We start from the raw sequence: 72,089 nt of genomic DNA on the forward strand, positions 1-72,089 counted from the left end.
ATATAATAGATTAAGCAAAATAGCTAATATTATAGCAATTATAATTATTATATTTATAATAAGTATTATATGTACATATTAGTAACTAATTTAGCACTATATTATTGTTAAAATAATTTTACATACTGTAAATATATTACCAATAGAATTGTCTTGGAATTTTGAGTGAGGTAACTCAGACCCAGAAAGACACACATGGCATATTCTGACTCATAAGTGGATATTAGCCACTTAATTCAGGTTAATCACATTACAATACAGAGACTGATGAGCCAACCAAGGTCCATGTAGGATGTGGACCTAGACCTCCTGCTCAGATGTAGTAGACAGGCAGCACAGTCTCCTTGTGGGTCCCACAATATGTGGAGGAAGGACTACTTCTGACATGGACTCAGGCTTCCTAATGTTGTTCACTTCCCCCCTGGCAAGGTGGCCTAACAGGGCACAGAGGAAGAGGTTACAGGTAGTACAAAGGACACTGGATAAGCTGAAGTCAGGTGTTAGGGAAGGAGGGGTTCCCTTTCTGTGGACTAGGAGAGGGATGGAAAGGGCATGAGAGAGGGGATGGGATCCAGAGGTAATGAGGGAGGGGGCTGCAATCAGGATGTAAAGAATTCAAACTGCAGAACAAGCAGGTAACTTACATTGCTAATCCCACTACATGGGAATAGTTCTGAAACTGGCTGAGATACGAAGGTCTATGCATAGTCAAGGCTTCATGTTGTCACAGGTCCTCTGTGACTTATTATTCTTAGCATAGCATGAAGGAAGATTGGCAAGTGTTTTACTTCTGCTCACACAATGAGCAGAGAACCAACTTTAATTGTTCTGTGCATCCCACACACCTCATACAATTATAACGTTAGAGCTGTATAACGCTTGTGAGAAATTATGTTTTCGGAACAAAAGAACCAGACACTGATGCTGGATCAGACCTGACAGGATTCATTCCTCTCAGTGTACTGGAAGCTGACATCCTGCATCCCCCATGTTCCAGCTCCAGGTGCCTCAGTTGCTGTTACCCATGAGAAGAGGACAGCTTCCAGGACAGCGTTGTAGAAAGCGTCTGATCCCAATTGGTGCAGCATTTCTCTTATTAAGCCTGGAATTTCTCAACATTTAGAAACTGGACAATAAATGCTATCCCTGGTTTGCTTAACCATTTTCCCCAAAATTGTGCCCTTTCCAAGGTATTATTTGCCCTAAATCAGCCTGAAGAAAATGACATCCCATTTCCTCTAAGGGGGGATTTGGTAGGTTTCTGTTTTCTCTCTTGGTCTACAGATGATTATTTTTTATTGGAAGTTGGTTATGTTATTATTGGTCTTATAGAGAGAGAAAACTACATTGGACTCAGGGACATCTCTTTTTTCCTTTACCTTTCTTTCATAGGTAAGGAGCTAGGAGCTGAAAAGAAAGAAAGATATAGAAATATAGAGGGAGGATAGAACAAAAGGTAGATTATTGAATCTACTCTTCAACTCAAGGCCTTAATTGGTACTCACAAACAAGGTTATTTTTAATTCATTGGTATAGAATATTTGTATATGGATGCAAAATAAGTGTAATTATGATACATTGGTATAGAATTCAAATATAAGATTATTCTTCCCACACATTATTTTGGATACATTTACGATGCACAGCCTATTTAGGATAACTAAGTAACACAAGCTAATTGCTAGTTGAACAAATCATGGTCATGTCAAATACTAGTCTAATTTTATCACAAGAATATCTGTACCAGGTCTAAGAGATAGACATGATTCTTTAGCTATAAAATAAGTTAAATAAGGCCTTCAAAAGCATCAGAGACCTATAGAATATGACATTAACATATGTTTTTATTATTCTAAAGATTCTTTTTTTTTGTTTTTTGTTTTTTGTTTTTTTTTTCGAGACAGGGTTTCTCTGTGTAGCCTTGGCCATCCTCGACTCACTTGTAGACCAGGCTGGCCTCGAACTCACAGCGAACCTCCTGCCTCTGCCTCCCGAGTGCTGGGATTAAAGGCGTGCGCCCTTTGACAATAAGACAAGTTAACCCCTGGCAACACCCAGCCTACCTCAAAGAAAATGGTGAGCATCTCCTTATGGAGTTGACTTCAAATGTGGCAAACAAGCCACTGGGCAAAATATCCTTGTGCCTGCCACAGACAGAACTCTGTCTAAAAAATGGGCAAGCTTAGATGCAGGCAGAGTCGCTGGTTGAACTCTGTAAAGACAGGGTAAGCAAGTCCTCAACAGTTCCTGCCTCACAAATTTGTCTGTCAGATATATTGGGCTACAAGGTTGAAGATGATGTTCCAACATTATAGAGAGTTTTCGGTGATTATTCAGGCAGTAAACTGTCTCAGTCATTTTTTTTTTAATTTTGGAAGCTGCTAGCCTGCACTCCTGGTTCACTCAGCTATTTACTTTGTATTCCTTCTCAGTCTCTGATGGGGCTGAAGAACAGATAGTTTACTCTTACAATTATTCTTAGTTGGTTAGGAGTTAAGATGTTTTTAAGCCAAGATAGATATTTTAAGTTAATAAAGATGAGATATAATAAATGTTGACTTTCATTGAGAAATTTAGGCCCACAAGATAGGAAAGATTTTTACTTCAAGCTTGCCAAATAAAAATAGCCAAATCACTATGAGTCTAACATTTATATAATTCCTACATGTCTCGTGGCTCTTCCTGCTGTCTGTAATTTTATTCATGTGTAACAATATAAATGTATATGTTAAAAAAGAAACATAATAAGAAATGGAAAATTATATTACCAATAGTGTTCTTCAAAAAAAAAAAAAACATAAATAAGAACATGTATAACATTTGCTACCCAGAGAGACCAAATAGATGTAACAAATGGAATGAAACATTTTTAAAATGTCCTACTCTTCTTCTTGATGAGTCTAAATATTATTTTCTTATTTGTCTTATTTCTTTACTCCAGAGGATAATGTAGGGAAAAGTACACATGGTAATGTGGAGAGAGACTACTTTCATAGTAACGTTTTTACTATTAAGGTTTTCAATCTTACTACTGATTAAGATGTCATTTGTTGCTTTCAGATATCTTTAAAAAATCTGCACCAACTGGAAGTTGTTGTATTGAGAAACTTCTCAGGATGGTCAAGAATTATTTCCTCTCTAGATATTGATATTGGTGGGCAAAAGTAGGTGAGCCACACAGGGCAGCTGTTCAGGCACTTCTCTGAGACTCCCCATGTTAACTGCAGTGACTGACCAGAGAAGATGCTTTGTGAGGTGAACCCTGATCCCAGTGGGAAACAAAGCACAAAGACCCTCCAGTTTTACCACAGACACAGTTCCTCTGGTCAGCAGGCATGTGAAGAACGTACAAGTTAAGATTAGAAAATGTTTCCTGTAAATATGGCCTCCATGCAGTATGCATAAATATTGCTAATATTAAATATTTAATTTGTGTATTCTAGTTTCACATTTCAGAATTATCCACTTATGGTTTATAGAATTGCAGCCTAGCATCTTTGTCTTTCTGCCCAGTATGCTATAGGTGGGTTTTATGCATGAAAAAGCATGAATTGCACTGAATTGGTGTTTTCTGCTGCAACTTTTTTTCTGCCCCATCCTCAATGTGAAATGTCACATAATGGTTCCTGGGTTTTGGAAAGATCTTGAGCTCATCTGAAGGGCAGCTTCTCTCAGTGTGTGTGCCCTAAAGAAGTCATCTTTTGTTGCCTTAGAGTTGTTGTGTGTGGAAAATTAAGAATTCCCTGAAGCATTTGTTTTCTCTCTGCGTAGCCTTGGCTGTTCTGGACTCATTTTGTAGACCAGGCTGGCCTCAAGCTCTCAGCAATTCACCTGCCTCTGCCTCCTGAGTGCTGGGATTATAGGCATGAGCCACCAGGCATGGCTTCCCTGAAGCAGATTTAAAATACGATCTCTCATGCAAACTCTGGTGCCCCATATTTGACCACGTCCCCTTGATGGGGAGGCCTGGTGGAACTCGGAGGAAGGATAGCAGGTTACCAAGAAGAGGCTTGATACCCTATGAACATATACAGGGGGAGGAGGTCCTCCTCAGTCACAAACATAGGGGAGGGGAGTAAGGGGAAAGCGGGAGGGAGGGAGGAATGGGAGGATGCAAGGGATGGGCTAACAATTGAGATGTAATATGAATAAATTAATAAAAAATTAAAAAAATAAAAATAAAGTTATAAGGTTTTTGAATAATTTAAATAAAATTAATGGTAAAATTAAAAATAAAATATGCTCTCTCTCTCTCTCTCTGTGTGTGTGTATGTGTGTGTGTGTGTGTGTGTGTGTGTGTGTGTTTATCTTACATCAGATTTTCCAATGGCTCCCTAACTCCCTCTCAACTCTAAGAATCACTGAACTAAATAAGCCACAGCTATCTAATCATAACTAGTTCTATTAGGGACATCAATTATAATGATCAGAAAAGCAGGCCATTTGCTTGATCACAAGAATTAGTCTGTAAAATGTTTACCTAGATTTTCATAAGTTCTTCACTTACTAAATCACCACCTGCTTTTTAAGTAAAATGTCATGCACATTAGTGCCCATTTGTCATCAGCCTGGTGTCACAGAGCCGGGTCTAAATGTTCTACCAACTGAATGCAAAATTCGTATCAGAGAAGGGAATCACTAAACGTCTGCTCTCAAGATATTCTCATCATTTCCTGTCTATTATCTGTCTGTCAGAGCCTCTTCAATAAAAAGGAAGAGCCTTTGTGTCCGAAACCACACACAGTATTCTTCTGGCAGTATCTCTCTGGAAATGTAGGTCTCCATTGTTAGACAGCAGTCTTTGTACAAAGAGGTCAGCTACAACAAGAGAAAGAGGCCAAATGAAAGCGGACACAGACAGAACCCACAGCTCATCATAAATGTGATTCTGTGTTAGATTTAAAAAGTTATGTCAAGTTAATAATATTATGCAAAGAAAGGTACCCTCTAAGAGGAAATATGAAAGGAGGAAACACAAAGAACCCTCTGTAATATGACATTAATGGAAGGCAAAATTCCTCCAGTTAATACATTCCAGACACCTGAAAATAAATAACTTTTCTAAACAAGCATTCTTCAACCACAGAGTCAAAGCATATTAAGTTTTAGCCTAGTGGGTAGACTAGCAGCTAGAGATAAGAAGGAAATGCTCCACTGCCCTTGAATGCAAAGGAGACAGCATGGAGCTCAGAAAACTGCTTCAGAACCATATTCTGGGCCCACAAGTTGCAGATATGCCAACCTCCAGACGTTAGTTTTCACCTTGGGGTTATGGCCATTTCACTCATAGGATTGGTTTCTCTAAAAGTGGCTGTGACACAAGGAACACTCAACTATTTTAAAACAATATAAATGAAACAATATGAACCGAAGCATATTAATTTGAGATTCCAGTTATATTAGTTAAGGTAAACAAAAATCTATATTTGTGTAAATCCCCAATAGCCTAATACTTTAGCTTTTGTTCCAAGATAGGGATCTGTATCATGCAAACAACTTTCAGGAATTACACGTGGTAGATGCAGTTCTTTTGCCCTGGATCCATGTCTAACTGTGAGAAGAAACAGTATTGTTATGGGTCACATCTGTACATGGCAGAACTGCTTTCACCTATATCTCATTGGTCGAATTTCCAACACATGGGTTCACCAGACTGCAAACGATTCTAAGACAGATGACGTGGTTTGTCCTTAGGGGGGAAGAATATTGCATTCTAATTAACAACTAAAGATACCAGCGTTAGAGCTAACTCTTCCCTCAAAAGAAAAAAAGAACTATATAAATAATAATATCCAAATCAAGGCCAACACTAAGATTGATGTATAGGAGTGAGTGTGTGTGTGTGTGTGTGTGTGTGTGTGTGTGTGTGTGTGTGTGTGTGTGTGTGTGTGTGTTTAAGGAAATATATTGGGTTAAACACAAAAATATAAAACTTGTGTTAGTCTAACATTTAGCAACTATTCAACAACATCTCAGGCACATAAGTAGTTACATGATTATTATTACTTCTGTGAGTAATATTTTAAGTCAACATGCATGAATCAATAACATAGCCGTGGCTGTCTGTAAATGAAAACTTAGAATGGGAACAATTGCATGGAGATAAGCTTGCCATGGGGACTGTATAAACTGCATTATTTTATAAAAGACTATATGGTGTGTGTGATTTTCTCTTTTTTGGTTGGTTAAATAACATAAGTATTAAAATATATTTTCCACCTTTTAGAAAAATTAAGACTCATTATGCTTACTTGTTCTTCTAATCCTTTAATTAGTTTTAATAACAATAATTTGCATTTGATATAAAGTGTACATATATATACACATCTCTAGAGAGAGGGATGATAGAAAATAGATAGATAGATAGATAGATAGATAGATAGATAGATAGATAGATAAGTAGATAAATGTTAGAGTAAGACAGACAGATAAATAGTGATCTCTAAAACGAGATCTTTTTCTAAGTCTTTGGCAGCAAACTCAAGCTAGTAGAGTGTAAATCAAATGGTTTGACCACAATCTGAAAGACCACAAAGAATGTTTACAAAATTCAGGTGTTTAAAATCTACCACATGTCTTCTGGCATTAACTGCCTGATTAACAAACTATTCTTTCTTCTCAATACTGATCTTCCAGCTCTGGATTTCTTGCAAAGGGCTCTTAGACATTCTAACACTGACCATCCTCTAAATCAGGCTATGAGCTAGCACACACTCTGTTGAAAACCAAGTGAGATAACAGAGGTATCTGTTTCAATCTCTTCCATTTTCAGCTCTTTGACCCTTTGGGGACAGTTTTTAATGAGATCGCCAGCTTTACATATCAATAAGGGAGGGATCTGAGCAATTATCTCTCAAGTCTCAGATACACATTAGCAAATTAGCTCTCCAGCAGATAAATGAATTAATCATTAACTGAAGAGACTCTGTTACTTTACACACTTCTGTCTTTTAGGTCACTATATTGCTCGCTGTAAGCATTTTTTTTATTTAAAGAGATATTAAATTTTACATTTTGAGCAATTGGGAAGGCTTCCCTTTGTCACTTATCATCTTCTCCACTTCCGCATCTTCTCCTCTGCTCTACGTTTCTCCCACAAGTGAAGGGCAGGTTCATACTCAACACCTGCTGAAAAATCTAAAGACACGCTTCGTCTTCTTTTATTTTCAGGAAGAGTTGTTGTAAGAAATCTACATGCAATAGTTCCTAAACTCATTCCCTGAGAAAGAAAGCGGAGCTAACATGAGTTAAAATAGTCACATATTTGGGAGTAAGCATGTCAACATTACTCACTGGTGGAAAAGAAGATGGCTCAGTGTGCTTGTGTACAATATCTAAGGTGAGTGCCTCACGTGGGAGGTATTTTGTAGCTCCGATATTAAGTGATCTTATTGAAAGGCTTTATCCATGAGAATAGCCAAGCCATGATGCTTGACGCAAACTAGTGTGCATCTAACAGTTGGGAGAGATGTGTTCCCCCATTCTTTTCTCTCTCAGCTAGCCACTTCATTTGTTTTATTTTTCATTTCTTCTGTCACATCCAGTTCCTGGAAATCCTTTGGTTTTCACATATGAGAGTATCAAAATAGTATTTTATTTGATGTCTGCTAAGATATTCCTACTGCTTTACAAAATCCTATTCCTTGATAATGTATCTGACATATTAATCTAAAAATAAAAATAACTCTGAATTGTAGTAATTCTTTTCTTTCTAAAGCCCTTTTTTACATGGCAACAAGAGAGCAATTTTTATTTCCTTTTTAAAATTGTTTACATATTTTATTAAATATTTTAACATATACATTTGTATTATTATACATATATACAATAAACTACTTACAGCAAGAAGAATCACAAATCAGTCAGGAAGTATATAAATCTTACATTCATAGTGTTTTGGCTATTTGTATTTGTCAGCCTTGAAGGAAACATGTTTCCTATCTTGGTGAGTCTAAAATTCTGAATGTAAATCAATGTCTATCATATTTTGTCATTGTCAACTTAAAACATCTATCTAGACCTAAAAATAAATAAATAAATAAAACTTAACCCCTAAACAACTAAGCCTAATTGTAAAACTAAACTATCTGGTCTTCAACCCCATCAGAGACTTGAGAAGGAATAAAATTAATACCTGAGTACACAGGAAGTACAGGCTAACAGCTTCCCAAATGAGAAGATGACAGAGATAGTTTGCTGCCTGAACAACACCCTAAATCTCTATAACATCGAAGCATCATCTTCAGCCTTCTGGCCCAGTTTATCTGAAACACATATTTGTGAGGCAGGAATTATTGAGGACTTGCTTACCCTGTCTTCGTAGAATTTGGTCATTGACCTTGGCTGCATCTAAGCTTGTCCATATTCAGGCAGAATTCTGTCTATGATATAAATGGGAACATTTTGCCCAGTGGTTTGTTTGCCACATTTGAAGCCATCTCCCTAGGGAGGTTCCTTGATGCTCATCATCTTCTTTGAAGTAGGCTGAGAGTTGCCAGAAGTTAACCTGTCTCATCTTCAGTAAATCTTTAAAATAATAAAAACATTTTAAATGCCATATTCTGTGTGTCTCCGAGGTTTTTGAAGACCTTATCTAACTATTCTAACTTATCTTTCTTTCTTCGGTGATAGATGTTTATTTTTATTGGGAGTTGGTTATAAGTTGTTATTGATCTTATTTAGAGAGAAGACAAGACTGGACTCAAGGATGTCTCTCTGTTCCTTTATCTTTCATTCTTAGGTTTGGAGATAGGGGTTGAAAAGAAAGATGGGGAACAGAGAAACATATAGGGATGATAGGTCAAAAAGTAGATTAGTGAATCTACTCCTCAACTTAATGCCTTAATTGTTACTCACAATTATTTTTAATTCACTGGCCTAGAATTTTGAATATAGATGCAAAATAAGTTTAATTTAGATACATTGTTATAGAATTCAAATTTAAGACTATTCTTCACACACATCGTATATATGTCTGCTCTAATATGTGGTATTGTGTACCCACACAAGTCAATTGTAATACAAAGTTTACTTCCAATGCTTTGAAAGTGCTATTGCAGGCTGGTTAGGATAAGTTAGTTATACAAGTTAATTATCAGTTGATCATATCAATTACTAGTCTATTTTCGCCATAAGTTTTATTTCTTTTTGAAGAAAAGGACTCAACTTTGTATGAACGTTCATGATGGTATTTTATTCTTGTCAGGCTCACAAATACTGTACTAAAATCAATCTGCTGTTACAGAGCACTGTGGCAACTGCTACCCACGGACTCCTGGGACTGATGTCTGCAAATAATCAGGCTGGGAAAGAGATTCCGACGATAAGTGATGATGACGAAGTACTAGAAAGAAGGTTATGAAGACCAGGACACCAACTGCTAGTGTCATATGACTCTACACTGGCTTATCAACATCAAAGGATTCTTTGCACTAACTAAAAAGTCTTAATATGCGTATAGCAGACTTAAAGTGAAATTTTATTTTTATAGGTTTCATTTTTCTTTGTTCTTTTTTTTATTATTATTAATTTATTCTTGTTACATCTCAATGTTTATCCCATCCGTTGTATCCTTCCATTCCTCCCTCCCCCGCCCCCATTTTCCCCTTATTCCCCTCCCCTATGACTGTTCCTGAGGGGGATCACCTCCCCCTATATATTCTCATAGGGTATCAAGTCTCTTCTTGGCAACCTGCTGTCCTTCCTCTGAGTGCCACCAGGTCTCCCCCTCCAGGGGACATGGTCAAATGTGAGGCACCAGAGTACGTGAGAAAGTCATATCACACTCTCCACTCAATAAAACGGGCCTGTCTTCAATTCTTTCAAACAGGGAACACTGGATAAATAAGTAATGTCATTTGCAATGACTAATGACAAACATACATCCATGGTAAATGTTCATTGGACAGAATGCAATGTACTTGACAAAACCAATTAGAAAAGAAAGTGTTCCGGAATTCATTTCCTGAGCCAGCTCACACTTCCTAATGAGATAATCAGTATTGATCTTTGAGCCAACCTGCAAGCAAATATATTTCACATGTTTACTATGAATCTGCTACCAGTGCTCCTTGTGAGAAGCAATCAAAAGCTGGTACTTTGATCACATGTCCTCTTAAAGCCATTCAAAAGACACTAGTGTGAATTCCAGCAAACAGCTGCTTCTGCTTGCAGAGACAACACTGACATTCCCACAGACCTGCTTAAGTAAAGTCTCAATGAGTCAGAGAATCATTATAGTGACTTTTTTACATCAGTCACATTAATGTGTCTTATTTTTCTTGACTCACTCTTATGCTGACTTCATGCCAACAGACAAGGAGGAAGAAAATAAATGATTCGGAACTGGACTCACTCTGCTTCTGCAACTCGCCCACTAAATCAACATTGGCACCTTGTCTCTGGTTACAACTTTAATAGAATTATCTCCTACCATAAGAGTTCTGCAAGTAGGTATATTTTTTTCACTCTCCAACTAGAATGAAAATTAAACCATAGGATTTCACCTTATTTCTTATATTATATTTTTGTAGCTTGACTGACAAATGTTCCCCCCATAGGCTCATGTTTTTGGACACTTGATTCTCAGATGATGGTACTATTTGGGAATCTGGGAAGACCTTTAAGAGCTGGGGCCTTGCTGGAGAAAATTGGTCACTATAGAGAGGTCTTTTTTTTTTCTTTCCTTTTTTTATTATTTAATTAATTTATTCAGATTACGCCTCAATTGTTATCCCATCACTTGTATCCTCTCGTTCTCCCTCCCTCCGGCTTTCACCCTATTCCCCTCCCCTAGGTCTAAGACAGAGGGAGACCTCCTCCCCCACCATATGGTCATAAGCTATCAAGTCTCATCTTGGTAGCCTGCTTATTCTTTCTTTGAGTGCCACCAGGCCTCCCCACCAAGGGGAGGTGGTCAAATATGGGGCACCAGAGTTCATGTTAGAGTCTTATAGACTAGTTCCACCTTCTTTTTTCTCTTTCCTTCCTGATTGCAGATACAGTGTAGCCAACAGCCTGTTGCTCTTGCTGCCATGCTCTCCCCACCATGACTGACCATACTGACCTCTCAAACTATAAACCAGAATAAAGCCTCTTCTCTTAGGCTGCTGTTTGCCAGGTGCTTTCCAAAGCAATAAGGTGAGTAACTAATACAGAAAACATTGTTTCTTTCCAGAAGGGGTGACCCAAGACCTGCGGACACACCTGCTGGGGGTAGAGGACTACAATGTAGGTAGGAGAAGAAAATAGCTATCTACACCAATTAAGGAGAGTTACAGAAATGAGGATTGTGAATGCTCTACATTATTTTGTTAAGATTATGTTTTATTGTATACATATATATTAAGCGGATTCATGTGGGGTTTTTTTCTTTTTTTTTCTTTTTTTTTTTTTTTAATTTATTCTTGTTACATCTCAGTGTTTATCCCATCCCCTGTATCCTCCCATTCCTCCCCCCACCCCATTTTCCCATTATTCCCCTCTCCTATGACTGTTCCTGAGGGGGATTATCTCCCCCTGTATATTCTCATAGGGTATCAAGTCTCTTCTTGGCTACTTGCTGTCCTTCCTCTGAGTGCCACCAAGTCTCCCCCTCCAGGGGACATGGTCAAATGTGAGGCACCATAGTACATGAGAAAGTCATATCACACTCTCCACTCAACTGTGGAGAATATTCTGACCATTGGCTAGATCTGGGAAGGGGTTTAAAGTTTACCTCCTGTATTGTCCTTGGCTGGTGCCTTAGTTTGAGCGGGACCCCTGGGCCCAAATCTGCCTATCATAATGTTCTACTTGTAGGTTTCTAGGACCCTCTGGATCCTTTTATTTTGCTATTCTCCCATGCGTCTCTCAGTTAGAGTCTCAATAGGGTGCCCTCCCCTCTGTCCCAGTTTCCTGGTAAGTAAAGGCTTTCATGGGACATGCCCCTTGGGCTAGTATGCAGATATAAGTGAGTATATACCATTTGAGTCTTTCTGCTTCTGGGTTAACTCACTCATTATGATCATTTCTAGCTCAATCCATTTATCCACAAATTTTGGGAATTCCTTGTACCACAGTTTCTTTATCCACTCCTCTACTGAGGGACACTTAGGCTGTTTCCATGTTCTGGCTATTATGAATAAGGCTGCTATGAACATGGTTGAGCAAATTTTCTTGTTGTGTGCTGGAGCATCTTCTGGGTATATTCCAAGGAGTGGAATAGCTGGGTCTTGAGGAAGCCCTATTCCCATTTTTCTGAGATAGCACCAGATAGATTTTCAAAGTGGCTGTACTAGTTTGCATTCCCACCAGCAATGAAGGAGTGTTCCTCTCTCCCCACATCCTCGCCAGCATGTGGTGTTGCTTGAATTTTTGATCTTAGCCATTCTGATGGGTGTAAGATGGAATCTCAGAGTTGTTTTGATTTGCATTTCCCTGATGACTAAGGAGGTTGAGCATTTCTTTAAGTGTTTCTCAGCCGGGTTTTTTTTTTTTTTTTTCTTGATTTATTTTTTGAGGTTGTATTTTAATTATAACATTTCTCCCTTCTCTTTCCCCATTCCAAGCCCTTCCTTAGGCCCCTCCTCACTCTCTTTCAAATTCATGGCCTCTTTTTTTCATCAATTAGTATTGGATTCTGGGGTCCATTTATACCCAACATAAATCTAACATAACTCAAACACCAGGTCAATGCAGATGACAAAAATTTATTGTAGTCAAGCCATTACTGATTGACCATGGCTTCAGAGCAGACACAGGAGCTCAACTACAGCATATTTAAAGGATAAAATCATAGAGTGAGTGGGAGCAAGGTGAGCTGTACCATCATCCAATACTATTTTGAGCAAGGTTGAGCAAGGGAGTTTCCATCAATCAGGCTAGGCATAGATCCCTGGGGCTTAGGAACATGACTTGTTTAGCCCTGCTAGCAAGGTGGAGAAGTTGTCCCTGAGATGTCTGGACTCAGACAACTGTTTCCTAACAACAAAATCTGTTTGGCTATCAGGAAATCCTCAGTTCCTCTAGGGCCTGGGACCTTGAATTTAGTTTCTCCCTATGATTAAATGGAGTTTAGAAATGAAATGGTAGGACTTCGAGTAAATTTTTTTGCTCCTTCCTAGCATTGCATGGATACATGTACTTGTGTATATACATATATTTCTAAATATTACCTGCTGAGTCAAAGTTATTTTTTTATTTTTTAATAAATTTATTCTTGTTATATCTCAATGGTTGTCACATCCCTTGTATCCTCCCATTCATCCCTCCCTCCCATTTTCCCCTTATTTCTCTCCCCTATGACTGTGCCTGAGGGGGATTTCCTCTCCCTGTATATGCTCATAGGGTATCAAGTCTCTTCTTGGTAACTTGCTATCCTTCCTCTGAGTGCTGCCAGGTCTCCCCCTCCAGGGGTCATGGTCAAATATGAGGCACCAGAGTACGTGTGAAAGTCATATCCCACTCTCCACTCAACTGTGGAGAATGTCCTGTCCATTGGGTAGATCTGGGTAGGGGATAGAAGTTTACGACCTGTATTGTCCTTGGCTGGTGCCATAGTTTGAGTGTGACCCCTGGGCCCAAATCTGCCTATCATAATGTTCTTCTTGTAGATTTCTAGGACCCTCTGGATCCTCTACTTTGCTATTCTCCCGTGCTTCTCTCATCTAGAGTCCCAATAGGATGTTCTCCCGTCTGTCCCAGTTTCCTGGTAATTGAAGACTTTCATGGGACATGCCCCTTGCGCTAGTATGCAGATATAAGTGAGTATATACCATTTGATTCTTTCTGCTTCTGGGTTAACTCACTCATTATAATAATTTCTAGCTCAATCCATTTATCCACAAATTTCAGGAATTCCTTGTTTTTAATAGCTGAGTAGTATTCCATAGTGTATATGTACCACAGTTTCTTTATCCATTCTTCTACTGAGGCACACTTAGGCTGTTTCCATGTTCTGGCTATTATGAATAAGGCTGCTATGAACATGGTTGAGCAAAGTTTCTTGTTATGTGCTGGTGCATCTTCTGGGTGAAGAACAGATAAACAAGGCAAATAGTCCCATTTTCCCTACAGAAATAGAAGCAATCATTGATAGTCTCCCAACCAAAAAAAGCCCAGGGCCAGATGGTTTCAGTGCAGAATTTTACCAGACCTTCAAGAGCGAGCTGGTACCAATACTCTTCAAGCTACTCCAAAAGATAGAAATGGATGGAACATTGTCAAAGTTATTTTTACATATGGAGTGGGGCTGACCATTTGATCAATTGGTATGCTCTTCCTAAGAAGAACCTCCTCTATAATGCCCAGGTTTACTCAGTTGCCAGTAGTTCTTTATGTAGAGTGGAGGCCTTATGGGAATTTCCCTGTCAAGTCCCTGGTGTTCATTGTGTCTTCCATGTTCAGGTCATGTTTGGGTGATCACATTGGTGAGATTTTCTGTGTATAGCTTCTACTGTTACTAGGAGACACAATCCCACAACAATGTCCCTGGTCCCCAGGCTCTTCCAATCTTCCAGCCCCTTACCTTTATTCCTTTGCCATGTGATATAACATCAACTGAGATGACATTGGTAGTTAAGTGTGACAGATACATTATCATATTAAAGTAATGGTATGTTAAAAGACTACGCATTTCTCAAGGAATTTTGTCATCTATTCTGGGGAAGAATAGTGCATTTCTGGTTGCATGAAAGATAGGTATGTGAGGTGAAATCATGGCCTTGCTATTGTCTTCATATAGGGAATAATCATGACATAAGAAGATATGATTGTCCATATTATGAGGGGGGTAATTATAATGGTTAACTCTGTTGTCAAATTGACTGAATCTGGGTTAACTAAGAGATACACTTCTGGGGTGCTCCATGAGGTTATTTCTTAGAAGTAAATAACAAGTGATCATGTATTGGCATCTCCAACAACAAAGTAACCCACTGTATGTAGCTTAAGCTTCACGCCTAGAGGTTTAGGCATCTCCCTCACAAGAGTTTCCTGCAGGATTCGGACCCTTCCACTCCAGGGTTTCATTGTAATTAAGTTCCTCGGTGATATGAACAACACCTTCTTCCTATGGACCAGATATGAAGAGGTCTTAGATGCTCCTTACTGGGGAGGGCACCTACCCTGATGGCTTTGCTACCTCTGATGCTGCTGTCCCACACCAACACTAGAACTCAGCATCCTAGGCCTTCCTCTGTAAACTAAAAACCCATGGCTATCCAAGAATGCTCCAGATCTTCAACCAAGACCAGGTTGGGACTGCTAAGGGATCCAAAACCTTTGGGCAAAGTAGCTACTGGTTCTCAATCTCTGCATTTTTGTACAGCTACTGATGCACTACACAGTTCATGTTATGTAAGCAGATAGAATAAATAACACTTTTAATATATATTCATTCTATCAGAGAATCTCGACTAGTAATAAATTTTAGTCAGTTTTTTTGTTATCCTATAGGAGGCATCTTAATTGAAAGATACCTATTACTGGCAATAAATTTTATGTTATATATTAATTGACTAAATGTATATACATACACATATACATACATTATATATGTATATATTGACACATTCATATATACATATTAAAAGACCTGTAGTAGGTTAAATATTAATTTTAATTATATAATTGTAAACATGGAAGTTGATAAAATGTCATAGCACAAGGATTCATGTATTAAACCATACAATAACAATCTGAATGACAGTCTCAAAAATATATCCCCACATTACTTTGATTGTATAAAAATGAGAATATTTAGTAACTATAAATCAAATAGCTTCCAAACAACTTGTCAACCATGTTGGTAAGTTACAGTTCACAAATCCAAAATAGAAAAAGAAGGGGAAAAAAACCAGTGAATACCATAGCAACCATCTCACCACAGAAATGCTACTTAGGCAGTGTTTTAAGACTCTGCAATTCAGATCCCAGAATAGTGTAAAATCATGGCTCAAACTTATAAAATCTAAGATACATCTTTGTAGCATATAGAATGCTTTAGTGTTAAGTAGAAATCTGCAGTAATTTCAAAGTTGGCTATAATGTAATTTTTTAAGTTTAAAATATTTTATATAACAGAAAACTTCAGAGAAATTAGAATGCTATAGTAAATTTTCCATGTAAGATGCCACCTTCCATATTGGAGTGATCTACAAGGTTTTCCTCTACCAATACTTTAAGGAACATGTTTATGAAGAGGATTCTAGCATCCATAAAGAACCGTGTCCCATCTGGGCATGCCAGACCAGAACAGAACAGTTCAGAAAAGAACAGACCTTTACATTCAACTGAGGGACTTGATTCTGAGGGTGAAGCTTAGGCTACAGCAGATGAGATGCTGTGTGAGATGCCAGCACATGAGGTGTATGCCCAGGGAAGCTGCAGGCAGTAAGTAGAACCCACACAGAGAGAGGCCATGTGGGTCCAGCCCGTAAGACCACACAGGCAGGGCTGGCTAAGCCGGCTCATGTTTATATCATGATACCACATGCTGAAGATGCTTGACCAGGAACTGCAGGTTTTAACGTTTGCACTGCTGAGTTTCGATGTTCCTCTGATACCGTCCTTCTCTGCTTTATCTCTGCCCTCCCCTTCTGGGGTGGGAATATTTACTCTGCTGAAGCATCTTGGATGAATGTCCCTCTGTTTTGTTTTGTTTGCTTGCTTGGTTGTTGGTTGGTTGGTTGGTTGGTTGGTTGGTTTTTGCAGTGGCTCGCAGTTTAGAGTTTGCCTTTAGTCTCAGAATATGCCACAGACTTAGACTTTAGATACTGTTGTGATATTAACACTGTTATAAAATAGCTAGTTCACTCATAGTCATGGAAATTGTATGTATTTTTGAAGGTTACTAATTATTTTTTCAATTTAATTAATAAAGACTTGCATAGAATTTCATTTTTTCCTGTATGTTGGAAATTTGTTAGAGTCTTTTTATGTTATTAGTTTCTAGTTCATAGATTTTCATATTTCTTTACTATCCTAGTAGTGCCTGTAAGGTAAGAATGCAACAACCTCTAGTTCGTTTCTAGCAGTACAATTGTTCTTTTTTCTATTTTCTTTGTTAGCTTGGCAGCAGGTTTATTATTAAAATTTTATCAAAGAACTCGTTTTTGGATTTATTGATTTTTCTCTATTGTTTGCATTTTGAATTTCATTAGTTTTTGCTCCAATTTATATTCTTTATTCTCTTTTGTTTGCTTTGAGTTAATATTTCCCTATGTTCTTATGGCAAAACTTAAAATTATTGACATCAGATCATTTTTATTTCCTAACACATGTGTTTAGTCTATGAAAAGAGAAGTAATGACAAAACACCATATTTAACTACTTAGATGGATTTGTATATAGATCTAAATATAAGACAATAATAAACAAACTATATGAATAAGAGAAAAAGAAGTATATCTTATACGGTTTTATACTGTGCATAAAGAGAAATGGTATAACAGAAATTTTGAAAATAACAGTAACTATAAAAAATAAGATAAATAAATATTGTTAGCTAACAATATGGTCCAGTAGGAATAATTGCTTAGCACAAGCCTGAGGACTTAAAGATTTTTTTGTTTGCTTGTTTGTTCATTTGTTTGTTTGCTTGTTTGTTTGGGGACAAGGTGTCTATAGATAGCCCTGGCTGTCTTAGAGCTTGCTATGTAGAACAAGCTGGTCTCCAACCCCCTGTGCTAGGACTAAAGGCACCTGGTATTATTTGAGTTTTATACTTAGAACCCACAGTAGGAGAAAATCTCTCCAAATGGCACTACAAGCTAAGAAACAAGCGTATTTATAATTTTGCAAATGCCAGGAAACTTAGAAGAAAGCCAAAGTTCATAACTTAATAAGAAAGATCTAGGAAAATTCCTTCAGGAAGCATCTATCGCATGATATAAGAAACTAGATTAGATTTTTTTTTTTTTGATGTGAATGGAAGCAAAGTAGGAGTGTGAACCTTTCCAGTTGTGTTCAACAGCATATTGTAAATTCTAGATGACACAATAAAACATGAATATATATATATATATATATATATATATATATATATATATATATATATATACATATACATATACAATGGAAAAGAAATGAAATTGTGTTTGTTTTAGATGAAGTGATTGTTTTTGTATAAAACTTCCAAATAATCAACAGCAAGAAATAAACTCCCATCATAGTAAGAACTTAAAAAGATTCAAGGATATAAGATTAACATTTCAAAAACAAGTCATTGCTTGTACCAGCAATGAGTAATTGGAATTTAATTGGCATTAAATCACACAACCATAACATTAACAATAAAAACAAACCACAAATTAATTAATTGTATATAGTAACTCTGATGAAAGGAAAAAGTGGATCTGTATAAATAGGAAGTTTTATGTATATGGCGATCAAACCTCAACATTGTTAAGATACCAGTTCTTAACTTTACCCATAGATGTAATTCAATCCTGATTAGAAAAAAAAAAAACCCAGAAAGCTAACCATAGATGCTGCCAAATGCATCATTGAATAGATGTGAATGGTTAAGAGGCTCTGAGTCATCAGCACACCGCTGAAAAGGACTAATGTCAGGGGACTGAAAGAACAAGCTTCCATGGCTGGCTATATCACTATGCTATAAAATTGCCAAAACTCCAGATAAACAGATTGATAAAACAGAAAAGAAGCCAGAAATAGAGCTTCAAAAGTATAATCAAATGACCTTTGTCAAAGAAGTCAAAGCAATTTAATGTGGAGGGGGAAAAAAAGATGTTTTCAACAAATTGTAGTTAAACAATTGTATATCCGTTTGCAGAAGGAAGAAAAAAAAATGAGACGGAAAGAGGGATAAAATGAAAAAAAAACTCACATTCCACAAAAATTAACTCACAATTAATCATAGAATTTAATATAAGAGAAATACAGTTTTAGAGAACAGCAAAAGAATAAATGGACACAGTGGAACTTTATCCACCCATTAATAAAATGAAATAATGAAATTTAGGGAAAATAAATGAATCTGAAAGTCATTGTAGTAAGTAATGTAACTCAGGCTCAGAGCGATGCCATTTGTTTTCTTTCAAGTGCGTATCCTTGGTTCTACTGTTCAAATAATCATGGCAATGCATATGAATCATGAAACAAGATAGAAAGCCACGAGAGGAGAGGAACAGGCTTTATGGAAGGACTGGAAGGGGCAATAAAAACACATGTGCTGTGAACGTGGAAGCAGCAACACTGTGGGTTGAAGGATAAAAGGAGAAGAAAGATCATGAAGAAACGTGGAGGAGAGATTGCAGGTACATTGTTGTACTTGATGTACACACATACTTACCATCGCATATGCTTAAAGATTCATAGATAAGAAGCATACACAACTCACAAGGAAATGAAAGAGATCAATAAACCAAACTAGAAAAAAAAATGACAGACCAGTGGAGATAATTGTCACAAACTAAGGAATATATAAATTAAACAGTACCACAAAGGTCCAAATATTTAAATTTACAGAAATGACAAGAGCACAAAAATTAAAAGACAGCTAGAAACTGAGATAAATTATTTGCCATGTTCACTGTGGCATATGAGATATTTCTAGATGTCCTGACACAAGCTGTTTCAGAGAAAGCAAGAAACAGAGCTAAATTAATGAGAGAGGTAAGGAGCCTGTGGCGAAAGTTTGACATGGCAGAGACAATGCCAAGGGCCTAGAAAACACCACACAACTTCTGGAAAGGAAAAAAGGCTCAGTGTGGACCTTCAAAGGCTCAGTGAGATGTAAATGTGTACTTTTTAAAAGCTGTTGACTCAGAGAAAGGATAGCAGGCTACCAAGAAGAGACTTGATACCCTATGAGCATATACAGGGGGAGGAGGTCCCCCTCAGTCACAGTCAAAGGGGAGGGGAGTAAGGGGAAAATGGAAAGGAAGGGAGGAATGGGAGGATACAAGGGATGGAATAACCATTGAGATGTGATATGAATAAATTAATAAAATATATTTAAAATAATAAAACTCAAAGATTAAAATGAGGAATGGAATACATAAACATTGACTAAAATAAAGCATACAAAGCATGTAAAAAAAAACCAGGCACACAAGTACAGAAGTGCATGTATGTAATCTCAAGGCTGAGGATGCAGAGAGAAGAAACGCCCAGGGGTATGCCTGATAGATAGTCTAGCACAATCAGCCAGGTCAGGTTTCAAAGACCCTGCTAACCAGATACTAATTGAGAAAGACACTAAATATTGAATGCTTACATATACACACACACATACCACCACCACCACCACACCACACACACACACACACACACACACACACATGCACACCACCATAAAAGAAGTACCCAGTGCTACATAATTATAGTAAGCATAACGTTTACTATATTTACACTGAAATCTAGCAGAGAAAGGTAGATTAGTAAAAGGGTATTATAATAGGTCATGGTAGAAAATAGACACAGAAATTACTGAAATTATATAAATTAAATAGGCTGTGAACTATTAGAGACACAATCAAGGAGCAACAATATTCATTGGTTAAGACCAAGCATTTAGTCTTAGGATGCTCTGACATGGATCTCCCTGAAGTCACCTTCTCTGCCTATTAAGTCCCTAGTGGCACCTGGGTCTCCTGCTTCTTTAAATGGATGTTTAGAAAATAAAGGAAATATTAAAATAAATACATTGTCATAATTGTCAGCAGCATTGCATTTTGGAGTCCTGGACTTGTAGTTTATCTTTGTATAGTTGAGTATCTTGAAAATCTTTAAATATCAAAAAGATAAAACCAATTATCTCAACTACATTTAGGATGGATAGACATAAAAGGAATAGTGTCTGTCAAGGATTACACAAGAAAGGTAAACTCCAGCAACGGTGAAAATACAAAAGCTGGTGTCCTCCTAAGTCCAAATGAAAGAAAATGTTGAGAGAGCTGTCATTTCTCACTAGCAGTTTTTAAATGATTCTAATAAGATTCAAACTCAACAGTTAGTGCTAAGCGTGTGACAAGCACAGCAGTATGAGTGGCATTTTCTCCCATTTACGTATGCGAACACCGAAGCCTGAAAAGAATACAAGGTTTAGCCAAATACACATGGCTTATTGGCAGCTTGAGCATTACCTAACTCCCTGTTGAAGATTCCTTTGAGTATGCGATGTTCATTTCACCATTAAGTGCACTCCTTGCATTGGTTCTTCATGAACATTTGGTAGGATGGAGTCTTTGCTGTGCTAAAAGATGCTATATTCAGTGAAAGTTTGCCAGTAGTACCAACATTATTCACATTTGGATGCGTGGGTGGGAAAGAGCAAGCAACATCTGCTGCTCCTCCATGGTCCAGTGCACAGAACTATAAAAATGCAAAATGTTCTCTTTTTTCCTTTTTTTTTTTTTTTTTTTTTTTTTTAATGAACAACCAGTCCCGAAGGAATCACTGAAGAGAGAAGACAGACTTTAAACCAAACCACAAAATCATTTCAAAGCTAATTAGAAGCTACAAGTATAGAAAAGGAAATTGTATTGTAGCATATTTAGAACATGGAAAGAAGACTGGTGGGCTGCAGCTCACCCTCAGCCAAGCCATGTCGTGCAGCCCAGCCCTGCTCACTCTTTGTTCCACTGTGTGTTTGACTGACATTGCCAGCACCTCACTCATCTTGCAATGGAAGGAAAACAAACAACTGCTGGCCCAGGTGATGGCTACATAGAGAACTGCATCCAAACAGTGAAACTGGTGGTGTAAACTAGTTGAGTCATTGCCCCGTGGGTGACAAGAAGTGCATGGAGTGAGAGGAGTTTCAGCCGAAATCACAGCTAGGGCTTCTGTGGGAGACCAGACTGGCAGAACACAGCCCTTACAGCCTAAGGTTTTACAGCATATCCATAAGAGGTGTTACTGACCACTATGCTGCTTCTGTTCGATTCTAAAGCAACGTGTACCATCTGTGCTAAACATCCTAAGAACAGCGCTGACTGGAGAAAACACACAACTTACAATGCTATCTCTCCACACTCCTGAGGTGATCTGACTTCTACTATTGATGGAAGAAGAATCATTGCTCAGGCCTTCTCTTCCTGCTGAAAGCCCAGACCAGAAACAAGCCCCTTGCTAAACCACATTCACATTTTTTTTCATGTAGAGAAGGAAAGGAGAGGCAATAGATTTTTATTGCTTTCCTCAAAGCAAATACTTTACTATATTAAATTTTGTTCTATTTAATTATATATTACTCTATGTAATATTCAATTTTGCATAAATCTGATGTCTATGAAAAATAGTGCCTAAAGAGAAAAGAGAAATTGAGCTGGAGAGACTGCTGGACATCTTTTCAGGGCAATCAGAGGTACCTCACCCAAAACTGAGCCTTCTGGAAACTTTGAGTATGTAGACAGAAATGCAGACATGTATAAATAATACTTCCTCTCAAGCATTTGATATAGAACGGGGGAGTGCTTGCTTGTGATAACAGTCATAGGTATAAAGCCACAGGCTTGCCCTGAGAGAGACTCAGAGCAAGAATTTCTGATGTGCTAATGGATTGGATTCAGGAAGAAAGTAAAAAATAACAGAGAAGTCCAAAAGAAGATTAAGTCTAGTGCTCATGAAAGTAACAGTAAATGGCACAAGAGACAAAAATCTCACTTGAAAAACCTGAGCAAAATCCCCAGCTCTGATCTGTATTAGCACTACCAACTTCATCAAGGTCTTAGGATAAGATAGATTAATAATGATTTCACCCAAATCGTCAGGGCTTTTATACAGGCTGCAGAGGGTGATTCGGAGAGATTAGGGTTCTTGTGAGCTGAAGATTTTCTGTCTTCCTTTCACTTTGTCCGCTCTTGTCTCTTCTTGCCTACTTTGTTCTCCTCAACCCATGACATTTCCCCAGCTCTTACCATCGGTCCCATTCACCATGTGAGAGCACATACAAGACTCAGCAACATGCAATATGAAAAGAGGCCTCACTAGAAACCAATCCTGCACATTCTCGGAGTTTCTGAGTGGGAAACTCATAAGAACACGTATTTATGTCAGTAAGCCATCAGTTTTATAGCACATAGCTGAGGCTGACAGGTTGAGCAGACTAATGCACATAGCAGGTAATAAGGTAAGACCAGGCATATATTGGACACCATGTATTCAACTAAAACCTTCTTCTATGCTTTTTACTTCCATATGACAGACTTTTTTCCATATCAAAAATGAAAATCTTGTACTCTTTTCAGGAGAGCTAACCAGAGATATTCACTGCTCCATCCTTTCTATCTACTCCCTGTCCCCTATGCACAATGTAAGCAGACTACCTGCTGTAGCCTACCCACCTCTCTACTTCCATATCTATCAGGTGTATCTTCTCCTCCAAACTGTTCCCCCACTCAACCTGCTATCCTAGTCTAATACTTCACCAGGCATTCTCCTGGAAGCCACCAGCCAAGCCTTACAGATGAGCAAAAAGACCAGCGGAGCAGGCAGGCAAGCATTTTATCTTCACTCTTCTTCTTCTCCTCCATGTCTAAGTCCCTATTCTTACTCTGCTCTGTAGTAGACTATCTGTTGTGGCCTCTCCTCTCTGCCCCCATTCCCTGGGGGACTAAGCAAATCCTGGTGGAACACCCTGAATACATCCATTACCCCCATGGTCTCCCTCAGAGTCCCAGACCATCGCCTTGCCTAAATGTCAGCTCCTATTGCCTAGGAACAAATTATACCCAGAACTCCCAGAGGGGCCATACATCAGCACCCCAGAAGAACTTTCTAACCGGCAATACACACTCTTGAGAGGGCAACAGAGACCAAGGAACAAAACACATACCCAACAAAGACAAGATGAAATATTAATACCTAGAATTACAATCAGATGCCTCTGTGCCCATGTAAATATAAAACCTATTATATCCAAAACAAAATATTTCCAATAGATCTCATCAGCCTCATCACAGTAGGGTGATGAGTATTGCAGCACACTAAAGCATAAGACAACGACCTTAATATTTTAAACTTATAGATGTCCTTAAAGGGGAAATTCATAGATACTTTAAAGAAATCCATGAAAACACAATCAATGCAAGTAAATGAATAAGACATTTCAAGGCTTGAAAATTAAAACAGAATCAACAAAGAGGGAAATCTATAAATGAAAAATTTAGGAACTTAAAGAGGAACTTCAAGGGCAACCCTCACCCACAAGAAAACCAAAAAACAAACAAATAAAACAAGACCCTTAGCTATTGGATACGCAATAGAAAAAAAAATGGATATTTCAGTCAAAGAAAATGCTAAATCTAAAATACTCTTGCCACAAAACATCCAAGAAATCTGGGACACTATGCAAAGACAAAATCTATAAATAACAGAAATATAAGAAGGAGAAGAAACCCATGTCAAAAGCAAAGAAAATATTTTCAATAAGATCATGGACTCTCAAAGACTAGTATACCCTGCACGACTGTCAATCAAATAGATGTAGAAAATAGGACACTTAATGATAAAAACAAATTTAAACAATATTGACCCATAAATCCAGCCCTACATATGTGGCTAAAAGGAAAACTCCAACCTCAAGAAGTCAGCCATACCCAAGAAAATCCCAGAAAAGCCACAATAGACAATCCCAGACAAGCAAACCAATAGATCAATAGAGGAAACACATATAACAAAGCAACCAGAATCAACAAACACTATTCACTGATATCCCTCAACATCAACGGTTTCAATTCCCCAATTTAAAAATTCAGACTAACAGCTTGGATCTGAAAACAGAATCCATCCTTCTGTTGCTTCTAAGAAACACACATAATATCAAGGGTAGATATCACCTCAGGGTAAAAGGATGCTAAAAAAAGATATCCCAAGCAAATGAGCCTATGAATCAAGCTGGTGTAGCCATTTTAATAACTAACAAAATAGGCTTCAGAAGACATAGGGAAAAACATGATATACTCATTAAAGGATAATGTAATTTTTAATATCCATAGATCAAATACAAAACCACTTATATTCTTAAAAGAAATACTATCACAGCTTATACACATATTGACCCTCACACACTGATAGTAAGAAACTTCAATACTCCACTCTCACTAATAGACAGATAATCCAGAAAAACAAAATGAAATAAATAGTATTGTACTGGAGCTATTTAACTTTATTAACAAATGAACCTAACATATATTTACCAAACATTTCAACTCAGCACAGAAGCATATACTCTCTCATCAGCAACTCATGGAACCAAACTTTACCACATACTTGGATCCAAAGGGAGGCCCAGCATATAAAAGATAATTTAAATAACTCCCTGTATCTTTTCTGACCACCATGGATTAACAGAAACAATAAAAATCTTATAAATTCGTAGAAACTAATCAACTCACTACTCAATGAAAAATAGTCAAGACAGAAATTATAAACAAGTTGAATGTTTTACGTGATTAAATGAAAATGAATACACAATGTACCACAACTTAGGGGATACAATGAAGAAGATTCTAAGAGGCAAGCTTGATAGTATTAGTCCATGCATAGAAAAACTGGAGAGACTGAGGCCTTGATAGCACACCTTTAAGCTTTATAATAAAAAGAACATACAGCAAGGAAAAAAAAACAAATTCAGAGCTCATAAGGATAAAATAGAAACGAACAAATATCAGCAAAAAAATTACAAAGAATCAATAAAATTAAGAGTTGCTTGTTTTAACAGATATAGGTTGTTTAGTTTTGTGTTGAAGTCTTCAATCCACTTAACTTTAGTTTTGTGCATGGTGATTAATATGGATCTATTTGTGTTTTTCTACATGTAGACATCCAATTAGACCAGCACCATTTGTTGAGGGCGCTATCTTTTTCCATTGTGTGGTTTTGGCCTCTTCATCAAAATTCAAGTCTCCATAGGTGTGAGGGTTTATTTCTGGGTTTTCGATTTTATTCCAGTGATCAACCAGCCTATTTCTATGCCACTACCATGCAGTTTTTATTACTGTTGCTCTATAATACAACTTGAGATCAGGGATGACGATTTCTCTGGAAGATCTTTTATTGTATAGGACTGTCTATGCTATTCTGGGTTTTTTGTTTGTTTGTTTGTTTGTCTCCATATGAAGTTGAGAATTGATCTTTCAAAGTCTGTAAAGAGTTGTGTAGGTATTTTGATAGGGATTGCATTAAATCTTCAGATTGCCTTTGGTAAGATGGCCATTTTTATTACATTGTTCTTCCCAATCTGTGGGAAGAGCCTTGAACCCAATAGCTCAGGCTCTAAGACCAACAATTAATAAATGGCACCTCATGAAACTGAAAAGCTTCTGTAAGGCAAAGGACACTGTCAACAGAAGAAAAGGACAGCCTACAGAATGGGGAAAGATCTTCACCAACCCTGCATCCCAAAAAGGACTAATATCCAAAATATATAACGAACTCAAGAAATTAAACACCACCAAAGCAAATAATCCAATTTAAAAATGGAGTACAGAGCTAAGCAGAGAATTCTCAACAGAGCAATCTCTAATGTCCTAGAAACATTAAGAATGCTCAATGTCCTTCTTCCTCAGGGAAACACAAATCAAAACAACTCTGAGACATCATCTTACACATATCAGAATGGCTAAGATTAAAGTCTCAAGTTATAGCACATGCTGGCAAGGATGTAGAGAAAAGGAAACACTTCTCCATTGCTGGTGGGAGTGCAAACTTACACAGCTACTTTGGAAATCAATCTGGAAGTTTCTCAGAAAACTGACAATAGTGCTACCTCAAGACCCAGCTATATCACTCCTGGGCATATACTTGAAAGATGATCCACCACACAACAAGGACATTTGCTCAACTATGTTCACAGCAGCTTTGTTTATAATATCCAGAATCTGGAAACAACCTAGATGCCTCTCAATCGAAGAATTGGTTAAGAAACTGTGGTACATTGACATAATGGAATACTGCTCACCTTTTAAAAACAAGGAAATCTTGAAATTTGCGGTCAAATGAATGAAACTAGAAAAGACCATGCTGCATGAAGACCCAGAACGACACGCATGGTACATACTCACTTCTACATGGATACTAGCCCAACATAGATGTCCTCTGAGTGGCAAAGATCAGGACAGACCATGAATTCACAGAAGTACTCTGTGGAGCACTGAGAGTTTTGTGGAAGAGGTCTATGGGGAGAGGGATAGGGTGGAAGAGGGAGGGAGGGTAGGAATGGGAAGATATAAGTGAGGAGATAACAACCAGGTCGTGAAGTGAATAAGTTATAATTTTTAAAAGAGTTGCTTCTTTGAGAAAATTAGTAAGATTGACAAACCCTTAGCCTAATTACTAAGGTAGGGGCAAGAAGACTCAAATTAACAAAATTAGATATAAAAATGAGGACAGAACAACAGACCCAGAAGAGATCCAGAGTATCATAAGAGCATATTTTAAAAACCCGTACTCCACCAAATTGAAAAATCTAAAAGAAATGGATGCCTTTTTCCATACATGCCGACTACCACAGTTAAATCCAGATCAGACAAACAATTTAAATAAAGCTATTAGGTGAAATAGAAGCAGTCATTGAAAGTTTCACAAACAAAAACAAAAACAAAAACAAAAAAAACAAGGTCAGATGTCTGTAGTGTCAAATTCGATTGGGCTTTCAAAGGATAGTTAATCCCAGTACTCCTCAAGTGAGTCCATAAAACAGAAACAAAAGGAAAATAACAATATCCCAATTCATTTTACAAAAACAAAGTTACTCTGATACCTAAACAATTTAAACACTCAACAAACAAAGATAATTACAGACCAATTTCCCTTATGAACATAGATGCAAAATTACTCAATAAAATACTTTCAGATTGAATCAAAAAACATATCAAAAAGGTCATCCACTATAATCAAGTAGGCTTCTGTAAGGCAGAAGACACTGTCAAGAGAACAAAGCGACAGCCTACAGACTGGGAAAAGATCTTCACCAACCCTACATCTGACAAAGGTCTAATATCCAAAATATATAAAGAACTCAAGAAATTAAATACCACCAAACCAAATAACCCAATTGAGAAATGGGGCTCAGAACTAAACAGAGAGTTCTCAATAGAGGAATATCAAATGGCTGAGAAACACTTAAAGAAATGTTCAATGCCTTTAGTCATCAAAGAAATGCAAATCAAAATTACTCTGAGATTCCATCTTATACCCATCAGAATAGATAAGATCAAAAATTCAAGTGATATCACATGCTGGCGAGGATGTGGAGAAAAAGGAACACTCCTTCATTGCTGGTGGGAATGCAAACTTGTACAACCACTTTGGAAATCTATCTGGTGCTTTCTCAGAAAACTGGGAATAAGGCTTCCTCAAGACCCAGCTAGATGTGAGGACATCCTACTGAGACTCTAGGTAAGAGAAATATAGGAGATGGGCAAATAGAAGGACCCAGAGGGTCCTAGAAACCTACAAGAACACCCCGATGGGTGGATCGGGGCCCAGAGAGTCTGTTCAAACCATTGCACTAACCAAGGACAATACAATAGTAAACACTGAACCCCTACTCTGATCTACCCAATGGACAGGACGTTCTCCACAGTTATGTGGAGAGTGGGGCCTAAATTTGACATGAACTCTGTTGCTCTATATTTGACCACTTTCCCTTGGTGGGGAGGCTTGATGTCACTCAAAGAAAGAATAAGCAGGCTACCAAGATGAGACTTGATAGCCTATGACCATATAGTGGGGGAGGAGGTCCCCCTCCATCATAGACCTTGGGGGTGGGGGGTGAGGTGGGAAATAGGGTGAAAGTGGGAGGGAGGGAGGAACGGAAGGATGCAAGTGATGGGATAACAATTTAGTTGTAATCAGAATAAATTAATAAACAGTTTTTTTAAAAACCAAGCTATTCCACTCTTTGGAATATACCCAGAAAATTCTCCACCACACAACAAGGACATATATGCTCAACTATGTTCATAGAGCCTTTATTCATAATAGCCAGAACCTGGAAACAGCCTAAATGTCCCCCAATTGAAGAATGGATAAAGAAACTGTGGTACATTTACACTATGGCATACTACTCAGCTATTAAAAACAAGGAATCAAGGAATTCCTGAAATTTGTAGACAAATATATCGAGCTAGAAATGATCATGAGTGAGTTAACTCAGAAGCAGAAAGACTCACATGGTATATACTCATTTATAATTGGGTCTTTTGATTGGTTGAGTGTTCCTATGGGATTTCTGAGTGTGGGAACAGATGGGTCTCTGTCCCTTGCGCCTTCTCTTAGACTCTTTTTTCTTCTGTTTGTTTGTTTCGTCCAATTCCAATGTGTTAGTTTTTGTCTTATTTTCTTATTTTTTTAATTTTTATTTCATTATAATCCTATAGAAGCCTTTTGATTTTTCTAATAAGGGACAGAAAAAGGGTGGTCTGGATGGGAGAGGAGTTGGGGAGGAGCTGGGAGGAGTAGCGGGAGGAGAAATAATCACAATATCTTATGTGAGAAAACAAAATCTGTTTTCAGTAAAAGGGGGAAAATGAAAAACCTTAGGTGAATGGGTTTCCTAGTGTTTCAGCCCACCACAGACCAGAAACAGAATAGTTTCTGTAAAGACTTCTGGGGACTGCTACCCAAACAGGACTTGAGACAAGCAATGCCCTGGAACTGACAGGTCAATGCCAGGTCAGCATGAGCAAACTGGTCCCTGCTTGTCCTTGGGCGTGCACAAACCTAGAAACACTTTGACTTACTGCGTATGGAAACAAGAAATTATATTGTGCATTTTAAAAAATACGTTTTAGGAAATGCCTTTAAATGTTTAAAGTGCTGATATTCTAAGAAATAGTGTTCATTAATTTGGAATTTCACTTTTATACTATAGCATTGTCTCTGAGGAAGTTAGCTAAACGAAGCACACACATCTATTAATAGTCTCTTGCTAATTTAGGTTTTGAGCTCTCTGGATGTTAATTGATTGTTTCCCATTTTCCTTATTAACAAGTTAGACTTTGGGGAGTAGTGAGATGAATTAATTACGTCGATGTGCTTAGACTTGCAGGGCTACAAAGGACCCTTAGCCATCATACCTTGAAGTGTCCCTCCCTGAGGCTGTTGCTCCTCCCTTCGCCAGGGTCCTGCGTAGGTTCCTTCTGTCTTAGCTCTGGCCTTCCTTCCCCAGGGTCCCTGTAACTTAGTAAGGGGAACCCCTAACCTATTTCCTTTGGTCTCATCTAAGTGTTTGTCACGTTTCATTCACCACCTCTGTAATCTCATGCCTGTGAGTTGTTTATCTTCTTTCTCAAGAATATGAACCTTGAGGACACAGCGGTATCTTCATTGCCTACAAAAACCTCAGTTCCTTGAGGTGTGTAATGGATACATGGTAAATTTTCTTTCTATGAAGGACGTGAACTGCCTGTCTTCCCTGCTCCGCGGGACTAAAATCTTCTGAAGCCGGGAGGCAAACTAGATGGGTCTTGCTTCAAGTTGTGTCTGTCCAGAACTGTGTTCACATGAAGCAGAGGCAGCGAATGCACTCCTGATTTCGCACCCTTAGTTTCCCACGATGCAGTAGCCAACAAGTCCTAGCAATTAGATTTAAATAAATCCCAAATGAGGCATTAGTCCAATGAACAGTGGGAGAGAATCAAGAAGGCCGATTCACAGTTGGCGCTACTATTTGAGTACTATTTGACGAGCTGAAAGACAAGCCTAGCTCTCTCTATACCTCCCCAGTGTAAAGTCTATATGAAGAAGTGTGGTTTACAGAAAGAAAAAAAAAAAACCAGCTTCAGATGAAGCAGAGAGAGCAACAGTGCAAGCCTTCCAGAAAGAAAATAATAAGAGTTTGAGTGCAAAGAAACAGCAATTGATAGAAAATAAGGGTCACTCAGGGCAGTCTCCTTTGCCCCTCAGCCTTTGAGTTTTCATTACCATTTTCTCCCACAGGCCACAAATACCTGGTGCCCTGTCTGCTGTCCTTGTTTTCTTTATTATAACAGATTCAATCTTAAGTTTCAATGAAATATTGATGTGCTCCTCCTAGAAGGGCAGTCCAAAGTTTCACACTGTGAATTATGCAGCTGTTTTCTACAATCCACTGAAAAGCTGTGGCTTTCCTGGAACAGCTAGCTGCAGCTATGGCTCTTCAGGAAGGGCAGTTCATATGCCTTCGCACTTCAAAAGGCTCTGCCTTTTATTGACATTTGTCCTGAAAGCCAAAGAAAGTTCCATGTTCTCACTAATGACATACTCACCCCATGAGATTGTGCAGGACATAAATATTCATCAGAACTGAGCCTTGTGTATTTCTGAGAGTTGACTAGATAAGGTCAATAACAAATCATGTTAGAAATGTGTTCATTTGAACCAAACAGTGAATCTATTTGTCCTGAAAATTAGCATGGAGATAGAAATTATGAAGGACATTTTTATTTATATAAAACTTGTACCTGCTAATTTTTATTCCTACATTAGTCATTTGTATGATAATTACCAAAACACAGAATTTTATACACAAGAAATTTTATACTTTGTCTTAATTTATGACTCTTTAAGATTTTTTATAAACCCTCTGCTTGACATTGAAGATATCTATACTCCTAAAAGTGCCTAGAGAAGTGGTGTAATTATGTTAAATTCCTTGTTACAGAGATGCTAAAAATACTAGTACTCCATGAAGACAAAAGGTATAATAGAAAAAAGATAATGGTCTGAGAAGAGTGTGTCAGTAGCATTGCCACATGTGATTAACAAAGCATAGTTTTTGGGGTTTTTTTTTGTTTGTTTGTTTTGTTTTTGTTTTGTTTTGTTTTGTTTGTCGTCTGCTTTTATTTTTTAATTTTTAATTTTTTTTAATTAATTTATTCTTGTTACATCTCAATGGTTATTCCATCCCTTGTGTCCTCCCATTCTTCCCTCTCTCCCATTTTCCCATTATTCCCCTCCCCTATGACTGTTCCTGAGGGGGATTACCTCCCCCTGTATATGCTCATAGGGTATCAAGTCTCTTCTCGGTAAACTGCTGTCCTTCCTCTGAGTGCCACCAGGTCTCCCCCTGCAGGGGACATGGTCAAATGTGAGGCACCAGAGTACGTGAGAAAGTCATATCCCACTCTCCACTCAAGTGTGGAGACTGTTCTGACCATTGGCTAGATCTGGGTAGGGGTTTAAAGTTTACCACCTGTATTGTCCTTGGCTGGTGCCTTAGTTTGAGCGGGACCCCTGGGCCCAAATCTGCCTATCATAATGTTCTACTTGTAGGTTTCTAGGACCCTCTGGATCCTTCTACTTTGCCATTCTCCCATGCTTCTCTCATCTAGAGTCCCAATAGGATGCCCTCCCCTCCGTCCCAGTTTCCTGGTAAGTGAAGGCTTTCATGGAACATGCCCCTTGGGCTAGTATGCAGATATAAGTGAGTATATACCATTTAAGTCTTTCTGCTTTTGGGTTAACTCACTCATTATGATCATTTTTAGCTCAATACATTTATCCACAAATTTTGGGAATTCCTTGTTTTTAATAGCTGAGTAGTATTCCATAGTGTATATGTACCACAGTTTCTTTATCCATTCTTCTACTGAGGGACACTTAGGCTGTTTCCATGTTCTGGCTATTATGAATAACGCTGCTATGAACATGGTTGAGCAAATTTTCTTGTTGTATGCTGGAGCATCTTCTGGGTATATTCCAAGAGTTGAATAGCTGGGTCTTGAGGAAGCCCTATTCCCATTTTTCTGAGATAGCCCCAGATAGATTTCCAAAGTGGCTGTACTAGTTTGCATTCCCACCAGCAATGAAGGAGTGTTCCTCTCTCCCCACATCCTCACCAGCATGTGGTGTCACTTGAGTTTTTGATCTTAGCCATTCTGATGGGTGTAAGATGGAATCTCAGAGTTGTTTTGATTTAAAGCTTAGTTTTTAACAAAAGAAAATATTCTTGTTGGGCCATTTATACCATTTATCTTTTTTTGTTTGTTTGTTTTAGTTTTGTTTATTTTTTATTAATTTATTCTTGTTACATCTCAATGGTTATCCCATCCCTTGTATCCTCCCATTCTTCCCTCCCTCCCATTTTCCCCTTACTCCCCTCCCCTATGACTGTGCCTGAGGGGGACTTCCTCGCCCTTTATATGCTCATAGGGTATCATTTCTCTTTAACACTAAACATTTCTTTCATCAAAAGGAATTTAGATTTCTTACAGAAATATTCCCCCCCTCTTCTATACATGCATCTAGATATTCCTGTATTATTGTTAATAAATATCTATCTATTCATAACCAAAAACTCTTGAGCATTTGAAGGATAAGTTAAAGATTTTCCAAGAAACTTAACTCTATTTCAAGAAAAAGAGGGCGGGGTATTTGCTAGAAATACAGACGCTCAGCTGATTTGAAGGATGGCAATGCTTTTCAAGTTTAGCATCATAACAAATCAGGATGTGCAGCTGTACATGAAAAAAATCAAGTGGGAATTGTAGATAACATGAGGAAAGGTGTTTAATATCTGTGTTATATCCCAGATATTATTTCCCTCTATTTCACCTAGTTACATCTGAGTTGTGCTGTGCCCTAAAGGAACATTTTTTTTCTGCAGACTACACAAGGAATGCTTTTAGGAGAAGCATGAGCTCAGTCCTTTTTCACAGACTAACTGTATTTATGTTTCAAAACCTGCCATATCTATAGGAAAGAAAAACTTCAGAATTTGATTATTTGAAAGCAAAAACTTTTCTGTACTTCATAGCATATAAAATTATTGCAACAATACCTAGCATGCATGTGAATTACGCTGATGCTGTCGTATTCATGCTTTGTGCTTGAACACCCCACATTCCACTCAGTGCATTAGTGGGATATTCTTAGATCATGTAGACACCGCATTGCATCAGGGAATATAGCCCTTTCTTCTAAGTTATTAGTAGTCTGACCTCTACTCACTATTTCATGTTGAGGAAAAGCCATAATTAGACTAGCTCCAATTAGCCACCTGACAGCTAAATTGCACATTGTCCTCAGCAGAAGATGTAAAATAATAGAGATCATTGCTTGAGGGTGGGGGCAGGCAGACAAGACATACTGCAGAGAGAACAAAACAGGAATTTCATGGGAAGAAATATAACAAGAGACACTGAAGGCCATGGGGGAAATAAAGAGTTTACTTGTATAAAAAAAAACAAAAACAAAAATACTTACAGCCCATGACCCACATTATAATTATGAGAGAGAGACAGAGAGAGACAGAGACAGAGAGACAGAAAGACAGAGAGATTGAGAAACAATTATGTTGGGGACCTTTAAGAGAAGGTGTCACTATGTAGCCCAGGCTAGCCTCAAAATGAGAGTAATTCCTCCTGTCTCAGACTTCTGAATGTTGAGATTATAGGTATGAGCCACAACACTTAGAAATACATAGTTTTTAAACATTTTAAGTCCACATTAAAATTGAGGAGAAAAATAACAAATGTCCGAAAAGTCCACACATCCTTTTTTTTTTCTACTACATGGAGGCCCCTCAGCTATCAACCCCACACAGCATGCAGCTGTGCTCGCTGAAGTCCATGGAACTATATTGATATCCAGTATCAAACACAGTCCATGGTGTTCATGAAGATTCAGTCTTAGTATCATGTATTCTGTCTATCATTGCATAATCCTGCAGAATAATTTTACTTCTCTAAAACTCCTGTTTACTATGTTCTTATTCCACCTCCAAGTACTGGCAACCACTGATCTTTTACTGCCCCCAGATCTTTATCTTCACCATAATATCTTTTGGTTGGAAGCACACAGTATGCAGTCTTTCAGTTTAGTCTCGCTTACTAATATGCATGGAAGTTTCTTCCCTGTTTTTGTGGCTTAGTAGCCCATTTCTGGTTTTTCTAAATAGTATTGTGTTGCGTTATCTGATATATGTGCACATGATAAATCACAGCACATGTACTCACCACGTGAAAGATACCATGGTTGCTTCCAAGTGTGGGAAACTATGAGCAAGGCTTCTATGAACATTAACTGATATTTTTACAGACATATGTTTTCAAATAATTGGGAAAGATAAATTATAAATATCACAGAAAACTGGTAATACATATAATATATATACAACAAGAAGTGTTAGTGTGGGCCAGTATGGGTTGGAAAGGAGGGGAGAAGGGTGTATCAGGAAAATGGGCGGGATGGTTGGACCAGGAGGAAAAGAAGGAGTGGAGTTGCAATTGGGATGTAAAATGAACAAATAAAAACATTAATGGAAACTGGGCATGGTGGTGCACATCTTTAATCCTAGTACTCGGGAGTCAGAGGCAGGTGGATCGCTGTGAGTTCAAGGCCAGCCTGGTCTACAAAGTGAGTCTAGGACAGCCAAGGCTAAACAGAGAAAGCCTGTCTCAAAAAAAAAAAAAAAAAAAAAAAAGAAAAAAGAAAAGAAGTATTAGTGGCCAGTGGAAGAGATTAGACAAGAACACCATTGATCTAGACTATATACATCTATCCTAAAATGCTCTAAACAGCTTTCTTTCTGTCTCACAATTTTCTGTGTAACCCTGATCTTAACATTTGTAAATATCTTATTCAGTCTCTGTTAGCTCTTGGGGTATATCATGCTCTCTGCTGTCAGAATACCATGATAGTTCCCTTATCATATGCCAGTAGCACTAACCCATTGATACATCCACAGCTGAAGTCTATGCCTCTTTTCTACAGAAACCATCCCTAGCAACTTTTTAGGAAGTCCTGCCACACCTCACACTGTCATTGTTATAAATGTTCCATGCCAACTTCTTCAACACAGCCAACTATACTTAGTAAAATCTGAACAAAATGGAGCTTCCAAATTACAATGTTTCTACTTGGGATTTTTTTCCAGGAGTAACAAAGTGGTATAAGATTAGAAGACAGCACTTTAAGCTTTGAAATTTGATCTTCAGAGTTGGAGTGTTATACATGTGACAATAATCTATTACAATCTCAGATGCAGGAAGACAAACACTGAGAGAGATCTCATTTAAATGGAAAATCTAAACTAGGAGCATTTATAAAGTAAAGAGGAAAATATAGGTACCAGGAATTCTGAAGGAGGTTACTGAGAAAAGACCTGATATTGATCAAAGGATACAAATGTTCAGCTAGATTGGAGGAAGGAATTCTGATGATCTATTTAGTGGAATTCCCAGTATAATTACTACTGGTCTACTATATAACTTAGAACTGCTTAAACATTAGATTTTAGATGTTCTCACCATAGGAATTATTTTTATAAATTAATGTGAACTATGATAAGCAACATGTTAGCTAAATTAATTTAAAGATTTTATGACATTTAATATATTAAATGGTCACAGTCTACCCTATAGAGATACACAAACTGTTATTTGTCTTGAAATTTTTAAAATAAAGATATTTTAAAATAATTTTAGGATTGTCCATATAGTTCAGGGATACAGTGGGTTCTACACAATCATGAGGACCAAGGTTTTGTGATCCCAGAACCAGCAAGCATGATGCAGAGATAAAATATCTCTGGGTAGCCAGTCTAATTGATCAGCAATTTCTAGTTTTATTGAGTGACTCCCACCCCCCCAAAAAAAAATACAAACCATAATCAGCTTCAAGCCTCCACACCCATGTTCATAAATATGCATGCACATATATTCACACCTGCCCCCACACAAATGCATAGATGCATAGACGTATACATAACACACACACACACACACACACACACACACACACACACACATTTCAAAAATTTAGATTAGTCTAGCAACAGATTGGAGCAAAGATGCTAAATATGAAATGCCAAAAATGAAATACTGTAATTAACACTTACATTTTAAACTGAACAAAGCTTTATTTGTGATCTATAATTGTCAACCATCCTTATGTGAAAAATAGATTATAGTGTGGTAATTTCTTAGAAAATACATGAGAAATGAAATCCTTACATAAACTAATCTAAGAATGTTTTAATCCTTGGAAGTATGTTAAACTATGGATTAAAACTATAAAAAAAAATCTTCCACTGCAAAACTTATAAAAATAAGATCTAAATATCATAAATTATTCTTTTAGTTCAGTAGAGATTTTGACTATAAAATAGTTAAACTCATTTTGCCGATATTAAATAACAGTAGAATACCAGTATAAGACATATCTATTTCCTTATAAATGAATGAATGAATGAATGAATGAATGAATGAATAAGCTACTAACAACAATAATCTGGTACATTTTAGCTACCAGACATTTTGCAAAGCAACTGGACAATAACATCAGAATGGAAGTCAGGGAAGATGTTTTGTTGTAGAAGAGGTTTTGCCTATGTTTCCGCAGATGATTAAAGACTATGAGTTCCATCAAAATTGATGAAGATTGGCTCTGAATAAGAGAAGCTTCACATGAAAGGTGGAGTCAATAAAGGAAGAGATGCAGAAAACTAGAAATGCACATAACACAGAAAACTGTGCCCTCTGCATAGGGGCAGCTCCACAAACTGGCTAAAAAAGCACAGATCATTCATGAGGCCAGCAGACTGGAAAAACTTTGATGGTGAAAATCTCTTCCCTAGTGTTAAGACATTTCCTGAGTTCCATTCTGGTGTTAAAACATTTTTAAGGTATACAGGTTGGTCTGATTCAGAAGAGTTTTTGTTTGTTTTTTGTTTTGTTTTCCTATAACCCAGTGTCTTTCAGTTAATCGTACTCTCCCTTTCTGTTGACGAAGGTACAATTAGATCTTCATTAATCCACACATAAAATAGACACTTAGGCACTGGTATTCCATGCCCTGCTCCCTGAAAGCAAGCCAAGCTTCTTGCGCATTCTTAATGTGCTGTCTGTCTTGATTCTTAATTTCATTAGGCACTACAGATTCACATATAAGCACTTCCTGTTCTCTTACTTCCTCTGTCTTGCATCTCTTAAGCCTTTGTATTGTCATAGTTAATTTTTTTGTTATTGTACAGCTGGTTTTTTTTAAACCTTTCTGAGAGGAAATATATAAAGATTGTAACTGAAAGGAGGAATGGGCTTACTCCAGTGCTCACAACTGCAATAAGTACAGCAATGACTTTTTCAAGTGATATTTCTATCCCCTCAATCCCTACCTTTGGTCTTAAGGGAACTGAGATGGAGCTTCCCACTTTTTACTGCAGGAAAAGTCTGTCTATATAATTAAAATTGTCTTTTGGTGTGGCTTTCTGTGATTCACTGTCTTGGAGGCTCCTTGCTCTGGGTGGGATCAAGGCTCCCATGGCTCTGGAGTCTCACAAATCTCTCTGGACACCCAACTGAACTCAAAGAACAGATGCCCCCTCTAGAAACGATCTCAGGTGAATGTCTTCTGTGCAGCTTTCTGTCAAGTATCTCTTGTCTTTGTGACATTTCTGTCTGCTGTCCTTTGCTTTTTGCAGTGTTGGTGGGCTTCCTTCCTCTCCAATCACACTGGGTGCCAATTGTAAAAATATCTTTTATTCACCAGATGTAATTTTTGTCTCAGATGCTTACTGCTGAATAAGCTCAGTCCTTTCTACTTCGTTCGGAGCTCTGGCTGCCTGGTTCAACTCAGCTGTTCTAGCTCAAACTCCTCTCCAATTGGACTAATTCAATATGGCTCCTCATTGAATTGCGCTGCTTGGCTGCAAACTAACTCTGGCAATTTTTGTTCTAATCTTCTGGCTTCTTCTTATTCTCTGATTTCAACTGCTTCTGCATGAACTCATGAATGAATTCAACTCTACTGCACTGCACCCACTCAGCTCCCAACTGACTGACCTGAACTCAACTCAACTGTACCGTCTCCCTTACTGAACCCTCTACTGTACTCCACTGTATTGTCTTCTCTACTCTCTATCTCTCTATGCAACCTACTCTATTGTCTCAACTCTACTGTACTGCTCTTAAGGATCTTCTCTTTTCCTCCCTGTTCTTATAAGCCTTGGGCATATCTTATCTCTGACTCATTCTGTCCGATTTTTCACTGATTGTTCACTTTGTCTTCCCATCAATTAGCTGTCATTTTCAAATCATGGGTGCCTCCTCCTATAAGCTAACTTTATCTTCATCATTTGGGATTAAAGGTTTGTACTAAAGGTGTGTCTGCATTCCAGCCAGAGACTTTAAAGGTGTGTACCTGTTTGCATTCCAGCTGGATCACATAGACCTAGGCCTCTGAACTTGACCCCTTGTCAGAGCAGCCACGTTGTTGGATTAAAATTCCATGTAACAATAGCTTTTAGCTTATGCTTTGTCCCAAAATGACTACTGAAAGCCGTGAGACAGTTGAGGCATGCACTGATATTGGGGAAGGATGGCAGCTAACACTGCTCCTTCTGACAAGCATTTGTACTCCTCACTATAATAGCCCTGCTTTATAGACTGTCACACCATGGCCCAGGAATGTAGCCAATGCTTGACTACTTTGAATCACTCTCTAGTCTACAGAGGAAAATGATAAGGGCCTCCTGGTTGTGTAGTCATGTAGAGTGCTGTGAGCCCACCATGAGAAAGGCTTCTCTAGTTTATGGCATCATAAATCAGTGAGGAAACATTAACAAAAATATTCCCCATTCTCTGGAGGCCAATGAGATGTTTGAACAGGTAAACATGCTTGCTGCACAAGACTAAAGACTTAAGTTAGATAACAGTAGCTGCAGATTTTTGGAGAATTTTACCTTAAAATTCTAAGTTCATATATCCACAGCTGTGCTGGATGAAGAGAGAAAGTAACTGAAAACAGTCAGTTATTAATGTGCTGCTCTCGCTTTGTGGAAAAGAGTTTGGCTGTGTTCATTTATAATTAGGATGGTGTAGGGTAATAGTGATCTGGTTTTTATACCCACACAGACACCTTTCTAACTGTACCTGTGCTTAGCTCTATGACCTACATCAACATACATGTGAACCCAAAGGTCAATTACAAAGATAAGTACTCAATTGGCAAGGTTTTCTCTGTATTTAATCATTTTCATTCTTCAAGGGACTATGACATCATAGACCATCAACAAAGACAGGAATCATATGTCTTACTTGTAATTTAATAGTATGTTTAGTCACTGTCAAGTCAGGTAGTGCATAGCAATACACCTGGCAGGTGTCCTACTAATTTATTTGTTTATTTATTATGTATTCATTCATTCATTCATTCATTCATTCATTCACTGTGGTGATTGGGTTTTTCTTTTCTTTCTTTTTATTCACTTTATAGCCTGAACACAGCTCCCTCCCTCCTCTCTTCCCAGTCCGACCCCTTTCTCTATTCCCCACTTGTCTTATCATCAGAAAAGGGGAGGCCCTACCATGGGTTCTATACACCCTGGTACATCAAGCAGCAGCAGGACTAGGCACATCCTCTAACACTGAGGCCACATGAGACATCCCAGCTATATGAAAGGGATCCAAAGGGAGATAACAGGGTCAGAAACATCCCCCACTCCTATTGTTAGGGGATCCACATAAAGACCAAGTTGCACATCTGCTACACACATATGGGGAAGGGTGTCTAGGCCCAGCCCATTCATGCTCTTTGATTTGTGGTTCTGTGTCCCAGGCTGCAGGACAAATCAAACCAGGGTTCACCTGAAAGAGGGGTTGCGGATTGAAAATGGGAACAGAGGCGTGAGAAAATTGAGTCAAGTCTGGAAATTTCTGATCACGACTCTGGTGGAACTCAGAGCAGACTACCAAGAAGAGACTTGATACCCTATGAGCATATACAGGAGGAGGATGTCCCCCTGAGTCACAGTCATAAGGGAGGGGAGTAAAGGGGAAATGGGAGAGAGAGAGAGGAATGGGAGGGTACAAGGGATGGAATAACAATTGAGATATAATATGAATAAATTAATAAAATATATTTTTTAAAAGACTCTTTAATGCCGACGAGTAAGACTTTGTAGCAAGGTCAACAGGATCTATTCTAATCCCACTTTCCCTAGCCCCCACGCAAGAATACAATAGCCTGAATAGCTCCCTGTAAGAACTTTCTTAATCCTCTGGATAGTTCCCTGTAAGAACTTCCCTATTTCTTATCAAAGGTAAATAATCCAAAGATAACCTAGAACACAAGACCTCCTTCAGCAAAAGTCAACAAATCAAAGGTCACAGCCTGCAGCCTAAGCACAGGATTTCTAACATGGCTGAATTTAGCATGGCTCCCCACAGTTCTGTCTCTGTGAGCCCCCATGGACCCAGGTTAGTTTTCTCTATAGGTCTTCTTGTGGCGTTCTTGATCCCACCAACTCCCTCAATCCTCCCAACTCTTCCAAAGTACTCCCTAAATTCAGCCTATTGTTTAGCTGTGGGTCAATGCATCTGTTTCCATCAGCTGCTGGATGAAACCTCTCAGAAGACAATTATGCTAATCCCCTTGTCTGTAAGCTTAGTAGACTAACATTAATAGTGTCAGGGGTTGGCTCTCTAATGTGGGGTGTCTCTCAAATTGGACCAGTCATTGTTTGGCCATTACCTCAATTTCTGTTCCATCTTAATCCCTGCTCTACTTGTAGGCAAGACAAATTTTGGTTTTATGGGTGCGTTGGTGTCCCCTTCCTCCACTGGAAGACTTGCGTAGGTATAGGATGTGGCCACTTCAGGCTTCATATCCCTCTCTGGTAGAAGTCTAAACTAGGGTTACCCCCATAGACTCCCAGAAGCCTCCCCACCCCAGAGATGCCCACCACTAATTTCTGCCTTTCTCCCAGCCTTCTCACGTCCACACTCCAGATAGCCACCCCTGTTCTGTTTCCTATTTCTCTCCCACCCAGTTCCCTCTCTCCATCTACTTCAGATGTCTATTTTGTTTCTCCTTTTGAGTGACATTCAAGCATCCTTCTTTGGACCCTCCTTGTTACTTGACATCTTTGGGTCTATGGATTATAACCTGGTTTATCCTGTACTTTATGGCAAATATCCACTTATAAGTGAGTAAATACCAAGTGTGTCTTTCTTTATATCTTATTTAAATCATACTCTTAGTTCCTGCACAAGCCTCTGGTTGTCATGTGACTTTGTAACCTGAACCAGAATATCTCTCATTGTTCGTTCTTCAGTTTCTACTCACTAAGGTAAAGGCAGCCCCAAAATCCTAAGATTGAGAGAATAACAATATCCAAATAGCAGGGAAAAAAATGTTAAAAGAACAAGTTATCCATAAATGAGATTAGATAAACAAGTGCTTTTATTTTATTATGGTTTTATTATCTTTGGTACTTTTTTTTATTATTAATTTATTCTTGTTACATCTCAATGGTATCCCATCCCTTGTGTCCTCCCATACTTCCCCTCCCTCCCATTTTCCCATTATTCCCCTCCCCTATGACTGTTCCTGAGGGGGATTACCTCCCCCTGTATATGCTCAGAGGGTATCAAGTCTCTTCTCGGTAAACTGCTGTCCTTCCTCTGAGTGCCACCAGGTCTCCCCCTCCAGGGGACATGGTCAAATGTGAGGAACCAGAGTACGTGAGAAAGTCATATACCACTCTCCACTCAAGTGTGGAGACTGTTCTGACCATTGGCTAGATCTGGGTAGGGGTTTAAAGTTTACCGCCTGTATTGTCCTTGGCTGGTGCCTTAGTTTGAGCGGGACCCCTGGGCCCAAATCTGCCTATCATATTGTTCTACTTGTAGGTTTCTAGGACCCTCTGGATCCTTCTACTATGCCATTCTCCCATGCTTCTCTCATCTAGTCCCAATAGGATGTCCTCCCCTCTGTCCCAGTTTCCTGGTAAGTGAAGGCTTTGGTGGGACATGTCCCTTGGGCTAGTATGCAGATATAAGTGAGTATATACCATTTAAGTCTTTCTGCTTCTGGGTTAACTCACTCATTATGATAATTTCTAGCTCAATCCATTTATCCACAAATTTTGGGAATTCCTTGTTTTTAATAGCTGAGTAGTATTCCATAGTGTATATGTACCACAGTTTCTTTATCCATTCTTCTATTGAGGGACACTTAGGCTGTTTCCATGTTCTGGCTATTATGAATAAGGCTGCTATGAACATGGTTGAGCAAATTTTCTTATTGTGTGCTGGAGAATCTTCAGGGTATATTCCAAGGAGTGGAATAGCTGGGTCTTGAGGAAGCCCTATTCCCATTTTTCTGAGATAGCACCAGATAGATTTCCAAAGTGGCTGTAAGAGTTTCCATTCCCACCAGCAATGAAGGAGTGTTCCTCTCTCCCCACATCCTCGCCAGCATGTGGTGTCGCTTGAGTTTTTGATCTTAGCCATTCTGATGGGTGTAAGATGGAATCTCAGAGTTGTTTTGATTTGCATTTCCCTGATGACTAAGGAGGTTGAGCATTTCTTTAAGTGTTTCTCAGCCATTTGATATTCCTCTGTTGAGAATTCTCTGCTTAGTTCCAAGCCCCATTTCTCAATTGGGTTATTTGGTTTGGTGGTGTTTAGCTTCTTGAGTTCTTTATGTATTTTGGATATTAGACCTTTATCAGATGTAGGGTTGGTGAAGATCTTTTCCCAGTCTGTAGGCTGTCGCTTTGTTCTCTTGACAGTGTCTCCAGCCTTTCAGAAGCTTCTCAGCCTCATGAGGTCTCATTTATTAATTGTTGACATTAAGGCCTGGGCTGTTGGTGTTCTGTTCAGGAAGTTGTCTCCTGTGCCAATATGTTCCAGGCTCTTCCCCACTTTTTCCTCTAAGTGACTTAGTGTCTCTGGTTTTATGTTGAGGTCTTTAATCCAGTTGGATTTGAGTTTTGTGCAAGGTGACAAATATAGGTCCAGTTGCATTTTTTTTTACACATAGACCTCCAGTTAGACCAGCACCATTTGTTGAAGATGCTATCCTTTTTCCATTGAATGGATTTGGCTTCTTTATCGAAAATCAAGTGACCATATGTGTGGGGATTCATATCTGTGTCTTCGATTCGATTACACTGATCAACAAGCCTGTTGCTGTACCAGTACCAAGCTGTTTTAATTACTATTGCTTTATAGTACAGTTTGAGATCAGGTATGGAGATTCCTCTGGAGCACCTTTTATTGTACAAGATTGTTTTAGCTATTCTGAGTTTTTTATTTCTCCACATGAATTTGAGAATTGATCTTTCAATATCTTCAAAGTATATTGTAGGTATTTTGATAGGAATTGCGTTGAATCTGTAGATTGCTTTTGGTAGGATGGCCATTTTTACTATGTTAATTTTCCCGATCCATGAGCAAGGAAGATCATTCCATCTTCTCATGTCATCTTCAATCTCTTTCTTCAGAGTTTTGAAATTTTTTTCAAACAAGTCCTTCACTTGCTTAGAGTGACTCCTAGATATTTTATATTGCTTGTGGCTAATGTGAAGGGTGTGGCTTTCCTAATTTCTTCCTCTGCAAGCTTGTCATTTGTGTATAGGAAGGCTACAGACTTTTTTGAGTTAATTTTGTATCCAGCCAATTTGCTGAAGGTGTTTATCAGCTTTAGGAGTTCTCTGGTGGAATTTTAAGGGTCACTTATGTACACTATCATATCATCTGCAAAGAGGGATAATTTGACTTCCTCCTTTCCCGTTTGGATACCCTTGATCTCCTTTTGTTGTCTTATTACTCTGGCTAGAACTTCAAGTACTATATTGAAGAGATATGGAGAGAGTGGGCAGCCTTGCCTTGTTCCCGATTTGACAAGAATTTCCTTGAATATCTCACCATTTACTTTGATTTTGGCTATTGGCTTGCTGTATATAGCCTTTATTATATTGAGGAAAGTGCCTTGTATCCCCGATCTCTCTAAAACTTTGAACGTGAATGGCTGTTTGATTTTATCAAATGCTTTCTCTGCATCTAAAGAGATGATCATGTGGTTTTCTATTTTCAGTTTGTTTATATGGTGGATTACATTGATGGATTTCCGTATATTAAACCATCCCTGTATGTCTGGTATAAAGCCTACTTGGTCATGATGAATGATATCTTTGATGTGCTCCTGTATTCGTTTTGCAAGTATTTTATTTAGTATTTTTGCATCGATGTTCATAAGAGAAATTGGTCTGAAATTCTCTTTCATTGTTGAGTCTTTGTGAGGTTTAGGTATCAATGAGACTATGGCCTCATAGAATGAATTTGGTAATTTTCCATCCATTTCTATCTTTTGTAGTAGCTTGAAGAGTATCGGTATTAGCTCGCCCTTGAAGGTCTGGTAGAATTCTGCACTGAAACCATCTGGCCCTGGGCTTTTTTTGGTTGGGAGACTATCAATGATGGCTTCTATTTCTGTAGGGGAAATGGGACTATTTACCTTGTTTATCTGTTCTTTACTCAACTTTGGCAAATGAAATTGATCAAGAAAATCGTCCATTTCCCTTAGATTTTCAAATTTTGTGGCATATATGCCTTCAAAGTAGGATCTTATGATTCTTTGTATTTCTTCAGTATCTGTTGTTATGTCTCCCTTTTAGTTTCTGATTTTGTTGATATCAATATTGTCTCTCTGCCTTTTAGTTAGTTTGGCTAACGGTCTGTCTATATTGTTGATTTTCTCAAAGAACCAGCTCTTGGTTTTGTTGATTCTTTGGACTGTTTTCTTAGGTTCTAATTTGTTAATTTCAGCCCTGAGTTTGATTATTTCCAGACGTCTACTCCTTTTGGGTGTTTCTGCTTCTTTTTTTTCTAGGGCTTCCAGTTGTGTTGTTAAGATGCTTATGTGCGATGTTTCCAATTTCTTTTTAAAGGCACTTAGTGCTATGAATTTTCCTCTTAGCACTGCTTTCAATGTATCCCACAAATTTGGGTACGTTGTTCCTTCCTTATCATTGAATTTCAGAAACTTGTTGATTTCTTTCTTTATTTCTTCCCTGACCCAGGTGTCATTTAGAAGAGAGTTGTTTAGTTTCCATGTACGTGTAGGCTTTTTGTTATTTCTGTTGTTGTTGAATTGCAGCCTAAGAGCATGGTGATCTGATAGGATACAAGGTATTATTTCAATCCTCTTGTATCTGTTGAGGCTTGCTTTGTGACCTACGATGTGATCAATTTTGGAGAAAGTTCCATGGGGTGCAGAGAAGAAGGTATATTCTTTCTTGTTTGGGTGAAAGGTTCTATAGATATCTGTTAGATCCATTTGACCCATGGCATTGGTTAATGATGTTATTTCTCGGCTTAGTTTCTGTTTCAATGACTTATCCTTCAGTGAGAGTGGGCTGTTGAAGTCCCCCACTATTATTGTGTGGGGATCAATGTGTGGTTTAAGCTTTTTTAGCAGATCTTTTACAAATGTGGGTGCCCTTGTATTGGGAGCATAGATGTTCAGAATTGTGATGTCATCTTGGTTGACTTTACTTTTGATGAGTATGAAGTGTCCTTCCTCATCCCTTTTGATTAATTTTGGTTGAAGGTCTATTTTGTTTGATACTAAAATGGCTACGCCTGCTTGCTTCTTGTGACCATTTGCTTGGAATATTTTTTTCCAACCTTTTAACCTGAAGTAATGTCTATCATTATGGGTGAGATGTGTTTCATGAATGCAGAAGAATGTTGGATCTTGTTTATGCACCCATTCAGTTAGTCTGTGTCTTTTTATTGGAGAATTGAGACCATTGATGTTGAGAGATATTAATGACCAGTGACTGTTTTGTTTTGGTTTTTTTTGTTTGTTTGTTTGTTTTTTTTTTTTAACGTTTGTTTGAGCCTATATAACGGCTTGTCTCACGGGGAAGAGAACACCAGAATAGGTTAGACTTTCTTGCTATAGCAAGCTCAAATTGTGTCAGACAGTTTTGTCCATCTGCCACAGAGTGTTGCTTGCAAGACCAGTGACTGTTAAGAGTCTTAATTTTGATGTTGGTTCCAGTCGAGCGTTTGTGTAGTTGTGTTTTTGCCATGGGATAGTTATCTATTTCCGGAGTAGTTTTGGTTATAGCTTGACCCTTTGAAAAATATGGAACGCTTCACGAATTTATGTGTCATCCTTGCACAGGGGCCATGCTAATCTTCTCTGTATCGTTCGAATTTTAGTATATGTGCTGCCGAAGCGAGCACATCTTTGGTACTTTCATACTTTTTATTTTAATCATGTTTATCTCCATTCCCCAAGTTATCTCATTTCATATACACCCTATTTTGTGTCCTCAATTTTTTATTTAATTAATTTATTCAGATTACATCGCAATTGTTTTCCCATCCCTTGTATCCTCCTGTTCCTCTCTCCCTCCTGCTTTCACCTTATTTCCCTGCCTTATATCTGTGACCAAGGGGGACCTGATCCCCACTAAATTGTCATAGGTTATCATGTCTCATCTTGGTAGCCTGCTTATTCTTTCCTTGAGTGTCACCAGGCTTCCCCGCCATGGGGAAGTGGTCAAATATGGGGCACCACAGTTCACATCTGAGTCAGTCCCCACTTTCCACTCAACTGTGAAGAATGTCTTTTTCATTGGCTAGATCTGAGTAGGGGTCAATGTTACTGCAAGTATTGTCCTTGGTTGGTGCAGTAGTTTGAGCAGAACTCAAAATTTTGTTTTAACCGATCAAGTCAAATCAACACTGCTTGTATACTCTTGGCTACAGAACCGTTACCTGGAAGATGTTAGATGTTACGGGAGCCATGCCTTAAAGAAAAAAAACCCTCCCTCTTCCAGAAACTCTGGATTGCCAAGGTTGTTGCTACAGGTGGACTTTTCACCCAGAACCTCCTCTGTGCTTGCATTGTATCTGGCTTGAGTTTACACCGGTCTCCTGTGTGCTTTCACAACTATTGTTGAGTTCCTATTCACAGCTGAACCGTTGAATATAAAAAACACTGTTCTTAGCAAGTGCATTTATAAAACATGGTTGTAACAAAAGAGTGTTTCATTTTCTACCATTGTGAAAATACAGATGAATTGGCATCATCCTGCTCTCCATGTTCTGCTTACATGAAGATGGTTTCAGTTATAACAACCAAAAGCAGATTCTATGTCTCATTTGTTTTATTTAAAATTTCATTCAACCTTAAAGATTCCAGTTCTATGCAATGTCATGTTAATGTAATAGGATGTTTTATCTACTTGAAACCATTTTTGAGATTCTCACGGCATTATAGAGAGAAAAAAGAATGCATAGCTAGGTAGTGATGCTAAAATCCTTTTAGTTTAACTCAGCATGCTCGCTTGGCCTCTAGGGACCTCCTTCACAGCCAGAATTAAATGAACTTGTGGTCACATTTATTAAGGAGCAGAGTTTACCAGGTATTTGACATTTCATTTACTGCAATTCTGAAAAGCTTTAGGGAAGATAGGATAATGCATTTTTAACCTAAATGCCTAGGAAAAGATTCTGTTTCATCTGTAATTTCATGAAGTACTAAAATTCAGGAAAAAATGTACTTTTGAGATAAATATAAAAATATGTTATTATTTTTCTCACTATTAGTAAATTTAAGATACTATATTTATATCATTTACTTTTGCACAGATATTGATATCCTATATGCAATTTATTACTTAATCCTGTATATGCTTTTTATTATAATTATTTAATCTTTTTTGGTTTTTGCTTTGTATTGAACCTAGAATTTCTTGCATGCTATACACATTCATAACCACTAAGCTGCATTCCTAGCCCATTTATTTTTTTTACTTGAAGACAAGATTTCTTTCATCTGTATAATATGAAGCAATAAATGAAGTCACTTATTAGGTATTATTAACTTCTCAGTATATCTTGATTTCGGTAAAGTTTCTACAAATATTCAATCTAAGTACAAACATTAGAGAGTAGTTTAACAATATTCCCCTCCCATGGTTATAAAGGACTGTAGGCACAGTGTTATAACTGCCCTTGATAACACAATCTATTTCTTCTCCGAGGTCATTTCCCATTGGTTAGACTATATGATTCTGTTATTCCTAGTGGGTTCATGTAGTCTCACTAAAATAAATCAAGACCAACATATTGTATCTTGATAATCTCTCTACTAAATACATACCATGCTGTCTTAACTTATATTTAAAATTATTAAACTCATATATTTTTAAATTTTGTTTCTGGGGAATTTATGTTACTATTTATCAATTCTGACTTTCATTATAACTGACCTTTGTAACTTCTTAGTTATTCACATCATGTGGGTAGCTTTATACATATTGAAGTTGCACTCTAACTTATTCAGCATTTTGGAGCCAATAAATGTCATGTCCTGCTGGGAAGGCAGTTAATGTAAAATGAATCTAGTTATAGACCACAATAGATGGCAAGATACATGTTATATATGAATTGATAGCCAGGTGTATTAGAAATAAAGTTAGAGGGGAAATGTGAGCAGCTAGCTGACAAGATGTAGTAAAGTTAATGGGGAGTCTCCATGCTCTAAATACCTAATATATTGCAGAATCTTCTGGTCTTCACCTTTTAAGTAGTAAATGTATGTGCAATACATGAAACAGGAATTACTTATGGCAGTGCCAATAACAAAGGTCTGTCTTGCTGTCTCCCTCTCAGAATGCCTATTGCTATGTGTAAGCATTTTAAGTAGTAAAACTGATCTTAAAGAACTTCTAAATATCATTGAATGCTTCACTGATCAGAATATTTTTTTAATTTTTAAAATAAAATATATTTCCCTTAAATAGTAAGCTATGTGGTTTCTGACAGTATGAACGCCTATTTCTGAATGGCAACAAATGGAAAACATCCTTCAGTGATTACGTAAGTCTCAGAGGTCTTTATGAAGATTTTAAGCATCATTGGAAGCACTACTCCCTTAAGGAATTTTTTTAAAAAACTATTAAATTGTATCTAAATTATTTCCCCATAACTCCAATATTTCATTCTGACTATAGTGGGAGCTCATAAAAGAGAACTTATAATATCTAATAACCATAAAATAACAGGGAAATAAGTAATGAAGCTGCTGTAGTGAACATATAGAAAACAATAGAAAAAAGGAGAATATGCCAAGTGTTATAAATAGAAAGTGATAATATCTTTCAACACCAATGGACTCAATTCCTCAATAAAAAGACATAGGCTAACAGAGTGGATATAAAACCAGAATCCATCATTCTGCTGCATACAAGAAACACATTTCAGCAACAAAGACATACATTGCCTCAGATTAAAGGGCTGGAAAAAGATTTTCAAAAAAAAGCCATTCTAGTATCTAATAAAGTAGACTTTCAACCAAATTAACCAAATTCAGGGCTAAAATCAATAACTTAGAAGCAAATATAACAATATAAAGAACCAACAGAACTAAAAGCTGGTTCTTTGAGAAAATCAACAAGACAAACCCTTAGCTAAACTAACTAAAAGGCAGAAAGATAATATCTAAAGTAACAAAATGAGAAATGAAAAGGGAGACATAACAACAGACACTGAGGAAATCGAAAGAATCATTAGGTCTTATTTCAAAAGCCTGTATTCCACAAAACTGGAAAATCTAAATGAAGAGGATGATTTTCTTGATAGATTCCATTTACAAAGGTTAAATCAAGATCAGGTTAACAGTCTAAATAAACTACAATCCTAAAGGAATTAGAGGCAGTCATTAAAAGTCTCCAAAGAAAGCCCAAAGCCAAATGGTTTCTGCACAGAATTCTACCAGACTTTCAAAGAATAGCTAATACCAATATTCCTCAAACTAATCCACAAAATAGAAACAGAGGGAACATTGCCAAACTCATCCTATAAAGTTGAAATCACCTTAATACCTAAACTACACAAAGATTGATTCAAGAAAAAATATATATGCATAGATATATCTATCTCATGAACATTGCTGTAAAATTACTAGATAAAATAGTTGCAAAGTGAATCCAAGAATACATTTAAAAATATATCATCCATCATGATCATTAGTCTTCATTCCAGGGATGCAGGGATGGTACAACATACAAAAACCCACCAATGTAATTCTCCCTATAAGCAAACTGAAAGAAAATATTACATGATCATCTCATTAGATGCTGAAAATGACTTTGATAAAATCCAACACCCCTTCATGATAAAAAGTCTTGGAGAGATCAGGGATACAAAATCCATACCTAAACATAATAAAGACAATATACAGCAAGCTGATAACCAACATCAAATTAAATGGAGAGAAACTTACATCAACTCCACTAAAATCAGAGGCAAGGCTCTCTACTCTCTCCACATCTGTTCAACATAGGACTTGAAGTCCTACCTAGTGCAATAAAACAACTAAAGGAGATCAATGGGATAAAAATTGGAAAGGAAGAAGTCAAAGTATCACTATTTGTGGATGATATGATAGTATACATAAGTGACCCCAAAAATTCTACCAGAAAACTCTTACAGCATATAAGCATTTTCAGAAAAGTGGCTGGATATAAAATTAACTAAAAAATATTAGCAGTCTTCCTTTATACAAATGATAAAGAGGCTGAAAAAGAAATTAGGAAAACAACACTCTTCACAATAGCCACATAATATAAAATATCTTGGTGTAACTCTAACCAAGCAAGTGAAAGACCTGTAGTGTTGTGGTTAATTTATCAGTATGGTCTAATAATGTTTATCATCAGGCCTATAATTATTATTACATCAGTATTTCCTAATGTGTCTAATCAAGACACAGACACTTGTTATAGTTTAATATAGCCTTAGTTACCCTGGGACAGGGTAGATATTAATCCCCTGAACTACTTCCCATATTTCCCATGCCATCTGCTTCTAATAAGTTCTATTGAGTTACCTCCAATCCATAATCCCAAATACTTGCTAATTATCATCATATGGGCCAAATCTCCATCCACAGTGGCCATGTGCTTCTCCTCCACCTAATCCTCTTCTCCTCAGGTCTCTCCTCCTCCCAAGATTCTCTCTGTCTAGTCAAAGCTCAGGAACCTTAGCCACACCTATCCCATTTGCCCTGTCCATGTGTGATAATCTTTTATTGATCAAACAGGTTAGGCTCTTAGGCAAGGTACAACGTGGGGCACAAAGACAACAAACAGTAATTAGCATCAAAATCCATCAGATCAACCTCCAACACTATATGACAAAAACTTCAAGTCTCTGAAGAAAGACATTAAAAAAGTATATCAGAAGATGGAAATATCTTTCATGCTCATGGATTGGTAGGCTTAACATTAGTAAAAATGGCCATCTTACCGAAAGTAATCTACACATTCAATGCAATTCCCATCAAAATACCAACACAATTCTTTGCAGACCTTGAAAGATCAGTCCTCAATTTCATATGGAAAATTAAAAGCCAGGATAGTGAAAATGATCCTGTACAATAAAAGAATTTCTGGAAGTTTCACCATGCCTGATTTCAAGTTGTACTACTGCATTGTATTGGCATAAAAAACAGACAAGTTGATCAATGGAACTGAATCAAAGACCCAGAAATAGCCCACACCTATGTACAGTTGGTTTTTGACAAAGAAGAGAAAACCATACAATGGAAAGAAGACAATATCATCAACAAATGATACTGTTCTAACAATGTCTGCAGGTGGAAGCATGCAAATAAATCTATATTTATCACCCTACACAAAATTCACATCCAAGTAGATCAAAGACCTCAACGTAAAACCAGATAGCCTAAACCCAATAGAAGAGAAAGTGAGGGAAGAGCCTTGAACTCATTGGCACAGGAGTCATCTTCCTGAATAGAACACCAATAGTTCAGGCACTAAGACCAACAATTAATAAATGGGACCTCATGTAACTGAAAAGCTTCCATAATGCAAAGGACACTGACATTAGAATAAAATTGCGCCTACAGTTTGAAAAAAGATCTTCACCAACCCGACATCTGACAAAGGGAAAATATACCAAAAATATAAATAACTCAAGAAATTAAACAACAGCAAACTAAATAATCCAATTTTTAAAATGGGGTACAGAGTTAAACAGAGAATTCTCAGTGAAGGAATCTTTAATGACTGAGAAGCACTTAAAGAAATGCTCAATATCCCTAGTCATCAGGAAAATGCATATCAAAATATCTTGTACCTATTAGAATGGCTAAGATCAAAAACTCAAGTGACAGCGTATGCTAGCAATGATGTGGAGAAAGGGGAACACTCTTCCATTGCTAGTGGGAATAAAAACTTGTACAACCACTTTAGAAATCAATCTGGCACTTTATCAGAACATTAGGAATAGCTATTCCTCAAGACCCAGTCATACCACTCCTGGGCATATACCCAAAAGATGCTCCACCATACAACAAGGAAATTTGCTCAACTATGTTCATAGAAGCTTTATTCATAATAGTCAGAAACTGGAAACATCCCAGATGTCCCTCAACTGAAGAAAGGATAAAGAAACTGTGGTAATTTACACAATAGAATACTACTCAGCTATTAAAAACAAGAAAAACTTGAAATTTTCAGGCAAATGGATGGCTCTAGAAAAGATCATACCTGATGAGGTAATCCAGATCCAGAAAGACACACATTGTATGTAATCACTTATAAGCAGATATAACTCATATATTATAGGATAATCATATTACAATTCATAGACCCAGCTGTCCTCTGAAAGGCTCCACCCAGCAGCAAAACAAACAAATGCTGAGACTCACAGTCCAATATTGAGTGGAGTGCAGGGAGTATTTGGAAGTGTTGGGGGAAGAGTAGAAGGACCCAGAAGGAACAGGAGCTGCACAAAGAGGCCAACTGAGCCAACAAACAGGGGCCCAGGGCCACTTATGGAAACTGATGCATTGACCAAGGATAATTCATGGACTCGACCTTGGCACCTTACACATATGTAGTCTTGGTCTTCATGCGACTCCCCTAGAAAAGAGAAAGTGGGCTGCTTTTGGCGTGGGCTCTGTTGTCTGCTTTTCAAACACTGCCCCATGGCAGTTCTGCTTTGCAGGGCCTTGGTGGAAGAAGATGCATTCAGTCCTGATGTCACTTAATGTGCTTGTATAGGTTGGTAGGCAGTGTTCCCCTTATGTGAGGAGTAGGGAAGGAGAGGTAGAGGGAAGAGGGTGGGAGGGTGGCACTAGGAGGAGTGATAGGAAGGGGCTACATTCAGGATGTAAAATGAAGAACCGTAGGAAGGAAGGAAGGAAGGAAGGAAGGAAGGAAGGAAGGAAGGAAGGAAGGAAGGAAGGAAGGAAGAAACTTGCAAGTTTTATGCAACTAAAAGATTAATTATACTTTACATGCTTTAAAAAGCACACCAAATATTTTTAGGTGGGAGTGAGGAGTGAAGGCAAATATCTATGAAACTTGAATTATCTTTGTTAATTCAGAGTGCCAACAAGATATAGAAAGGTCAGGTAAGTGCAAATGGGGTTGATCAACAATGCTCAAGGAGATAAAGCCAAGGCCCAGTCTGTCCAGTTCTTTATTGGACTCCATCATTACCTGACCTCATGACCTTTGGTAAAGCATTGAACATTCTCAAGTTTTGTTTCCTTGGATAAATTAGACAAGAATCAGGGTACATGAGAAAAACTATTTGAGGGATTTCTGGCAATTTTATGTAACACATGAATATTTTGCTTAAAAATTAATGCTGAATGCTTTGTTTCACAGGAAGCATATTAGATAAACAAATTGGCATCTGTCCTGTTTTAGAAAGTTTCATTATCAACAGCTTTAAAGTCAAATATAGTTTTTTTTATCTTTTTTTTTATTAATTTATTCTTGTTACATCTCAATGGTTATCCCATCCCTTGTATCCTCCCATTCCCCCCCCCCCCATTTTCCCATTATTCCCCTCCCCTGTGACTGTTCCTGAGGGGGATTTCCTCCCCCTTTATATTCTCATAGGGTATCAAGTCTCTTCTTGGCAACCTGCTGTCCTTCCTCTAAGTGCCACCAGGTCTCCCCCTCCAGGGGACATGGTCAAATGTGAGGCACCACTTACCAGGAAACTGGGACAGAGGGGAAGGCATCCTATTGGGACTCTAAATGAGAGACGCATGGGAGAATAGCAAAATAAAAGGATCCAGAGGGTCCTAGAAATCTACAAGTAGAACAATATGATAGGCAGATTTGGGCCCAGGGGTCCCGCTCAAACTAAGGCACCAGCCAAGGACAATACAGGAGGTAAACTTTAAACCCCTTCCCAGATCTAGCCAATGGTCAGAATATTCTCCACAGTTGAGTGGAGAGTGGGATATGACTTTCTCACATATAGTTTTAATATTAAAAGAAGACATAGAATGAGTTTCAATTTTTTTCTAAAATAATAAGTCCCAGGAGTAGTTAAGACAAATGAAAAGGCGGCTGAGTGAAGGATGTTGGCCTTGGATCATGATAGACAAGGGGGTGGGGAGTACAAAATGTACTTTTCCTTGTAGGTGACAATAATAAAATCTATCACGTTTCCTTCAATTTAAAAAGCAAGAATCACAACGATAGATTAATTATGTAAAATCTCTCATGCCCATGAATGCTAATTTAATGAGCCCTAACCCAGACTCTAAAGCACCCAATTAAATGCAATTTAGTTACTCTCTTTAAGAAGGCTTTACAAGGATTCTATGCATTTCCTGACCTTGGAGTAGTGTCTAGCTTCCTTGATGAAAACAAGGCTACAGTTAAAATATGTGTGCATTCCAAACAAGAAAGCAATCAAATAAGTTACCACATAACATGGCCAATGTAGACAAGAAACATCTACAAAATAGCAAAGCATACTTTTAGCGAATTACTTGCATTGCATGTTGAGAAGTGTTTCCTCAAAAGATCCAATTACAACATGTGTTCATATCCCCATACCATCATGCATCAAAGTTCTTATGCGGTCCATCTTTGGTATCCACCTTTAGAGAAATCTTAGGAGAAAAACATGATCGTAATTTTTATCTCAGCCTCCCATCTTCAGCTGCCTACCTCTTCATCCCAGGAGTCATCTCTTTTAATTAAATGGCTCTGAATGAATGACTTCAGTTTATTAGAGATATCAGATCTCCCTTGAATATATATAAAACTTTAACACCGTGAAGACATTCAGTCTCTGCTCTGGCAACAGCTGTCCCTGTATACTGCATGTGGTGCCACTCTTGGACAGATCATTAGGGAAAGGATGGATATACTGCATGAGATGGTATTCTTGGGAAAAGAAACAGACTCCTCTGTTTGATAAAGTGAGTCCCACTACTCCTGAGTCACACTAAATGCACTATATACACAGTGTGTGCATAAACCACAGCCCAGGGTTTGCAAAGATTCCAGGCTCTCCATTCTTCACATGAGAATACAGCCCCATTTTATATTAAATGTATTGAAAACTTAAGTTTTCAGAAGGCTGGCACTATCCAAACCTAATAATACTCATCATAAGGTAAATGAAATAGCAGAAACTGGCTTACCCTCCATTCTTGGTTAACACAAGAGACCACAGCTGACTTAGGGGATGCTGTTACTTTCCAGAACTCACTTTAGAAGGTGACTAAAAATGACACTCAAATCATTGGCTTTGGTCTGTGCCCCAAGTGGAGTAGAGGCGAAGGAGACAGAAGACTAGTGAATCCACCGTATACAAAACCCAGGTGACTCACTTTGAAAGATGCCAAGACAGGACAGCTGAGAGTGGCTTTGGCCTCTCAAATTTTGAAGAACAGGACTTCAGGAAAGATAACTTTTATAAATCTTTCTCTTTGCTCTTTTTTGATTAGTCTTTGTGAGCTCTTTCCTAAATTAGTCCTTCTCATGGACACTGCAAGATTTGCAAAATATTGTGAAGACAATGTGTAGTTAGTAAAATTTCCCATGTCCCCATAACTAACACTGGTATTTGCTCTCTTTCGGCAAATTCTGAGTTATACAACTGTAGCTAAGCCTGTTAAACTATTCCAGGAAATGCTGACCACTTAAAAAAATGAAAAAAAAAAACAAATAAATAATATGCCTAGATTAATTTGTTTCCTCAAATTTTAATTTGGAAAAGTTTATATATGTTTTTTTTTATTAATTTATTCTTGTTACATCTCAATGTTTATCCCATCCCTTGTATCCTCCCATTCCTCCCCCCCCCCCCCTTTTCCCATTATTCCCCTCCCCTATGACTGTTCCTGAGGGGGATCACCTCCCCCTATATATTCTCATAGGGTATCAAGTCTCTTCTTGGCTACCTGCTGTCCTTCCTCTGAGTGCCACCAGGTCTCCCCCTCCAGGGGACATGGTCAAATGTGAGGCACCAGAGTACGTGAGAAAGTCATATCACACTCTCCACTCAACTGTGGAGAATATTCTGACGATTGGCTAGATCTGGGAAGGGGTTTAAAGTTTACCTCCTGTATTGTCCTTGGCTGGTGCCTTAGTTTGAGCGGGACCCCTGGGCCCAAATCTGCCTATCATATTGTTCTACTTGTAGGTTTCTAGGACCCTCTGGATCCTTTTATTTTGCTATTCTCCCATGCGTCTTATGTTGTATGTTCATACACACATGCTCATATCTAGTGAAAATTTTAAAGTGTATCTCTTTGACCTTTTTTGTAATATTTATATAGTAAGAACATATATATGTATAGTTAAACCTACATTTTCAACCAAATTTAAATGTATAAATCAATATCAATATCATATATCATTTTTGAAGCACCAGTCAAAGAAAATAACAAAGTTGTCAAGAATATAGTATGGTGATTCATCTACAAATTAATATAGAGCTACAGTATTTCCCAGCAATTCTACTTACAAGCATCCCAAAATATTAAATCAGTTTTTAAAATGACATTTGTACTTTTTTAGTGACTTCAGAATTATTCATAATAGCCAACATGTAAAAAAACATAAAAACACATTAGTGGATGTATGGATAACGAAAATGTACACACAAAGAAATATTACTTGACCTTTTTAAAAGAGGGAAATCCTGTACTGTGTGATGACGATGAACCTGGAAGATCAGAGCAATAAGGCAGGATTTGTCCTTCTGAGTCTATATACCTGATGAAAGCAAAACAGCCAAAATCACAGAAGCAGAGGGCAGACCAGTAGTTGCCGTTATGGTGCAATGGGTATAAAATGTCAAGTATCGAAGATAAGAAAGTTTTAGGATCTTCTAGCCAACATCAGGCTGTTGTCCTTGTTGTTTTCTGGCTTAGGCCTGGTTCCGTTTTATTGTTAATGTCAAACGATTAATAATGTCCACTGTTTCAAACCTTTCTAGTCCTATAGGAAACCTGTAAGTAAACCAAGAACAATAGGCACCCGTCACCCAGCCCTGTTCCCTGCCACCTTGCTGTAAGATGCCTGTTGAAAAGACAGGCCTGTCCTTGGCTGGTGCCATAGTTTGAGCGGGACCCAAATCTGCCTATCATAATGTTCTACTTGTAGGTTTCTAGGACCCAAGGAAGAGACAGGCCATAAACTTCAAACCCCTACCCAGATCTAGCCAATGGACAGGACATTCTCCACAGTTGAGTGGAGAGTGGGATATGACTTTCACACGAACTCTGGTGCCTCACATTTGACCATGTCCCCTGGAGGGGGAGACCTGGCAGCACTCAGAGGAAGGATAGTAGGTTACCAAGAAGAGACTTGATACCCTATGAGCATATACAGGGGGAGGTAATCCCCCTCAGGAACAGTCATAGGGGAGGGGAATAAAGGGAAAATGGGAGGGAGGGAAGAATGGGAGGATACAAGGGATGAGATAACCATTGAGATGTAACAAGAATAAATTAATTTAAAAAATCAGCAAACAAAAAAAGGAAAAAAACGTACTGAATAATAAAAAATAATCAATAATAATAATAATAATAATAATAATAATAATAATAATAATAAAAGCTATAATAGATGCTGAAAATAAAAAAAGAAAAGAAATGACAGGCCTGATCTCACACTCCCACTGGCTCTCCTGACCCTGCCTAAAGGCCTGAGTTCTTATCAAAGCATGGGTGCCTTTTCACTCTAGCTGTTGCTGGTGCCTCTGGCTGCCTCTCAACCCTTTCCTCTATGCAATCTATGGTTCCAGCAGGACTGAACCATGCTAAATACCATACTTCATATGCTCACCTAAAAAAGAAAGCAGGACATTATCAGAAACTTGAAAACATTCCTTAGCCACTGATTTTTTTACATATTCATACTCTTTATATTGATGTATAAAAAATCAAAACATAGCAAGTTCAAACAACAGCTATCGTTTTTTATCTCACAATTGTAGCATAGAAATCTGAGGGAAATTGGCTGAGATCTCTGCTCATGGCCTTCTTTTTTTTTTAATTTATTTATTTATTTATTTTTATTAATTTATTCTTGTTACACCTCAATGGTTATCCCATCCCTTGTATCCTCCCATTCTTCCCTCCCTCCCCTTTTCCCTTTACTCCCCTCCCCTATGACTGTTCCTGAGGGGGATTACCTCCCCCTGTATATGCTCATAGGGTATCAGGTCTCTTCTTGGTAACCTGTCCAGAGGAAGGACAGCCACTGATTTTTTTTTAAATCAAGAATTGTCAAACTTCTTTGTGCCATACAAGATTTCCTGCCGGAATCAGCCTGGTTGGCTCTTGCTTCTCCTTTTTTGTATAATACATGGCTAGTCTCCTGGGTCACAAAAAGCCTCACAGGACTTAATGTCTATCCTGACTCACATGTCCCTTCTATTAGTCACCTAATAATTTGCTGAGTAACATCCATTATATAGCCATGCCAATAACCGGAAAAGGGACACGTTAAATAAACTGTCACTCACCCTAATCCTGTTTACTGAGACTGAGTTGCTGCAGGATGTGGGACTGTCAAGTCTAAAACCAGGACAAGGCAAACCAGAATTGTTGGTCACATGAGCCCTACAGCTAGACAACTTTGTTTATGTTCATGTTTCTCCATGATAGTTAATTTTTTAAAGCAATATTTTCCCTTTGTACTCTAGAACATGATACTTTAGTTTATGTAAAACAGCTGTAACTACTGGTTTTCTGCTTTCAGTGGACTGACAGTTTTGTGAGGTCTGCACATAGTATTCTGTGTGCTGTTTCCTTGCTCTTAGCAATAGCATCCAAGTACTCACTGAACAGGAGAGTTATAAGCACACTCTGAATGAACTGAATATAATCATACTATGGAATATTACAAATAAGTAACAATGAATATATTAGGAATATGTACATCAAGTCACTGAATATAAGACTTCTTAATTATATGATAACTGGTGTCTTTTAAAAAACCATGTAAATTATATATTGAATAAATTTCAACCTATGGGTAAAAGGAGAAAAGCACCTGTTACCAACAAGTGTTAGGAGGTGTTCTTGTCATTTCCGCTACCAATACTACTATAATTACCATTACTGTTATGATCAGCTACTGTCATTAAAAATTCACTCACTTCATGCCACCCACTGTGATAAGCATGTCACATCCATTATCACATTTAATTTGGGGTATTTTTTTTTTGTCATTTCTTTCTTTTCTTTATGAGTGAAGAAAAAAGTATAAAGAGACAATAGAATGTTTTAACCAAGCCCATATATCCAGTTGCTATGGAAACTAGATTTACATGATGGTCCTACTTCGATCTAAACATATTTATTTAACACTCTATAGTGCTAGCCAATCATATAGGATAAGTTATCTGTTAATGTGGACACCATATATAGTGGGCTTCCCTGCAATGCCATGATCCTTGCTTCCTGGTGTTCAAACCATTTTTTTTTTTTTTTTTTTTTTTTTGTCTCTCCCTTTTGAGGTTAGTGTTAAGATTGGTCCTTTGCTTCTAGCCAATAGAATATACCAAATATAATAGATGCTGCTTCTTACATTATGATATGTTTTATCAGGTTCCCTCTCGGCAGAAGACTTGCTCTAGAGACTTACTCTCATATGCTGGCCCTACAGCTAAGAATTCAGTCCCAGAAGTACATGGGGGAAAACGCTGTCAACACTAAGTAAGGTTGGAAATGGATTTTTCCTAGTTGGGCCTCCAAACGAGAGTTCATGCCCACTGACAGTTCCATTGCATCTTGTGAACACCGAAGCAGAGAACTGCCCCAGCTGTACCTCTTCTCCTGCTCTGACAAATTACATGAACATTTGTTATGGAGAAGTAGAACACTAAAATACTGTTTTGTTAATTGCTCCTTCCTTTGGAGACAAGCTTTGAAACTGATTCTTAAAAATGTGTTTTATGTGTTTGCAAAAGGTTTCAAATAGATCTTGCCAGAGTGCTTTCTGATAGATGATACAGTTCTCATAATCACATCATTAAAAAAGCAGTGACTTACTGAATACCTGAGGGTAAAGAGAAAATGATTACTAATCAAAATGCTTTATTTTAGAGAGACTGCCCCCTACAGGCTGTCCTCTGCCCTCTACACTCACATCATAGCACATACACACCTTCTCTTTTTCTATAAATAGGCAAATAAATAAAGCAGTATTTAAAACTAAAAGTAAAAAGACCTTCTTTCTTTCATGTGCCCATCTTGATACTCAGTTAGTGGTCCTTTGAGTAGACACAGTGTTATTGAAATTGAAATGTCACAGCCATACTGAGGAAGAGAGGACACGTCACTAAGCCTCATTAAGCAGCACAGCTGTATTAAATCCCCAATATTCAGGAGTCAGGACCTGTGCATTCATACATAAATAGCTTCTAAAGGTTAATTAAAAGCAGTGGGTGATAAAAATTTATAAGGTTCTGCTTATAATTTTTTAATGGTACCATTTTCAACCTTTGATGGCCGCTCTCTTAGTGTACTACCCAAATCCAGATCCCAGTTGCTCTTTGTCCCAAACACTTCAGAACTCAATAGAACACAGAGTCCTCATCTTTTCTAGGATATCCTCTGTCAAGTTGGAAATTTTGATAGGTTTCTAGTTTCAGTGGGACACTCTCTTTTTGGAAAGTCACATTTAACATTTTCACCCTTTAACCCCCTTTTTAAAAACTAAACTTAACAATATTACAAATACAGTGTTCTTATGCTTATTTACTCCTTTAATACACAACAGATGCCTAAATGTTTGCAGCTAAGAGAATGCTTAATAGTTTTTAAGTCAGCATCCCTTGTTTTTGCCTGTCCTCAATAACTTTTTTTATTATTAAAGTATTTTCTAATTTGGATAATTGCTGCTTGAGAAAGCATGCAGAAAAACAATTTTCAGATCAGTTTTAAATCAATACTGGGCATGATTGTTAAGATATGAAACATGAAATAACAAAATAATATTAAGTAATAAAATAGTGTCAGCTCGATTAAAATTAAGTGAGAGAGGGAAGGGGGGAGCTGCGCCCCAGGCGGAGAGACAGAGACAGAGAAAGAGAGCAAGTGAAAGAAAGAAAGACAAGAGAGAAAAGAAAAAGAGAGACAAAAATGTGTTTGTCCTTTTATATCCTGGGCAGGGGCACACACTTGGGAGTGGCAGCCTGTGATGATGTCGAGAGGTTGCTAAGTAACTTACAGGCAGGTATGCTAATATTAAGACTCGAATAATAATGTAAGAGCTGGAGGAAGGGGCCAATGTTGAAGACTTTTGAAGATGTGTAGGCAGGTGGGAGGGAGAGATGCTTTTCAATGTTGTAGTCCTGCTTAGGTGTACATACTCCTGGAATAAATCCTTAGCCATTGTCCTATACCCACACTTAATGAAACTCATTGAATAATCCAAAACAAACCAACAACAAAGTCATGGAAGTAGAAGTGTAGAAGGAGGACTAGCTGAAGGAGGACTAGCTGAAGGAGGATTAGCTGAAGGGAGGAAGGGGATCAATGGGAGTGGGAGATCAGGAGGGGATAGTGGGGATTGTGACTGCAATCATATACCTACATGTGTGTGTGTGTGTGTGTGTGTGTGTGTGTGTGTGTGTGTGTGTGTTATATGTGAAGTTTCATAAACACATTGTTATGTATAACTACTACTTATTCATTAAAAACTGCAAAATAAATACTTGAACATGTGGTTAGAAAATATGGCATTTCTGTATATGTAAGAAGAGAAGATTCTCAATGTTACTAGTCCTTTCAGATACACAAATTAAAGGAACCATTAAAAATACCACAGTTTCATCAGAAGATGCAAAAGTAATGATTGCTCAAAATATAGGCAAGCACTTGCAGCAACTGGGACGTCCACGCACTATTGTTAAAAATGAAATGTGGGACAACTGCTTTGGAGAAGGGTTTTCTTGTTTCTTAGAAAGTAAATCATATATTTGTGCCCCATTCATTGTAATGCTAAGTACTTTTGCAAAATAAAACACATATATGTGCAAACACATATTTGTGTATACCTTTTCATGTAAGGTGGATTTTTTTAGTTATTTAATATTTTATTGTTGGAAAGTTTCATACATTCAGAGGAATTTTACTTATTTTCATGTCCTCATTTTCCTCTTTTTAAAAATGTATTTATTTAGTCACTTTACATCCTTCTCCTAGCCTCCTCCCTCTCCTCCCCTGCTAACTGACCCCAGTACATTATGTCATATCAGAACTAAATGCATCCTCTTCCACCGAGACCCAACAGGACAGACCAGCTAGGGCAAAGTGATCGAAAAGTAGGCAACAGAGTCCATGTCAGAAAGGGCCTACTTTACTTGCTAGGGGACCCACATGATGAGCAAGCTGCCCATCAGTTACATATGTGTAGGGGACCTAGGTCCAGTCCATGAATGCATCTTTACAAAGATTTATATTTTAAGTATGTGTAGCTAATTTTATTTTTATTAAATTTTCATAGACTACTCAAAGACAAATAACAAGTTTGAAGTTAGAAAAATAAAATTGAATTCTACTTGCTTCTCTTGGCTTTAGTCGGTCAATAAACTGTTAAGATTACCTCATGCATTTTGGTGAGATAGAATGAGATTACATACATGCATATTCATATACACCATGTTTATGTATATATGTCCTTCCTCTGGACAGGTTACCAAGAAGAGACTTGATACCCTATGAGCATATACAGGGGGAGGAAATGCCCCTCAGGAACAGTCATAGGGGTGGGGAATGAGGGGAAAATGGGAGGGAGGGAAGAATGGGAGGATACAAGGGATGAGATAACCATTGAGATGTAACAAGAATAAATTAATAAAAAATAAAAAATAAAAAAAGAAACCTCACTGCAGGTGATGTGCTCAAGCCCACCATGATTCCTGCTTCTAGGCAGCTGGTCAGTGGACTACAGCACCTCAGCTGGATATTTCCGACTTAGCATTTATCCTAACATTTAACTATGCACAGTCTATTTATAATGGTGCTATTTGTAATATGAATTTCACAATGAATTGAACTTCAATTATGCTTTCTAAAATTTTCTCGAAGCGCTAAGAAATTGACACTCAAATCTGTATATTGAAAAACTCATTTCCAACTTCTTTCTGAACATATGCACTTAGGTACAATCTCAAATTAAAGATGCTTTTTTTAATTACTATATTCCTCTTCCAAGAGTTTATTGTCTGCTTGCTTCCATATTTTTGTAAGATAATTATAAATCCAGACTCATATACCAGATGCAGTGCGGCAGAATAGATTATGATCAGATCATTTACGGGACACATTTTAAAAGTTTCTAGTGAAAATGATCAAACTGAGAATTTAAGAAAAGGGTGACTGGCTAACTTTTGGAAGTTCTGATCTGAACAGTGAAATTCTTCTGGGAAACAGGTCCCAAGACTCCAGCATGGCACACAGGAGGTAAATGTGGACTGCTCTTAGAAACCAAAGCTGGAAGGAAATTACCCCTGAGATCCAGGTATAACAGATGTCCCCGCCCATTCAACATAGAACACTAGAGCAGGCGTGGATCTGAAGTGCTGTTAACTGACAGCAAGTGGTCTCAGCCAGACCAAAGGTAACACCACCCACACTAAGTAGTTACTAAGTACCTCCAGGTTTGATTTTTTTGGTTGTAGTCCACTAGTGCTGTGGACTAAATTTTTTTTTCAGAATTTCATTTTCCAAAAAGTGGGTGCCATGCCATACAGAGAAGAGCATGAGGTTGATGAGAAAGAGTCTTCAGAGAGAAATAAAACTAAAGCCGATGGAGCAGGAGATCAACTCGCTACACAGAATATATGAAGTCTCTTTCAGGCCAGTGAGAAATCCCAGGGCAACAGTGCAGAAATACTCAATGCAACAATGATGGGTAGGGATGATTGGACCATCGTATCAAGATTTCTATGACTCAGCTACCTCTTGAATGTGTCCTTCAACACTCATGTGCAGTAATCCTGGTCCCCCACCTCAAAGCTAGGGCTAGGGGGAAGTAGAGGAAGGTGATTATGTCAATTGGTGCCCTTCTTTTTGAATCTTAGATAGGTGTCAGGAGAATAGATGGTTATAAAAGGAGAAAGTTTATAAACCTAATATCTCTCTCTCTCTCTCTCTCTCTCTCTCTCTCTCTCTCTCTCTCTCTCTCTCTCTCTCACACACACACACACACACACACACACACACACACACATACACACACACCATTCTCTTTTTAGTAGTTTAGTAGTTTTTTTAAAGGTAGTTTTAGTAGTTAGTTTGTTTGGCTTTTTCTTTTTGCGATTATAATTACAGCACTGCTCTTTTTCCTTTTCTTCTTCCAAACCCGCCCTTAAATCCTTCTTTGCTCTCTTTCAAATATATGGGCTCTTTTTTCATTAATTATTATTTTATATTTCTAAATATAACCTGCTCTTGACTCCTCCGTGAAACTCTGTACTGCTCCATAATATAACTAGGAAACCCTTTTTTCACAGATCAAACAGATGAAACAAACTGATCTTGGGTTTTCAGCCTCCAAATCTGTGAGCAAAATGGCTAAATTAGGCTTTCTTAATAAAGTTCTTCTCTTTGGGTATTAATAACAGAAAACTGGCTAAACCTAAACCCATTTCAGTCACTAGTCCAGAGTCACCAAGAAGAGGGAATACTCTTGATTCCAACTGAGACAGGAACAAACAAGAGAAGCTCACAGTTCAAGGACAGAGGTGAACTCCATTCCTGGCATCTGGCCATGACTGCTTTCTTGGGGCGATATATAGCTGTATATATTCTGGTTTTCTATGTCAGTATATCATAATTGATCATGGATGCAACATTGTCTTCAAAAATCTTTGAGTTGTTTACAATGTCAAATTCTGCTCCCCATGTATACATACAGCTAACAGGGACCTACAGAGATATATTAAAAAGTTTCTTCCATAGTTCATGTTATATTCTCTTGTTTTTATTGCTTTGATATGTTGCCAATATAAATATTAAGTGGATATGTAACAAAGTCACTATTTTAGATAAAATTCTCACTCACCTGTATCTCTAAGGTTATTTTTGGACTATTGATTAAGTTATACTTCTGTCTTTGAGCAATGTTAGGCTATGGATTGTATTTAATTACTCTTTTCTATTATAGTAGGAATAGTGTTATTGAAAACCTACCGTCGATTTTTTTATAGTTTAGTCTCACCAAAATAGAATTTGTTTGCATGTTATAAAAGTGAAGAGTCATAGGGGAGGGGAATAAGGGGAAAAGGGGAGGGAGGAAAGAATGGGAGGACACAAGGGATGGGATAGCCATTGAGATGTAACAAGAATAAATTAATAATAAAAAATTTAAAATATAATAAATAAAAGTGAAGAGAGAGAGAGAGAGGAGTGGAGAGAGAGGAACACTCCTTCATTGCTGATGGGAATGCAAACTAGTACAGCCACTTTGGAAATCTATCTGGCACTATCTCTGAAAACTGGGAATAAAGCTTTCTCATGACCCAGTTATTCCACTCCTTGGAATATACCCAGAAAATGCTCCAGCATACAACAAGAACATTTGTTCAACCATGTTCATAGCAGCCTTATTCATAATAGCCAGAACATGGAAACAGTCTATGTGTCCCTCAGTAGAAGAATGGATAAAAAAAAACTGTGGTACATTTACACTGTGGAATACCACTCAGCTATTAAAAACAAGGAATTCCCAAAATTTGTGGACAAATGGATTGAACTAGAAATGATCATGAGTGAGTTAATCCAGAAGCATAAAGAGTCAAATGGTATATACTCACTTATATCTGGACACTAGCCCAAGGGGCATGTCCCATGAAAGTCTTCACTTACCAGGAAAGTAGGACAAAAGGGAAGAGTTCCTATTGGGACTCTAGGTGAAAGAAACAAGGGAGAAGAGGGAAATAGAAGGATCCAAAAGGGTGCTAGAAACTTACAAGAAGAGCATTATGACAGGCGGATCTGGACCCAGGGGTCCTGCTCAAACTATGGCACCATCCAAGGACAATACGTGCAGTAAACTTCAAATCCCTACTCAGATCTAGCCAATGGACAGGACACTCTCCACAGTTGAGTGGAGAGTGGGGACTAACTTTCACATGAACTCTTGTGCCCCATATTTGACCACGTCCCCTGGATGGGGAGGCCTGATGGCACTCAGAAGAAGGATAGCAAGTTACCAAGAAGAGACTTGATACCCTATGAGCATATACAGGGGGAGGAGGTCCCTCTCAGTCACAGTCATAGGGGAAGGGAGTAAGAGGAAAATGGGAGGGAGGGAGGAATGGGAGGTCACAAGGGATGGAATAACAATTGAGATGTAATATGAATAAATTAATGAAATATATTATAAAAGCAAAGAGAGCCCAATATAGATTCAGCATAAGACTATGAAATGCTTGCTAACATCCAGGCACTGCAAGAATACACTGTAGACTGCATTTCTGCTTACAGGAACCTAGACCTATGGAAATGCAGACCAACTAAACCAAGAAATTGTTATCTAAAACAATGTATTGAAGAGCAGCATGAACAGAAATTAGAGGAACAGAGGAAAGATACACTTAGATTGTACTGCAATGTATAGTGTACTAAAATAAGGGCATGGGTATAAAGATCAACCAAATGGCCATTTTGATTCAGAAATATCAGGCAAGAAGATTATAAACTATAAATCCAGCATACTTTATTCCTAAAAGGTATAGATAACAAACTCTATGTCTTTAATTTCTTTGTGTGAGTTTTCTGATATTTCAGAAATTATTTACATCTGGCCCACAGGCCTATGGTAAAGCAAGAATGCCATACCTTATATTCTTAGTTATAAAAGTCTCTAATTGTTAGTATTAATAAGTCAGTCTTGCTTAGTATAAAATAATTGCTGAAGATCCTATAGGAAAAAAGTTTAAAAGCCCAAGAGTTTTCAAGAGCCATAGCCCAGAATCTGAGGTCAAAGGAGCCTCTTGTAGACAAAGCCACTGTCATTGTTCTAGTACTGTAAAGAGACACCGTGACCAAGGCAACGATTATAACAGAAAATATTTAACTGGGGGCCTTGCTTACAGTTTCAAAGGTTTACTTCATGATCACATGATGGGAAGCCTGGAAGCATGCTTGTAGACACTGGAGCAGTAGCTGAGAACTGTACCATGACCCACAGACAGACAGAGAGAGAGAGAATCTGGGATTGGCATGGTCTTTAGAAACCCTAATACCCACCCACAGTGATACACTTCCTCCAACAGGCCACACTTCTTAATCCTTCTAATCCTTTTAAACAGTGCCACTTCCTGGGGCCAAACAATCAAATATATGAACGTATGGGAGACATTATTAGTCTAAGCACCAGAGGCAGCTATGGAAGCCCACCAGTTTCCTGTAGTAGCTTTCCTGACTCTGCAAAAAAAATAAAATAGTTCAATTGTAAGGATGGTTATTTGAGAAGAATTTTCACCAAATTTCAAAATCTGCCTTATGTGACTAAATCTTTATTCTTTGATTCCGGTGTCAGGACTTAACCTCCAGGTAGTGGAATGGGGGGAGTGTGGTGAATTACTATTGTTTGTTATTATGTTGTTGTTTGATATAACTCAAGGTGGCAGCAACTAAATTAAGCTGAATGCAAAATGCTGCCCATCAGAAGCAAGCTATTTAAGCCATTTGATGAGTAGCATTTTTTTTTTCAGTTTTTTGGTGTCCATTAGGAACACAGTTGTTTGAAATTATTGTCTAGTCTCTCCTGTTTGGAAATATTGTTCACCTAAGGTCCTCTTTAGTTTCCTTACTTTGTGTGATAAGCTACAAAGTCATACAATTGTGGTGATATTCTCACCATCTGTTAGAAAACATTGCCAAGCCAATAAATTGTGCTTATATATGTCCCTTTTGAAATGAATTCTCTCCTCTATTAGAACTGAAACAGTGACTACAGAAAGACTAATCAATAACTGGGCTTTTCTTTCTATTAGTCCAGAGAATGTGAACATGATATTTGATAAATTTCTTTTTATAAGATTCATAACTGTAAGAAGCAAATGCTGAATTTCTGTGAAAAAAATACTTTAAGGGAATGATGTAACTGTTCTCAATGAAAGTGATTTAAGCCTTTGGATTACAAAAGCTTTCAAATGTTACCCTTGTGGTAATGCCATATTTTAACTTAAGGGCCATGGCGATCATCAATTTTCCTCATGAAACAAATCACTGGCCAAGCAAAACCTCTATTACTTCTGTATTTCCCCAAAGGCTCTTCCATTCCCACAGAGCAAATGAATTGCTGCCTCAAAGAGGCAGTGCAGAAGTGTGACCGTGTAGTTAGAGATACACTTGACATGAGAGTCTCATCCAAGACAGATGTTCTGAATCAGAAACTAGCTTCACTTTGGGACTTAGCTGCATTGGTCAGAAAGAAAAATGAAGAAAGTATTGGGGGCCATCCACCCCAACATCAAAGGGGAAAGAGACTATCTTGATGGCATTCACCAGAAAGCAGTTTCAAGACCTAACTATGAAAACCAGCATATTAAAAAAAAAATGTTTATTTCATCTGTCTAGAAAGCCAATGAAAGAATTAGTATTCAGTATTTATCTCTTTCTGCATTTGTCTGCTTCTTCTACTGAGTTGAACATGTAAACCAGTTAAAGTCTTATATGAAATTACACACCAGATACTAGTTGCTAGTAAAACATGATAACTGAGTAAAAATATAACAGTGTCAGACTTAGAGATATAATAAACAAAACAACAAAACTAAGTAAATAAGGCCTTCTATGACATTCTATTAATCTTTGTATCCGTGATACCTAGTGTCCTGCAATAAATGTGGTGTCATATACAAAATATACTCTGAGAAAAACAGATTTTCAGAAAAGCCCAGTTCAATGATATCAGTACAAGCTCAGATGCACCGTGAGACCAGAAAAAAAAAAAAAAAAGACAGAAACATCTAGGATTACACAGAACATATTTTAATATGTTAAGCCTGAGATTCACATGAGAAAAAAGTTTTACAATTTTGAGCTAAATTGGAGCAAACTTTCATTAAATGCTGACCAGAATGGACTTTTGTCAGGACCACTCTCTGGAATTTCAGGGTTAGCACATCCAAATTGTCTTGCTGAGCTACTTTTGCTTGGTTCAAGTGTGTCTTTGTGTAACACCAATATCATTCTTTGTTTCCAACATTGGGTAGAACAAATGCAATCTCTCCATTTAGGAGATAATGAGTGCCATATTTGTGGATTAGCACAAAAGTGACTTCACCCTAGAATGTGCCCAGGGTATGTTAAGGTGATAGCTAAGAGTCAGGCACATCCCTGGAACCAGGGTCTAGCTGTAAATCTCCAAATAGCTTCTGTTTTGTGTGTTTAGTTTTGTGAGAAACTCCATGGGAAACATGGGCCAGGTTATTGTGGGACAATCATGGTGGCTGCAAAATGGCAGCAGTCTTGTTAGACTGGATCTAATACACACATCCTTCAGGTTATAGTGATGATCTGCATTGTGATAAGGTTTAGAACCACTGTGTCTTTTAATGTTATAAGCAACCTAGTACCTTTCCGTCCATCTTGCTATTGATAAAACATTTTGCTTGAGACAGTAAGGTATCCTGATGAAAATTCATTTCCCTAACAAGTGAGCTGCAAGTCCAAGCCTGTGATATTGGCATTTTTTTCTAAGTAAAAAGAGAAATCTGGACTGGAGAGGTGGCTCAGTAATTAAGAGTGCTTGCTCAATGCTCTTCCAGAAGACCCAAGCTTAGTATTCAGAACTCATATAACAAGGCACACAACTGCCTGTAACTCCAGCTCCAGGGGCCATGATATCCTTCTGTGGCCTCCAGAGAAACACACACACACACACACACACACACACACACACACACACACACACACGGCAAACACTCATACATACACATACACATGAATTTTTGAAAACTTGAGAGGCAATCTCTTGGACTTTATTTTTCATTTGCGGTGTGTTCATACAATACCTGGTGATGGGTGGCCATATTGTCACTGCATGGTTAAATGGTGCTTGCTTAGAACACTAAGTCAAGAAGTTAGAAAGGCTAAATCCTTGGATACATTGCATTCCTACTACTTCTGCCATCAATATTTACTCTTAGATTTTTTCCTTGGCCAAAACAGACTTAGTATTTAATCTATTATTTATATTTCCTTGAAGCCCACTATAGCCCTCACTTGTGAATAATTTTGACAATAATTTAAACAAAAAATACATGAAACATAACTTTTCACCTTTATTTTCATGTAAATATCACATCAGTGCTAGGATAAGTAAGTAATGCTTGCAATTTCCCCCAAGTTTCTTCTCTATTGACAGCTACAAGAAAGATTTCACATCATCCCCTAGGCAGGGTTTTTGAATTATATTAGAATAAAGAAATCTAGCCAAGAATAAGCAGGTAAGCTAGTATGGCAGCATTTATCATTCTGGTTTGTTTGTTTGTTTGTTTGTTTGTTTGTTTGTTTGTTTTGAAACAAGGTTTCTCTCTGTTGTCCTGGCTATCCTGCAACTTATTCTGTAGACCTGGCTGGCCTGAAACTCAGAAATCTGCCTGCTCCTGCCTCCTGAGTGCTTGGATTAAAGACATGCACCATGACTGCCCAGCATATTTCTGCTTAACTGTGAATAGAACATGACCAGCTGCCTCAAGCTACCACTGCCTTAACTTCTACACAGCAATAGACTGTAAGCTAAAAATATACATTTCCTCCTCTAAGTCACTTCTAGGATGTTTCATTACAGCAACAGAACTAAATCCAGAACAACTTCTAAAATAAATGAGACACTTCTTACCAAATAGTTAAAGCCTGAAGCAATGACTATGGCAACAAGCAAAGATGGTGGTCAAGGGCCCTTGGACATAAGCTACAGTTTAGATTTCTTAGTAACTTACCACACTGTTGCTTCTGTCTGGAAGCAAAGCTGGAGAGGAGAGCCAAGCAAGGCAGAGAAGACAGCAACACACATGTGGGGTTATCCTGAAAACTGAGCTGCTGTTCCTTTGAGAACATAGAATACGAAGATTCTAGCTGGCTGT

General features: G+C 37.9%; 2 non-coding genes across 2 annotated transcripts; both read right to left on the minus strand.

The window, feature by feature from the left end:
* Positions 1 to 46,552: 46,552 nt before the first annotated feature.
* Positions 46,553 to 46,678, minus strand: LOC127206018 (small nucleolar RNA SNORA28). The gene has a single exon (XR_007832714.1). It is a non-coding gene; the product is annotated as a small nucleolar RNA SNORA28 (small nucleolar RNA).
* A 128-nt stretch (positions 46,679 to 46,806) lies between these two features.
* On the minus strand, positions 46,807 to 46,913 carry LOC127206065 (U6 spliceosomal RNA). The gene has a single exon (XR_007832753.1). It is a non-coding gene; the product is annotated as a U6 spliceosomal RNA (small nuclear RNA).
* Positions 46,914 to 72,089: the final 25,176 nt, after the last annotated feature.

The sequence above is a fragment of the Acomys russatus genome, chromosome 22 (genome assembly GCF_903995435.1).
Source record: "Acomys russatus chromosome 22, mAcoRus1.1, whole genome shotgun sequence".
NCBI classification, from domain to species: Eukaryota; Metazoa; Chordata; class Mammalia; order Rodentia; family Muridae; genus Acomys; species Acomys russatus.